Source organism: Cibotium barometz, chromosome 7, assembly GCF_041138505.1.
Source record: "Cibotium barometz isolate CiBa-2024 chromosome 7, ASM4113850v1, whole genome shotgun sequence".
In the NCBI taxonomy this organism is placed as follows: Eukaryota; Viridiplantae; Streptophyta; class Polypodiopsida; order Cyatheales; family Cibotiaceae; genus Cibotium; species Cibotium barometz.
The window spans coordinates 10,148,244-10,220,332 of NC_141052.1; the positions used below are offsets into that span (position 1 = coordinate 10,148,244).

Consider the following 72,089-nt stretch of genomic DNA (forward strand, 5'->3'; position numbering starts at 1 on the left):
CTCCCACCGGATCCTTTTTGCCATCCAATTATGGTGTAAACTTTGCTTCACAACTTTCATTGAAGTGGTTTAATCTACCGCATAAAACTCATTTCTAAAAAATATTATCGATTGGATGTGTTTTCCATGTTTGAAGATCTACCTTTAGAACTTGGGTCTCTTTTTGCAAATAAATGTGATCATTATAATGCCTAGTCATTCACCAACTTTGGTATCCTTTTACAAATAAATGTGATCGAATGCCTCGTCATACACCAACTTGGGTTCCTTACGAAGGGTGTAGAATAGATGACATCATCATATGAGTCTAGTTATTGATGTAAGAAGTTTATCACCCCAAATGTTTGGTGTTTCATCTACGATTTTGATTGTTTGATCTGTTTGTTCCAATGCAAGTTTTTTTCCATCATTCCCAATATCATTTTGGGGATGATGTTCACTCCCACCGAATCACAGTTACATGATAACCATTGTGGTGGTAGGAATTGTGGCATTAGTCTTGTCACTTTTATGACAAACCGACCAATTGATTCACAATAAATGACCATTCTTCCCTGTTTGGAGTGGATCTTTAGTAGAAAGCAAAGGTAAGTCCCTTTCTTGGCTAGCTCTTGGTTTTGAGCTACCATCTACCCACTCCTTAATATTTTTCCATTGTGTAGAGGAGCTTTGTTAGCAATTCCCTTATTGGCATTTTTATCTATAATGAAAGGAATGACATGAGACTAGCCAAATCTCGTAATGTTTCAGTCATTTCTTGCTCTTCAATTCTTATTTCCTAGTCGGATTTGCTATGTAAGACCAGTAGTGGTAGTATAGGTGCATCAAATAACACATACATACCCCTTGGAAAGGAAGTTCATTTTCATCTCTAAATATTTATATGATGAGATCATCCCCTGAGTAATCATCAAAGTTAAGCTCTTCATCCATTTCTTAAGGATTGGATCAACACCATTCCAATCACTAGTATATCAAAGTAGTTACTTGTATAGTATAGAAGTAGGGCTATACAATATCCTATGGCTCCTCCATAGTAGTCACTCTTCAGCTTTGACTTGAAACCTCAATAAATGAATGTGGTAAGACCAATGGTAGTATAGGTGCAATCAATAATGTGTACATACCCCTTGAAAATTTTGCATATCTTATTATGCATAGCCAATAGGCACATTGAAATGAATTTGTGGTGCTAGTACCGCTTGTCTTAGTTGGTCCAGATCGAGGAAACTTACACATGGTAGTATCATGATTCGCAACAATGAGCACGATAAAGCATTTATATAGTTGGTAGATGTACGCATTCTTTTCTCGTGTGATTTCTCTATATATTTATCACCATATTATCTCTCTTCATAGGTAGTAGAGTGGGGAGGTCTCTTACCTCATTAAGCTTTAAGTTTTCATATATATATATATATATATATATATATATATATATATATATATGGCCATTGCTTAGCTTATTAACTGTCATGATGTTTACTTCATTTTCTTAAATTCGAGTCATGAAAGACAATGGGATGACTTTGTATCATCTCGTTGGGGTAATACCACTATATTCTCTTTGAATTCTCTAATTGAGCTCGTTAGGATAAGAGTAGATAATCATGCATGTTTTCATCTCATACTCCCATTTATGAAAGCAAGAAAATAATCGGCCATTGAGCAACCTCTCCCAAAACTTACACCAAAGTTCTAATATTTGACTCATGATACATAATCTCCCATCATGTTTGTTAACATTAAATCATACCACTAGGCTCCATTTGTCACCACTTCTTGTTGAAGAACGTGGAACTAACACATTTGTTAACCTGTTCAAATATTTTAGTCGTGAACATCCATCTCTCATTCATGTTCCTTAATGTTAAATGGTGCCACTATGCTCCATTTGGTACCACTTGTGCAAAACTTGGAACTAAATGTTTTTTAGTCAAGTGATATTGTTTTTGTCCTTATGCTTCAATTTCCAATTAATCCTTTGGGAGAGCCCATAAGTTTATTGGATTTCAAACCCAGTTGAGTATAGAGTTTATATAATCTCATTATTTCTCCATTTAGTACATCCAAGCCTTGCCTTTTGCAATTAGGCATGTGTATTCACAATTATCTCTCTTTAATTTCGTTCTCTTCTTCCACTTCTCCATAGTAGGAATATCTCTTTGAATTCATGGGCACAAATATTTTTATAGGAGGTACCACTTGAGCATCTACATTATGCACACAATAGTTCATCAATTTGCTAATCCATTGTTTTTCCTTAACCATAGTTAGCTGATTGACCTTCTTGTTTAGTTTCAGGATGTAATCCAAATAGTCCTTTGGGACTATTTGGATTTTGAAATCTAATCGAGTCTAGAGCTTGCAGTTCTTAATATTTCTTTATTTTGTACATCCAAGGCTTGCTTTTTTCCATTATGCATTTGTATTCATAGTATTGTCTCTTTGTTTTTTCCCTCTACTTCTATTCATAATAATACAGAGTGGTTTGTGATCCTAGCCATTTTTTGCTATATTAACTTCCTTGATTTTAGTAACCCCATTATAGGACATGCCTACTTGTCCCTCTTTGTAGTATTTATGCTCAAAGGTGAACCATAGTTATCTACAAAGAGGGACATGCCTTCTTGTCCCTCTTTGTAGTATTTATGCTCAAAGGTGAACCATAGTTATCTCATTAATAGTACATGACTTAAAATGCTCTAAAATGGTCCTACATCTGGCTCTTTATCATCATCATCATTATCTTCTTTTTTTGATCCATGATATTCTTGGCTTTGTTTTTTACTTCATCCAAGGCTTTCTTTCTTTTTGTCCTTTTTGACTCCGTGAGTCAATGGTTATGATTATCATTCCTTTCTCACCCACTAGCATCTAGTTTAATTCTTCATCCTATATATTAGAGAACTCAACCAGGGCTTTATGACTCGTTGAGTTGAGGCTTAAGTTCCTTCTTGGGTTTTTCATTTCTCATTCTACCTTGTTTCACCATATCAGGTTCCAATACCTAGCATGAATTATAGGGTCGAGGATCTATTACATCCATTTTTGTGTATTTTGTTCCTCTTATTGACATCACACCAGGTTGAGGATTGAGTACATTCATTTATACTTTTTTTGTTCCTCTTGTTGACATTACATCAATGGTAGCAAGCAAATGCCTATAATTTTCTCTAAAGTATGGACAAGGGAGAGATTCGTGCATCCTCTTTGCGATCCAATTATGGTGTAAACTTTGCTTCACAACTTCCATTGAAGTGGTTCAATCTACTGCATCAAACTCATTTCTAAATAAATTATCCATTGGATGTGTTTTCCATGTTTGAAGATCTGCCTTTAGAACTTGGGTCTCTTTTTGCAAATAAACGTGATCATTATAATGCCTAGTCATTCACCAACTTTGGTATCCTTTTACAAATAAATGTGATCGAATGCCTCGTCATACACCAACTTGGGTTCCTTGTGAAGGGTGTAGACCAGCTGACATCATCATATGAGTCTAGTTATTGATGTCATAAGTTCATCACCCTAAATGATTGCTGTTTCATCTACGATTTTGATTGTTTTATCTGTTTGTTCCAATGCAAGTTTTTTTCCATTGTTCCCAATATCATTTTGAGGATGATGTTCACTCCCACCGGATCCTCTTTGCCATCTAATTATGGTGTAAACTTTGTTTCACAACTTTCATTGAAGTGGTTCAATCTACCGCATAAAACTCATTTCTAAAAAAAATTATCGATTGGATGTGTTTTCCATGTTTGAGGATCTACCTTTAGAACTTGGGTCTCTTTTTGCAAATAAATGTGATCATTATAATGCCTAGTCATTTACCAACTTTGGTATCCTTTTACAAATAAATCTGATCGAATGCCTTGTCATACACCAACTTTGGTATCCTTTTACAAATAAATCGAATGCCTCGTCATACACCAACTTGGGTTCTTTGCGAAGGGTGTAGAATAGATGACATCATCATATGAGTCTAGTTATTGATATAAGAAGTTTATCATCACAAATGTTTGGTGTTTCATCTACGATTTTGATTGTTTGATCTGTTTGTTTTAATGCAAGTTTTCTTCCATCGTTCCCAATATCATTTTGGGGAGATGTTCACTCCCACCGAATCGCAGTTACATGATAACCATTGTGGTGGTAGGAATTATGGCATTAGTCTCGTCACTTTTATAACAAACCAACCAATTGATCCACAATAAACGACCATTCTTCCCTGTTTTGAGTGGATCTTTAGTAGAAAGCAAAGGTAAGTCCCTGTTTTGAGTGGATCTTTAGTAGAAAGCAAAGGTAAGTCCCTTTCTTGGCTAGCTCTTGGTTTTGAGCTACCATCTACCCACTCCTTAATATTTTTCCATTGTGTAGAGGAGCTTTGTTAGCAATTCCCGTATTGGCATTTTTATCTATAATGAAAGGAATGACATGAGACTAGCCAAATCTCGTAATGTTTCAATCATTTCTTGCTCTTTAATTCTTATTTCCTAGTTGGATTTGCTATGTAAGACCAGTAGTGGTAGTATAGGTGCATCAAATAACACATACATACCCCTTGGAAAGGAACTTCATTTTCATCTCTAAATATTTATATGATGAGATCATCCCCTGAGTAAGCTCTTCATCCATTTCTTAAGGATTGGATCAACACCATTCCAATCACTAGTATATCAAAGTAGTTACTTGTATAGTATAGAAGTAGGACTATACAATATCCTATGGCTCCTCCATAGTAGTCACTCTTCAGCTTTGACTTGAAACCTCAATAAATGAATGTGGTAAGACCAGTGGTAGTATAGGTGCAATCAATAATGTGTACTACATACCCCTTGAAAATTTTGCATATCTTATTATGCATAGCCAATAGGCACATTGAAACGAATTTGTGGTCTAGTACCGCTTGTCTTAGTTGGTTCAGATCGAGGAAACTTACACATGGTAGTATCATGATTCGCAACAATGAGCATGATAAAGCATTTATCTAGTTGGTAGATGTACGCATTCTTTTCTCGTGTAATTTCTCTATATATTTATCACCATATTATCTCTCTTCATAGGTAGTAGAGTGGGGAGGTCTCTTACCTCATTAAGCTTTAAGTTTTCATATATATATATATATATATGGCCATTGCTTAGCTTATTAACTGTCATGATGTTTACTTCATTTTCTTAAATTCGAGTCATGAAAGACAATGGGATGACTTTGTATCATCTCGTTGGGGTAATTCCACTATATTCTCTTTGAATTCTATGGTCATTTTGCAAGTAGTATCTAATTGAGCTCGTTAGGATAAGAGTAGATAATCATGCATGTTTTCATCTCATACTCCCATTTATGAAAGCAAGAAAATAATCAGCCATTGAGCAAACTCTCCCAAAACTTACACCAAAGTTCTAATATTTTACTCATGATACATAATCTCCCATCATGTTTGTTAACATTAAATCATACCACTAGGCTACATTTGTCACCACTTCTTGTTGAAGAACATGGAACTAACGCATTTGTTAACCCTGTTCAAATATTTTAGTCGTGAAGATCCATCTCTCATTCATGTTCCTTAATATTAAATGGTGCCACTATGCTCCATTTGGTACCGCTTCTTGTGCAAAACTTGGAACTAAACGTTTTTTAGTCAAGTGATATTGTTTTTGTCCTTATTCTTCAATTTCCAATTAATCCTTTTGGAGTGCCCATAAGTTTATTGGATTTCGAACCCAGTTGAGTATAGAGTTTATATAATCTCATTATTTCTCCATTTAGTACATCCAAGCCTTGCCTTTTGCAATTAGGCATGTGTATTCACAATTATCTCTCTTTAATTTCGTTCTCTTCTTCCACTTCTCCATAGTAGGAATATCTCTTTGAATTCATGGGCACAAATATTTTTATAGAAGGTACCACTTGAGCGTCTACATTATGCACACAGTATTCATCAATTTGCTAATCCATTGTTTTTCCTTAACCATAGTTAGTTGATTGACCTTCTTGTTTAGTTTCAGGATGTAATCCGAATAGTCCTTTGAGGACTATTTGGATTTTGAAATCTAATCGAGTCTAGAGCTTGCAGTCTCTTAATATTTCTTTATTTTGTACATCCAAGGCTTGCTTTTTCCATTATGCATTTGTATTCATAGTATTGTCTCTTTAGTTTTTTTCCTCTACTTCTATTCACAATAATACAGAATGGTTTGTGATCCTAGCCATTTTTTACTATATTAACTTCCTTGATTTCAATAAGCCCATTATAGGACATGCCTTCTTGTCCCTCTTTGGAGTATTTATGCTCAAAGGTGAACCATAGTTACTCATTAATAGTACATGACTTAAAGTGCTCTAAAATGGTCCTACATCTGGCTCTTTATCATCATCATCATTATCATCTTTTTTTGAGCCATGATATTCTTGGCTTTGTTTTTTACTTCATCCAAGGCTTTCTTTCTTTTTGTCCTTTTTGACTCCATGAGTCAATGTTAATTTTTTTCCTTGAGATTATCATTCATTTCTCACCCACTAGCATCTAGATAAATTCTTCATCCTATATATTAGAGAACTCAACCAGGGCTTTATGACTCGCTGAGTTGAGGCTTCATTTCCTTCTTGGGTTTATCTTTCATTTCTCATTCTACCTAGTTTCACCATATCAGGTTCCAATACCTAGCATGAATTATAGGGTCGAGGATCTATTACATCCATTTTTGTGTATTTTGTTCCTCTTGTTGACATCACACCAGGTTGAGGATTGAGTACATTCATTTATACTTTTTTTGTTCCTCTTGTTAACATTACATCAATGGTAGCAAGCAAATGCCTATAATTTTTTTCTAAAGTATGGACGAGGGAGAGATTCGTACATCCTCTTTGCAATCCAATTATGGTGTAAAATTTGCTTCACAACTTCCATTGAAGTGGTTCAATCTACCGCATCAAAATCATTTCTAAAAAATTTATCCATTGGATGTGTTTCCATGTTTGAAGATCTGCCTTTAGAACTTGGGTCTCTTTTTGCAAAAAAAGGTGATCATTATAATGCCTAGTCATTCACCAACTTTGGTATCCTTTTACAAATAAATGTGATCGAATGCCTCATCCTACACCAACTTGGGTTCCTTGTGAAGGGTATAGACCAACTGACATCATCATATGAGTCTAGTTATTGATGTCAGAAGTTCATCACCCTAAATGATTGCTGTTTTATCTAGGATTTTGATTGTTTGATCTGTTAACTCCAATGCAAGTTTTTTTCCATTGTTCCCAATATCATTTTGAGGATGATGTTCACTCCCACCGGATCCTTTTTGCCATCCAATTATGGTGTAAACTTTGCTTCACAACTTTCATTGAAGTGGTTCAATCTACCGCATCAACCTCATTTCTAAAAAAATTATCAGTTGGATGTGTTTTCCATGTTTGAAGATCTACCTTTAGAACTTGGGTCTCTTTTTGCAAAGAAATGTGATCATTATAATGCCTAGTCATTCACCAACTTTGGTATCCTTTTACAAATAAATGTGATCGAATGCCTCATCATACACCAACAACTTGGGTTCCTTGTGAAGGGTGTAGACCAAATGACATCATCATATGAGTCTAGTTATTGATGTAAGAAGTTCATCACCCCAAATGTTTGGTGTTTCATCTACGATTTTGATTGTTTGATTTGTTTGTTTTAATGCAAGTTTTTTTCCATTGCTCCCAATGTCATTTTGGGGATTATATTCACTCCCACCGAATCGTAGTTACATGATAGCTGTTGTGGTGGTAGGAATTGTGGCATTAGTCTCATCAGCAAAACAACCAATTGATTCACAATAAACGACCATTCTTCCCTGTTTAGAGTGGATCTTTAGTAGAAAGCTAAGGTAAGTCCCTTTCTTCGTTAGCTCTTAGTTTTGAGCTACCATCTACCCACTCCTTAATATTTTTTTCATTGTGTAGAGGAGCTTTGTTAGCAATTCTCGTATTGGCATTTTTATCTATAATGAAAGGAATGACATGAGACTAGCCAAATCTTGTAATGTTTCAGTCATTTCTTGCTCTTTAATTCTTATTTCCTAGTAGGATTTGCTATGTAAGACCAATGGTAGTATAGGTGTATCAAATAACACATACATACCCCTTATAAAGGAACTTCATTTTCATCTCTAAACATTCATATGATGAGATCATCCCCTGAGTCATCATCAAAGTTAAGCTCTTCATCCATTTCTTAAGGATTGGATCAAGACCATTCCAATCACTAGTATATCAAAGTAGTTACTTGTATAGTATAGAAGTAGGGCTATACAATATCCTATGGCTCCTCCATAGTAGTCACTCTTCAGCTTTGACTTGAAACCTCAATAAATGAATGTGGTAAGACCAGTGGTAGTATAGGTGCAATCAATAATGTGTACTACATACCCCTTGAAAATTTTGCATATCTTATTATGCATAGCCAATAGGCACATTAAAACGAATTTGTGGTGCTGGTACCGCTTGTCTTAGTTGGTTCAGATTGAGGAAACTTACACATTGTAGTATCATGATTCGCAATGAGCAAGATAAAGCATTTATCTAGTTGGTAGATGTACGCATTCTTTTCTCGTGTGATTTCTCTATATATTTATCACCATATTATCTCTCTTCATAGGTAGTAGAGTGGGGAGGTCTCTTACCTCATTAAGCTTTAAGTTTTCATATATATATATATATATGAATATATATATATATATATATATATATGGCCATTTCTTAGCTTATCAACTATCATAATGTTTACTTGATTTTCTTAAATGCGAGCCATGAAAGACAATGAGATGACTTTGTATCATCTGCTTGGGGTAATTCCACTATATTGTCTTTGAATTTTATGGTCATTTTGCAAGAAGTATCCAGTTGAGCTCGTTAGGATAAGAGTAGATAATCATGCATGTTTTCATCTCATACTCCCATTTATGAAAGCAAGAAAATAATTAATCATTGAGCAACCTTTCCCAAAATTTACACCAAAGTTCTAATATTTTAGTCATGATACGTAATCTCCCATCATGTTGGTTAACATTAAATCGTACCACTAGGCTCCTCCATTTGTCACCACTTCTCTCGTGAAGAACGTGGAACTAACACATTTGTTAACCCAAGCAAAATTGATTTTCTCCTTATGCCATTGTTTTATACCATTTTCTACTAACATTAGAGAAAAAGAATAATTTTTTGTTGAGTAATCTATTTATTAGGCCACAAGTTTCACATATTGCCTCAAAGATGCCCATAGATTGGATTGGGTCTTTGTCACCCATCAATCTTTGTGTCAACTTAGCAATGTGATGCGGCTTCATGTGTGATCATATTGCTACATGGGATGTTTTCAATTCTCTAGCCACTCTCCTCTTCCTATCAACAATCATTCTCGTTAAATCTTGTGGGGCTGGTCCTAGAAGACTACTTATATTTAGTCTTCAACCAAGTCTTACCAAGGTTAAGACTCCCCCTCTTGGGTCATGCACATATTGGTGTCTAGGCCCCAACTTGGGCATCGTAGCAGCGTAATTCGTTGGTTGTCATTCTTGACTAAAGTTCTCTAATGATTTGTGACACTACTACTACCTACATGAGTGTGAGGAGCTCAAGGTTAGAAAATAGATCATTGATGTTCTCTTCTGTTTATAATTGCCTGGTAAGTTCTTTCACTGTCTTTAGATTAGGTTTAATGTTAGATTGAGGAGTTATCACCCTCTTTCAAACCTTCTAAAATTCGCTCTGAAAGGTACCCTCATCAAGGGCTTGAGCAAGAGCTTGGGGTTGTGCTAGCCATGTCTTCTGGAAACTTAAACTAGAGTCTAGTCAAGTCTAGAGTTTGCAGTCTCTCATTATCTCTCCATTCAGTACATCTAAGTGCCTTGCTTTTTGTGACTGAGCATCTGTACTTGCAATTATGCCCCTTTAATTTCTTCTTCTACTTCCATTTTTTCATAGTATGAAAGAATGCTACTTGAGTGCTAATAGGATTAGCAACATGAGTCCTAATTTGGGGAGTGATCTCTAGTTAAGCCAAAGCATTTAAATACAAGAATTTATCTTTACATGAATATTGTTTAAGGAGGTATAGAAGAAATGTGCTTTCTAGCACCACTGTCAAAATACCACACATGTACATATGTAACAACCATGCATACATCCCTATGTGAAGGGTCAAAACTACATTGCACAATGAAAACCCAATCATCATGTCCATAGTTTGCAGATTCTTTGTTTTCTATATTAGATGCCGACACATCAGTAGCCATACCTGAGTCTTTCTTTTTCTCCTTCTCCATCTGCTTCCTGCACTCATTAATGCAGTGACCAGCTTTCTTGCAATAGTTACATTTGTCCTTTTTCTTTGGCTTGTTGCCTTCCTTTTATGTCAACTTGTCCGATGACTCGGATTTTGAATTGTAACTACCTTGAGGAAAGGATTGATCGTTGCCTCTTCGTTTACTAGCAAGAAAATCTTAATCTCATGTACGCATGACAGATCTATTTTTCTTGGATCTCTTCATGCAAGAGCACAGAAACCAACTCCTCAAACTTCAAGACATGTGGATTGCCTTTCATCACATGAGTCTAATGAAGAAGCAAAACATCCAGCAACACGTTCAAGACAGTAGGCATGATGAACTATCAGGATATATTTCATCAATGCTGGCCAAGTGCTCCTTAAAATCCTTGATTTTTGTAAGGAAGTTGTCCATGGAATCTCCCTCATTCATATGCTCTGACTCTAATTACTTAAGTAGATAAGTAACATGTGCTTCATTATGTACCTGGGACAATGACGCATGTGCATCCCAAGCATGTTTAGCAGTCTTACATGATTGAATGTGAGGAATGTTACTCCTCTTGACTAACAAAGCAAGCAACGCACGTGCTTGCACATATCTTCCATCCCACTTTGTTTGTTCCTGCATAGGAGGTATGCTATGTTGTGTGGTAATGTACCATGTGAAATTGAGTTGTTATCTATAGATATGCCTTCTGCATCATGTTCATCAAAGGAACCAAGACGTTTACCAACTACTGCATTCCAAAGCCATTACAACATTATAAAGCCTTTTGGCTACAAATACATGCAGCATCATATAGGACCATAACTGGCAACTCATAATATTCATTAATTTACTACTAATCTATTACTCATGGATTGACCAAAGTCAACTAATTGAGATTCTTGTTCAATTTTGAATTAGTTCTTTGGCATAACCCAAACGTTTATTAGATTTTGAATCTAGTTGAGTTTATTTCTCCATTTAGTACATCCAACCTTGCCTTTTGCAACTAGGCATATGTGTTCATAGTTATGTCTGATTAGTTTCTTCCTCTACTTTCATTTCTTCATAGCAGGAAAGAATGTTTCTTCGATTATAAGAGCATAAGGAACAACTCTTTTAATTCAGTGAGTGATTTGTGCCTGTGTGTTCTGAGGTGTTTACAAGAGTTTATCCTTGTGCAAATATTGTTATAGGAGGTACAACTTCATCACATAGTATCTATCAACCTGCTAATCTGTTACTCATTCCTTGACCATAGTAAGCTGATTGAGCTTCCTGTTTTGATTCCAGCATGTAATCCAAATAGTGTCGTGGGACTATTGGATTTTGGAATCTAGTTGAGTCTAGAGCTTGCAGTCTCTCAATATTTTTGCATTTTGTACATCCAAGGCTTGCTTTTTTACATTAAGCATGTCTATTTATAGTCTTGTCTCTTTAGTTTTTTTCCTCTGCTTTTATTTACAAGAATAAAAGTGTTTTAGGATCCTACATAAGTTTTTCTATATCAATTTCCTTAACTTGAGTAAGCCCATTCTAGGATGTGACTGCTTGTTTCTCTTTGGAGTATTTATGCTCTAAGGTGAGCCATAGTTATCGCAACAATAGTACATGATTTGAAATGCTCTAGAATAGTTTTAGATTTAGCTATTCATTATCTTCATCTTCTTTTTTTGAGCCATGATGCTCTTGGCTTTCTATTTTACTTCAGCCAAGGCTTTATTTATTTTTGTCAAGATTGACTATCGTTTGTTTCTCACAACTAGTTCAATTCTTCACCCCATTTATCAGATAACTCACCAAGGGCTTTATTTCTTTTTCTCCTTTGGACTTACTAAGTTGAGGTTACGATTTTTCCTCGGGTTTATCTTTCATTTTTACCATTAATGTCTACCTTGTTCAGTTCACACATTTATCAAAGATTTCATTTGTACTTTAGAGTCTTGTAAACTTTGCTTCACAACTTCCACTGAAGTGGTTCAATCTACGGCATCAAACTCATTTCTAAATAAATTATTCATTGGATGTGTTTTCGATGTTTGAAGATCTGCCTTTAGAACTTGGGTCTCTTTTTGCAAATAAATGTGATCATTATAATGCCTAGTCATTCACCAACTTTGGTGGTATCCTTTTACAAATAAATGTGATCGAATGCCTCATCATACACCAACTTGGGTTCCTTGTGAAGGGTGTAGACCAACTGACATCATCATATGAGTCTAGTTATTGATGTCATAAGTTCATCACCCTAAATGATTGGTGTTTCATCTACGATTTTGATTGTTTGATCTGTTTGCTCCAATGTAAGTTTTTTTCCATTGTTCCCAATAATATCATTTTGAGGATGATGTTCACTCCCACCAGATCCTCTTTGCCATCCAATTATGGTGTAAACTTTGCTTCACAACTTTCATTGAAGTGGTTCAATCTACCACATCAACCTCATTTCTAAAAAAAATTATCAGTTGGATGTGTTTTCCATGTTTGAAGATCTACCTTTAGAACTTGGGTCTCTTTTTGCAAATAAATGTGATCATTATAATGCCTAGTCATTCACAAAATTTGGTATCCTTTTACAAATAAATGTGATCGAACGCCTCGTCATACACCAACTTGGGTTCCTTGCGAAGGGTGTAGACCAAATGACATCATCATATGAGTCTAGTTATTGATGTAAGAAGTTCATCACCCCAAATGTTTGGTGTTTCATCTACGATTTTGGTTGTTTGATCTGTTTGTTCCAATGCAAGTTTTTTTCCATTGTTCCCAATATCATTTTGGGGATTATGTTCACTCCCACCGAATCGCAGTTACATGATAGCCATTGTGGTGGTAGGAATTGTGGCATTAGTCTCGTCAGCAAAACAACCAATTGATTCACAATAAACGACCATTCTTCCCTGTTTGGAGTGGATCTTTAGTAGAAAGCAAAGGTAAGTCCCTTTCTTGGCTAGCTCTTGGTTTTGAGCTACCATCTACCCACTCCTTAATATTTTTCCATTGTGTAGAGGAGCTTTGTTAGCAATTCTCGTATTGGCATTTTTATCTATAATGAAAGGAATGACATGAGACTAGCCAAATCTCGTAATGTTTCAGTCATTTCTTGCTCTTTAATTCTTATTTCCTAGTCGGATTTGCTATGTAAGACCAGTAGTGGTAGTATAGGTGCATCAAAAAACACATACATACCCCTTGGAAAGGAACTTCATTTTCATCTCTAAACATTCATATGATGAGATCATCCCCTGAGTCATCATCAAAGCCAAGCTCTTCATCCATTTCTTAAGGATTGGATCAAGACCATTCCAATCACTAGTATATCAAAGTAGTTATTTGTATAGTATAGAGGTAGGGCTATACAATATCCTATGGCTCCTCCATAGTAGTCACTCTTCTTCAGCTTTGACTTGAAACCTCAATAAATGAATGTGGTAAGACCAGTGTGGTAGTATAGGTGCAATCAATAATGTGTACATACCCTCCTTGAAAATTTTGCATATCTTATTATGCATAGCCAATAGGCACATTGAAATGAATTTGTGGTGCTAGTACCGCTTGTCTTAGTTGGTTCAGATCGAGGAAACTTACACATGGTAGTATCATGATTCGCAACAATGAGCACAATAAAGCATTTATCTAGTTGGTAGATGTATGCATTCTTTTCTCGTGGGATTTCTCTATATATTTATCACCATATTATCTCTCTTCATAGGTAGTAGAGTGGGGAGGTCTCTTACCTCATTAAGCTTTAAGTTTTCATATATATATATATATATATATATATATATATATATATATATATATATGGCCATTGCTTAGCTTATTAACTGTCATGATGTTTACTTCATTTTCTTAAATTCGAGTAATGAAAGACAATGGGATGACTTTGTATCACCTCATTGGGGTAATTCCACTATATTCTCTTTGAATTCTATGGTCATTTTGCAAGTAGTATCTAATTGAGCTCGTTAGGATAAGAGTAGATAATCATGCATGTTTTCATCTCATACTCCCATTTATGAAAGCAAGAAAATAATCAGCCATTGAGCAACCTCTCCCAAAACTTACACCAAAGTTCTAATATTTTACTCATGATACATAATCTCCCATCATGTTTGTTAACATTAAATCATACCACTAGGCTACATTTGTCACCACTTCTTGTTGAAGAACATGGAACTAACACATTTGTTAACCCTGTTCAAATATTTTAGTCGTGAAGATCCATCTCTCATTCATGTTCCTTAATATTAAATGGTGCCACTATGCTCCATTTGGTACCGCTTCTTGTGCAAAACTTGGAACTAAACGTTTTTTAGTCAAGTGATTTTGTTTTTGTCCTTATTCTTCAATTTCCAATTAATCCTTTTGGAGAGCCCATAAGTTTATTGGATTTCGAACCCAGTTGAGTATAGAGTTTATATAATCTCATTATTTCTCCATTTAGTACATCCAAGCCTTGCCTTTTGCAAATAGGCATGTGTATTCACAATTATCTCTCTTTAATTTCGTTCTCTTCTTCCACTTCTCCATAGTAGGAATATCTCTTTGAATTCATGGGCACAAATATTTTTATAGGAGGTACCACTTGAGCGTCTACATTATGCACACAGTATTCATCAATTTGCTAATCCATTGTTTTTCCTTAACCATAGTTAGTTGATTGACCTTCTTGTTTAGTTTCAGGATGTAATCCAAATAGTCCTTTGAGGACTATTTGGATTTTGAAATCTAGTCGAGTCTAGAGCTTGCAGTCTCTTAATATTTCTTTTTTTTGTACATCCAAGGCTTGCTTTTTTCCATTATGCATTTGTATTCATAATATTGTCTCTTTAGTTTTTTTCCTCTACTTCTATTGACAATAATACAGAGTGGTTTGTGATCCTAGCCATTTTTTGCTATATTAACTTCCTTGATTTCAGTAAGCCCATTATAGGACATGCCTTCTTGTCCCTCTTTGTAGTATTTATGCTCAAAGGTGAACCATAGTTATCTCATTAATAGTACATGACTTAAAATGCTCTAAAATGGTCCTACATCTGGCTCTTTATCATCATCATCATTATCTTCTTTTTTTGAGCCATGATATTCTTGGCTTTGTTTTTTACTTCATCCAAGGCTTTCTTTCTTTTTGTCCTTTTTGACTCCGTGAGTCAATGTTTATTTTTTTCCTTGAGATTATCATTCCTTTCTCACCCACTAGCATCTAGTTTAATTCTTCATCCTATATATTAGAGAACTCAACCAGGGCTTTATGACTCGTTGAGTTGGGGCTTCAGTTCCTTCTTGGGTTTTTTTCATTTCTCATTCTACCTTGTTTCACCATATCAGGTTCCAATACCTAGCATGAATTATAGGGTCGAGTGTAAGATTCCTCCCCCAGCCTTAGAGTTATACAGGAGTAAGAATCTCCCTTTCTGATCTTAAAATTATTCTCTCTCTAAAATAAAAGAAAGAATCTGTTTAAAAAAAAAGGAAGAACCTTTTTTTTGAATACTTCTCAAGAGTCCCACCTGTTTTAAGGATTCAGAACAACGAGTTCAGAAGTGAGAATCGATGTTTTGGATATCAAGGTTTTGGTCTCGAGTACGGCCCAAAAGAAGTTCTTTATCTCTTGGGAAGTATAAGATATTGTGGACCAAAGAAAGTAGGTGATTTAGCTTACGAACTTCTTTTATCTCCTCATCTCAAAGTTCTGAATGCCTTCTATAGAAAAATGTGCCAAACCCAAATCATGGAAAGACGGTAAAACTTCAGTGGCAAGTTACCGTTGGCTTCTAAGTTACGCTAGCTCCTTCCTTTATATAAGTTGTAACTTTTACTTGTCGTTCACAGTAATCTTACTTCCATCGATCTCCTTTCTTTCTTAATCTCCTTCATGGCTTGGCAACAAGAATTAGTTTTATCCATAATGATTCCTCACCTTCAAGACGCAAGTGAGTCTGTGAAGAAGGATTTTATAGAACAGTATGAGCGCTCACTTTTTCCTCACCTAGGAACTTCTGTAGCGCAGACCAAATGGCGGACCTATCAAGACATAACTAGGGTAACACCCTGGGGTCAGCAGCACTTTCGTAACAATGTCCGCTTGGCCATGGTTATCGAAGCCTTGGGTTTGGGTCCTCGATACTACTGCATCATGAGATCAAGACATCTTGGGTTTTCTGAGCGGGTCTTCTTACTGGCGTGTTTTCTTCCTCATGAGAAGATATGCCTTTACCCCGTTTTTGGCTTGCCTCTCAGAGGTCCTTTTGTTAGAACACCTCATACCACTGAGATAGGCGCAGCAATAACCCACAGAATCATTCCCATAGATGAGTTACCTTATACTTGTGCAGCTTGTGAGGACTGCTTTTGTGACCATATGATGGACGGGCTTATGGAAGTGTAAAGAGTTCCTCTATCTTTACTGTATAAGTTCCGAGAATGAATAAAGTTTAAATCTTGTTCGTATTTTGAATCTTGCTCTCTTTAAGACTTATCTTGGTGGTTAATCTTGATTAAAATTTTTCTCTAAGTCTCATATTCGTGAATCTTGCGAAATTATCACAAGTTGCGAGATGAGGACATCTCGCGTTTTTTAAGTGGGGTAGAATGTAAGATTCCTCCCCCAACCCCTTTTTGATGTCTAGTATCTTCCCCTGTAATCAACCCTCTTCAGAAATATAAAGACCCTGTTGCTAACTATTTTAGCCTAGAGAGAGGAAAATTATTCTAGAGAGAGAATATTCAGATTTTGAATATTTTTGGATAGAAAAATATCTCTTATAATTCAGATGAGTTCCCCTGAAACAGAAATTCAAAAAGAATTTTCCAATGTGCAATTGGAAATAGGTATAAAGAACCTTAGTCTAAGGGTCTAGATTTTCAGAAATCTTTAGACTATGGTCCAATTAAGGTTCCTATGGGCCAATAGCATCAATCCATGTGTAGGGAAGAGATAAATCCAAATTTGTAAAAAGAAGATACCCAAAAATGAGTAAATGCTCACATAAGGTGAAGAGTTAAAAATGTACAAGGTTTATTAGTAAAAAACTATGAGCAATATTAAAAATATGAGATATTTTGGGTATCCGAAATATGAGATATTTTGGGTATCCAAAAATGAGTAAATGCTCACATAAGATGAAGAGTTGAAAATGTACAAGGTTTATTAGTAAAAAACTATGAGCAATATTAAAATGATGCCATTATGACACATATGTAAGGAAGGGGAATTCTTTAAAGGAGGTGCATATTTCACATAAGATGAAGAGTTGAAAATGTACAAGGTTTATTAGTAAAAAACTATGAGCAATATTAAAATGATTCCATTATGACACATATGTAAGGAAGGGGAATTCTTTAAAGGAGGTGCATATTTCACATAAGATGAAGAGTTGAAAATGTACAAGGTTTATTAGTAAAAAACTATGAGCAATATTAAAATGATTCCATTATGACACATATGTAAGGAAGGGGAATTCTTTAAAGGAGGTGCATATTTCACATAAGATGAAGAGTTGAAAATGTACAAGGTTTATTAGTAAAAAACTATGAGCAATATTAAAATGATTCCATTATGACACATATGTAAGGAAGGGGAATTCTTTAAAGGAGGTGCATATTTCACATAAGATGAAGAGTTGAAAATGTACAAGGTTTATTAGTAAAAAACTATGAGCAATATTAAAATGATTCCATTATGACACATATGTAAGGAAGGGGAATTCTTTAAAGGAGGTGCATATTTCACATAAGATGAAGAGTTGAAAATGTACAAGGTTTATTAGTAAAAAAACTATGAGCAATATTAAAATGATTCCATTATGACACATATGTAAGGAAGGGGAGTTCTTTAAAGGAGGTGCATATTTCACATGCTTGAATGAGTTTTAAACTCATAAAAATTGAGATATTTCATCTCTCCTCTCTCCTCATTCAAGTCTAGTTCCAAAAAGTTAGCTTAACTGACCTAAAAATGGTCAAATATTGACCAAACTGATTTAGAAAATTCTAGAATCAGTTTGTTTGGTTAGGAGCTCAATTTTTCCTATAAATAGAAGCCTCCCCCTTGTTGAAAAATAGATAGTGTTTATGCATTGTTACTCTACTCCACCTAAGCCAAGAACTGTGAATTCATTTAATAATTCACTAGTTTTTGGAGCTTCCCTCTTTCTTCAATCCCCATTAGTGGCTCCATCAACATACTTAACCAATTGATTGGTTGGGGGCCTCTACCGTGAACAAAGAATCAAGCAAGTTGTAAGGTAATTAGTGAATATTGATCTTTCTATAATTTCTCAATGTTTCTCTCTTCTCAACCCCTCTCAAGCTTGAGAAGTTTAATTGGTATGGTTTTTTAAAATGCTATTGAAGTTTGAATAGTAGTGAAGAGTTACATAATTTAATAAATGCTATTGAAGTTAATTTTCATTTATGTTTAAATTCTAATGATTTTTATGTAAATTCTCTCTCTCACTCAAGAAATGGTCATACTCATGAACCGTTCTCAATCCAAATCAAGCTTTTCATAAAGCTTTTCCTTAACCCAAGATTAAGCTATGCTTGAGGTCAAATTAATGGCTTTTTTCTATGCTTTTAGTTTATGTATATTGACGATTCAATCCATTATGGATTAATAATCCAATTAGAGATCATTTTAATTATTTCCTTAATGATAAGCATTATCCCTTAGAAAAATTGAGATTTATCAGTCATAGCAGCGGAGCTATGGCAAAATTTTTATAAAAATTATGCATAAAATAATTTCATTCAAAGCATAAAAAGAGGACTTCCTACCATATTCTAGGAATTATCATCCTAGATTAATTGAAAGAATTTCATTACAGTCATGGAGAAATTGAATTTTAATATCATGCATAAAGGATAAGTTTTTATATCAAAAGTGTTATTTTTACCATTTTTATTTCATGAATAGAAGTATGCATAATGGATAAATTTTTATATCAAAAGTGTTATTTTTACCATTTTTATTTCATGCATAGAAGTATGCATAGTGGATAAATTTTTATATCAAAAGTGTTATTTTTATCATTCTTAATTTTCATGCATAGAAGTATGCATAAAGGAAAATTTTTTATATCAAAAGTGTTACTTTTATCATTTTTAATTTTCATGCATAGAAGTATGCATAAAGGAAAAAATTTTATATCAAAAGTGTTATTTTTATCATTTTTAATTTTCATGCATAGAAGTATGCATAAAAGAAAATTTTTATATCAAAAGTGTTACTTTTATCATTTTTAATTTTCATGCATAGAAGTATGCATAAAAGAAAATTTTTTATATCAAAAGTGTTGCTTTTATCATTTTTAATTTTCATGCATAGAAGTATGCATAAAAGAAATTTTTTTAATTTTAAAAGTGTTACTTTTATCATTTTTAATTTTCATGCATAAAAGTATGCATAAAAGAAAATTTTTATATCAAAAGTGTTACTTTTATCATTTTTAATTTTCATGCATAGAAGTATGCATAAAGGAAAAGTTTTTATATCAAAAGTGTTACTTTTATCATTTTTAATTTTCATGCATAGAAGTATGCATAAAGGAAAATTTTTTATATCAAAAGTGTTACTTTTATCATTTTTAATTTTCATGCATAGAAGTATGCATAAAGGAAAAATTTTTATATCAAAAGTGTTACTTTTATCATATTGGATTTCATGCATATAGGTATGCATAAAAGATATTCTTTTTATACTAAAAGTGTGATTTTTCTCATAAATGGATTTTATGCTTAACTTAGATGCATAAGAGAAATTCTTTTATTCTAAAAGTGTAATTCTCTACCAAATTGAAATTATGCATAAGAAGATGCATAAAAGATTGATTTTAATTTCGAAAGTGTTAGTCTCCTTAAATGGAATTTATGTATAAATAAATGTGTAGAGAAATCTTATATCAAATATAAGAATTCTCTTTTAAAAAAAAAAGATATGAAATGTGATAAGATGTGATAAGAGGTGTATGAGATGTGATAAGAATTGATAAGATGCGTATGGAAAGTGATAGGATGTGTTAAGAGGTGTATGAGATGTGATAAGATTTGATAAGATGCGTATGGAAAGTGATAGGATGTGATAAGAGGTGTATGAGATGTTGTAAGAATTGATAAGATGCGTATGGAAAGTGATAGGATGTGATAAGAGGTGTATGAGATGTAAAAAGATGTGATAAGATGTGTATGAGATGTGATAAGATTTGATAAGATGCGTATGGAAAGTGATAGGATGTGATAAGAGGTGTATGAGATGTAAAAAGATGTGATAAGATGTGTATGAGATGTGATAGAATGTGTTAAGATGAGTTAGGATGTGTTAAGATGTATATGGGATGTGTTAGGACGAGAATGGATGTAATATGGTTGTATGAATGTGATGTGGATGTATACATGTAGATGTATATGTATGAATGTGAATGTTGATGTGGATGTGGATGTATGGATGTAGATACGGATGTGTATGTATGTATGTGGATGTGTATGTATGAATGAGGATGTAAAAATGGACGTATGTATATAGATGTGGATGTATGGATGTATGTATGTAGATGTGGATGTATGTATGTAGATGTGGATGTATGGATGTGATTGTGAATGAAGAGGTGGATGTGAATGTATGGATGTAGATACAGATGTGGATGTATGTATGTAGATGTGGATGTATGGATGTGATTGTGAATGAAGAGGTGGATGTGAATGTATGGATATAGATACGGATGTGGATGTATGTATGTGAATGTGGATGTATGAATGAGGATGTGAAAATGGATGTATGCATGTGAATGTGGATGTATGAATATGAATGTGGATGTGTGGATGTGGAAATGGAGGTATGGATGTATGAATGTAGATGTGGATGTATGCATGTAGATGCGTATGTATGAATGTGAAATTGGATGTATGATGTGGACGTACAAACATGGATATGTATGTAGCCTATAATGAATATGAATATGAATATGTATGTGAGATAATGTAGTCTATATGAGTGAATGGATGAGAACGAGTACACACTGAATGGAATGTGGAATAAGTAATGTGGTCCGAGAGTGGATAATATGGAAAGACAAGAGTTCGTTATAGAAACTGTATTTGTGACTGTTTGTAAATGACTGTTTTATGTCAAGAATGCTAGAGAAGCATTTTGACCGTCTTGAGGATTAAGGTCATGAAGACTGAACTGATAAAGTTGCAACTGCTGACGGAGAGTCAATGGAGGACGTCTCGCGTAGCAAGGTCGATCGAGGTCTTGACCAGCCTCGGCTCGATTTAAATGGTGAGCTTCCGGTACGGTGGATGAGGGACCAAGGAAGCGGCCTATGAGTGAAGCGCTAGGTCACCTGCGAAGGATCCTAGAGGGTGCTGACCATACGGTGCTCGGGCTCTGGGTCACCGAAGATACCCACACGTGCGTCGTGGAAGATATTGGAATAAGGAGTAAGAGTTGTTTTCTGAAACCGGGCATGGATCTGGTTGCTTGACCTTGCTGGTCCTCAACAGATGAGTCCATGGCTCTTTTATATGGATCTGTGGGTTGATCTTGCTGATCTTCCACGGAGACTCCATTCTATTATATGAATATATTGCCGGTTACTATGAGCTAGGAACCATGGAAAAGGCCCCTGTGAGAAAAGGTGGTGAGCGTTTTGGTTGCCAATGATGCCATAAGTATACCGATGAAAGAATGACTGGAAATAAGGATTGAACCAGAGACTTTGAGGATTGTCATCAGTGACATAATGGTTTTATTAAAGGATTGTTTTAAAGCTAGTTGATGTTAAGAAAAAGGCAATTTCATATTGGGTGTGTAAGTGGTATGACTAGTTTTATGTTTGCATGAACTTCCGGCTAGGGGGCCTTGGAACTCTTTTCCTTGGTACCCGGGACAAAACCTAACCAAATTCCAAATTGGATCCCATCACTACAGTGGTTGGGCGGTTGGCTAACCCATGGGATCGGATGGAGTTAGGCTGGATTGATGGATCCGTAAATCGAGATTTAATTTCTATTATTACGATAGATGAAGTAAATCCCGGATAGAAATTGTTCTATGGATAGGAATCAACGGCTGTGCCTCTTGATGGGGAAAAAAGCGTTGATCCCAATGATCCAAGTGCAAGTTCTTCCTTGATTTGACCAAGTACCGTTAAAGGTGCAGTCAGATCAGTTTGATCAGTAATGATCTTGACTACGTTAGAGTAAAGAGTTATCCTGGTGGAATCGCCCGTGCTTTCCGGGTAAAGGAAGTTTTTCCGGTTTCGGTTTTGGACAAACCGACGGATTAGTCTCTTGCCTGGATATCCGTGGGCGAGGCCCCGAGTGTGGGACCCCTGTCCCGCGCGAGAAGTGCTACTTCCGCTGCTAGTACCCCGAATCCGTTGCTCGGTGGGAACAGGGATCTCACAGTTGGTATCAGAGCAGCTTTTGAAAGCTAATAAAGATAATTAAATTCTTATCTGAAATTGGTAATAAGAATTCAGAAACAGCATTTTCATAATGTATTTTCATTCCGTAAGCTTCTTTAATGAAGAAATTTTAATCAAAGAAATTTTTTTTATAGATGGAAGTTCCACATTTATCTGGTATTCCCGACCTCACCCAGTCTCAAGATATGATTGCATTTGCCTTCGAGCATCTCATCTCTTCCGCTTCAACTCAAACAAGCCGAGCAAGACTCGCACGCCATTTCGCGGATTTATATTTTCCTACCCCAGCGGAGAGAATACAACATAAGTGGTTTGCAGGGCAATATGTCCACGCCCATTGCAACCACCGTACAATGCTGTGGCAGAATCTCTCATTGACTATGATCCTGTTAAAGCTGAAAATGGTGCGTGGTGTCATTCTATATCATTCGACACCTCAAAATTTCAAACTTTCATGTCGAATTTATAGACTCCTTAGTCGATTTATCCCTAAGGAGAAAATAATAACTCCCTTCGCAGTTAGAGAACTTATGTAACAGGGCATGACTATGGCCCAGTACCGTCGTCTTATGCGTCTCTCGAAGAGATTTTGAATTTTGGAGCCGAGCCACTCTATGTAATTATTGCAACTTGTATATAAATATACAAATGTTTTTTTTTAACGGACGATCGGATAAAGAAAAATCTATTTATCAGACTTAAGTCATAGATCTCCAATAAGATCAACTGAGGAGCAAATTATGTCAAAAGTTTATCAAGACGCACAAAAAGGTTGTAATTGTTTGATATAATTCATACAAATTGTTAATTCAAATTGAAATTCGTAAATTAGTAATTGGGTCTTCAATTGGAAGTACCGCAATTGTATGGAACCCTGACTTGCTTGAGACCTAGACATGATGGTATTTACCTTATAGTTTCGAGTATCATGACTATCCGTATATACCGAGGGTATAACTGCAGCTCTTTACCGACAGTATATACGAGTAAATCTAAGACTTGAAATTATAAGCGTTAATGCTATCCAGATGATGATTTTGAATGTGGTTGATATGATTTTTAATTCTGTTTGAACTGATGAATTGATTTGGATTCTGATTGAAAAATGATGATCCTTGAAAATGGGTTGAAATGTAATAAGCTGAGCGAAACCACAATGTGGATGATTGGGACGAGTCCCTGTAATGATAAATGATGAAAATGATTCAGCAAATCACTATGAGATTAGTGGATTATGTTGTCAAATTGCTACTATTAATACTTGAGACGGTAGATCAAGTTAAGGAATGACAAATTGAGAACTTGCTTAACTTAAATTCCGTGGAGGAATGTTCAGAAGGAAATTTTCGGTCTAATGGACCATTATCGTGTTAAAGATATGAATGATATGATTTGAATGAATTGTTATTTAATGATGAATTCTATATAAGGGATATTTATCCCCATATTCTGTTGGGTTGATCGGAATATAAGGAACCCCAGAATAAATTGGATCTTAAGCAAAAAGGTTGTCCTCTACTTGCGAGATGAGGACATCTTGCACCTTTTAAGTGGGGTAGAATGTAAGATTCCTCCCCCAGCCTTAGAGTTATACAGGAGTAAGAATCTCCCTTTCTGATCTTAAAATTATTCTCTCTCTAAAATAAAAGAAAGATTCTGTTTTAAAAAAAAGAAAGAACCTTTTTCCTGAATACTTCTCAAGAGTCCCACCTGTTTTAAGGATTCAGAACAACGAGTTCAGAAGTGAGAATCCATGTTTTGGATATCAAGGTTTTGGTCTCGAGTACAGCCCAAAAGAAGTTCTTTATCTCTTGGGAAGTATAAGAAGTTATCTCCCAGATATTGTGGACCAAAGAAAGTAGGTGATTTAGCTTACGAACTTCTTTTATCTCCTCATCTCAAAGTTCTGAATGCCTTCTATAGAAAAATGTGCCAAACCCAAATCTACATCTTGGGTTTTCTGAGCGGGTCTTCTTACTGGCGTGTTCTCTTCCTCATGAGAAGATATGCCTTTACCCCGTTTTTGGCTTGCCTCTCAGAGGTCCTTTTGTTAGAACACCTCATACCACTGAGATAGGCGCAGCAATAACCCATAGAATCATTCCCATAGATGAGTTACCTTATACTTGTGCAGCTTGTGAGGACTGCTTTTGTGACCATATGATGGACGGGCTTATGGAAGTGTAAAGAGTTCCTCTATCTTTACTGTATAAGTTCCGAGAATGAATAAAGTTTAAATCTTGTTCGTATTTTGAATCTTGCTCTCTTTAAGACTTATCTTGGTGGTTAATCTTGATTAAAATTTTTCTCTAAGTCTCATATTCGTGAATCTTGCGAAATTATCACAAGTTGCGAGATGAGGACATCTCGCGTTTTTTAAGTGGGGTAGAATGTAAGATTCCTCCCCCAACCCCTTTTTGATGTCTAGTATCTTCCCCTGTAATCAACCCTCTTCAGAAATATAAAGACCCTGTTGCTAACTATTTTAGCCTAGAGAGAGGAAAATTATTCTAGAGAGAGAATATTCAGATTTTGAATATTTTTGGATAGAAAAATATCTCTTATAATTCAGATGAGTTCCCCTGAAACAGAAATTCAAAAAGAATTTTCCAATGTGCAATTGGAATTAATTGGAAATAGGTATAAAGAACCTTAGTCTAAGGGTCTAGATTTTCAGAAATCTTTAGACTATGGTCCAATTAAGGTTCCTATGGGCCAATAGCATCAATCCATGTGTAGGGAAAAGATAAATCCAAATTTGTAAAAAGAAGATACCCAAAAATGAGTAAATGCTCACATAAGGTGAAGAGTTAAAAATGTACAAGGTTTATTAGTAAAAAACTATGAGCAATATTAAAAATATGAGATATTTTGGGTATCCAAAATATGAGATATTTTGGGTATCCAAAAATGAGTAAATGCTCACATAAGATAAAGAGTTGAAAATGTACAAGGTTTATTAGTAAAAAACTATGAGCAATATTAAAATGATGCCATTATGACACATATGTAAGGAAGGGGAATTCTTTAAAGGAGGTGCATATTTCACATAAGATAAAGAGTTGAAAATGTACAAGGTTTATTAGTAAAAAACTATGAGCAATATTAAAATGATGCCATTATGACACATATGTAAGGAAGGGGAATTCTTTAAAGGAGGTGCATATTTCACATAAGATGAAGAGTTGAAAATGTACAAGGTTTATTAGTAAAAAACTATGAGCAATATTAAAATGATTCCATTATGACACATATGTAAGGAAGGGGAATTCTTTAAAGGAGGTGCATATTTCACATAAGATGAAGAGTTGAAAATGTACAAGGTTTATTAGTAAAAAACTATGAGCAATATTAAAATGATTCCATTATGACACATATGTAAGGAAGGGGAATTCTTTAAAGGAGGTGCATATTTCACATAAGATGAAGAGTTGAAAATGTACAAGGTTTATTAGTAAAAAACTATGAGCAATATTAAAATGATTCCATTATGACACATATGTAAGGAAGGGGAATTCTTTAAAGGAGGTGCATATTTCACATAAGATGAAGAGTTGAAAATGTACAAGGTTTATTAGTAAAAAAACTATGAGCAATATTAAAATGATTCCATTATGACACATATGTAAGGAAGGGGAGTTCTTTAAAGGAGGTGCATATTTCACATGCTTGAATGAGTTTTAAACTCACAAAAATTGAGATATTTCATCTCTCCTCTCTCCTCATTCAAGTCTAGTTTCAAAAAGTTAGCTTAACTGACCTAAAAATGGTCAAATATTGACCAAACTGATTTAGAAAATTCTAGAATCAGTTTGTTTGGTTAGGAGCTCAATTTTTCCTATAAATAGAAGCCTCCCCCTTGTTGAAAAATAGATAGTGTTTATGCATCGTTACTCTACTCCACCTAAGCCAAGAACTGTGAATTCATTTAATAATTCACTAGTTTTTGGAGCTTCCCTCTTTCTTCAATCCCCATTAGTGGCTCCATCAACATACTTAACCAATTGATTGGTTGGGGGCCTCTACCGTGAACAAAGAATCAAGCAAGTTGTAAGGTAATTAGTGAATATTGATCTTTCTATAATTTCTCAATGTTTCTCTCTTCTCAACCCCTCTCAAGCTTGAGAAGTTTAATTGGTATGGTTTTTTAAAATGCTATTGAAGTTTGAATAGTAGTGAAGAGTTACATAATTTAATAAATGCTATTGAAGTTAATTTTCATTTATGTTTAAATTCTAATGATTTTTATGTAAATTCTCTCTCTCACTCAAGAAATGGTCATACTCATGAACCGTTCTCAATCCAAATCAAGCTTTTCATAAAGCTTTTCCTTAACCCAAGATTAAGCTATGCTTGAGGTCAAATTAATGGCTTTTTTCTATGCTTTTAGTTTATGTATATTGACGATTCAATCCATTATGGATTAATAATCCAATTAGAGATCATTTTAATTATTTCCTTAATGATAAGCATTATCCCTTAGAAAAATTGAGATTTATCAGTCATAGCAGCGGAGCTATGGCAAAATTTTTATAAAAATTATGCATAAAATAATTTCATTCAAAGCATAAAAAGAGGACTTCCTACCATATTCTAGGAATTATCATCCTAGATTAATTGAAAGAATTTCATTACAATCATGGAGAAATTGAATTTTAATATCATGCATAAAGGATAAGTTTTTATATCAAAAGTGTTATTTTTACCATTTTTATTTCATGAATAGAAGTATGCATAATGGATAAATTTTTATATCAAAAGTGTTATTTTTACCATTTTTATTTCATGCATAGAAGTATGCATAGTGGATAAATTTTTATATCAAAAGTGTTATTTTTATCATTCTTAATTTTCATGCATAGAAGTATGCATAAAGGAAAATTTTTTATATCAAAAGTGTTACTTTTATCATTTTTAATTTTCATGCATAGAAGTATGCATAAAGGAAAAAATTTTATATCAAAAGTGTTATTTTTATCATTTTTAATTTTCATGCATAGAAGTATGCATAAAAGAAAATTTTTATATCAAAAGTGTTACTTTTATCATTTTTAATTTTCATGCATAGAAGTATGCATAAAAGAAAATTTTTTATATCAAAAGTGTTACTTTTATCATTTTTAATTTTCATGCGTAGAAGTATGCATAAAAGAATTTTTTTTTAATATCAAAAGTGTTACTTTTATCATTTTTAATTTTCATGCATAAAAGTATGCATAAAAGAAAATTTTTATATCAAAAGTGTTACTTTTATCATTTTTAATTTTCATGCATAGAAGTATGCATAAAGGAAAAATTTTTATATCAAAAGTGTTACTTTTATCATTTTTAATTTTCATGCATTGATATATGCATAAAGGAAAATTTTTTATATCAAAAGTGTTACTTTTATCATTTTTAATTTTCATGCATAGAAGTATGCATAAAGGAAAAAATTTTATATCAAAAGTGTTACTTTTATCATATTGGATTTCATGCATATAGGTATGCATAAAAGATATTCTTTTTATACTAAAAGTGTGATTTTTCTCATAAATGGATTTTATGCTTAACTTAGATGCATAAGAGAAATTCTTTTATTCTAAAAGTGTAATTCTCTACCAAATTGAAATTATGCATAAGAAGATGCATAAAAGATTGATTTTAATTTCGAAAGTGTTAGTCTCCTTAAATGGAATTTATGTATAAATAAATGTGTAGAGAAATCTTATATCAAATATAAGAATTCTCTTTAAAAAAAAAAGATATGAAATGTGATAAGATGTGATAAGAGGTGTATGAGATGTGATAAGAATTGATAAGATGCGTATGGAAAGTGATAGGATGTGATAAGAGGTGTATGAGATGTGATAAGATTTGATAAGATGCGTATGGAAAGTGATAGGATGTGATAAGAGGTGTATGAGATGTTGTAAGAATTGATAAGATGCGTATGGAAAGTGATAGGATGTGATAAGAGGTGTATGAGATGTAAAAAGATGTGATAAGATGTGTATGAGATGTGATAAGATTTGATAAGATGCGTATGGAAAGTGATAGGATGTGATAAGAGGTGTATGAGATGTAAAAAGATGTGATAAGATGTGTATGAGATGTGATAGAATGTGTTAAGATGAGTTAGGATGTGTTAAGATGTATATGGGATGTGTTAGGACGAGAATGGATGTAATATGGTTGTATGAATGTGATGTGGATGTATACATGTAGATGTATATGTATGAATGTGAATGTTGATGTGGATGTGGATGTATGGATGTAGATACGGATGTGTATGTATGTATGTGGATGTGTATGTATGAATGAGGATGTAAAAATGGACGTATGTATATAGATGTGGATGTATGGATGTATGTATGTAGATGTGGATGTATGTATGTAGATGTGGATGTATGGATGTGATTGTGAATGAAGAGGTGGATGTGAATGTATGGATGTAGATACAGATGTGGATGTATGTATGTAGATGTGGATGTATGGATGTGATTGTGAATGAAGAGGTGGATGTGAATGTATGGATGTAGATACGGATGTGGATGTATGTATGTGAATGTGGATGTATGAATGAGGATGTGAAAATGGATGTATGCATGTGAATGTGGATGTATGAATATGAATGTGGATGTGTGGATGTGGAAATGGAGGTATGGATGTATGAATGTAGATGTGGATGTATGCATGTAGATGCGTATGTATGAATGTGAAATTGGATGTATGATGTGGACGTACAAACATGGATATGTATGTAGCCTATAATGAATATGAATATGAATATGTATGTGAGATAATGTAGTCTATATGAGTGAATGGATGAGAACGAGTACACACTGAATGGAATGTGGAATAAGTAATGTGGTCCGAGAGTGGATAATATGGAAAGACAAGAGTTCGTTATAGAAACTGTATTTGTGACTGTTTGTAAATGACTGTTTTATGTCAAGAATGCTGGAGAAGCATTTTGACCGTCTTGAGGATTAAGGTCATGAAGACTGAACTGATAAAGTTGCAACTGCTGACGGAGAGTCAATGGAGGACGTCTCGCGTAGCAAGGTCGATCGAGGTCTTGACCAGCCTCGGCTCGATTTAAATGGTGAGCTTCCGGTACGGTGGATGAGGGACCAAGGAAGCGGCCTATGAGTGAAGCGCTAGGTCACCTGCGAAGGATCCTAGAGGGTGCTGACCATACGGTGCTCGGGCTCTGGGTCACCGAAGATACCCACACGTGCGTCGTGGAAGATATTGGAATAAGGAGTAAGAGTTGTTTTCTGAAACCGGGCATGGATCTGGTTGATTGACCTTGCTGGTCCTCAACAGATGAGTCCATGGCTCTTTTATATGGATCTGTGGGTTGATCTTGCTGATCTTCCACGGAGACTCCATTCTATTATATGAATATATTGCCGGTTACTATGAGCTAGGAACCATGGAAAAGGCCCCTGTGAGAAAAGGTGGTGAGCGTTTTGGTTGCCAATGATGCCATAAGTATATTGATCTTGCTGATCTTCCACGGAGACTCCATTCTATTATATGAATATATTGCCGGTTACTATGAGCTAGGAACCATGGAAAAGGCCCCTGTGAGAAAAGGTGGTGAGCGTTTTGGTTGCCAATGATGCCATAAGTATACTGATGAAAGAATGACTGGAGATAAGGATTCAACCAGAGACTTTGAGGATTGTCATCAGTGACATAATGGTTTTATTAAAGGATTGTTTTAAATCTAGTTGATGTTAAGAAAAAGGCAATTTCATATTGGGTGTGTAAGTGGTATGACTAGTTTTATGTTTGCATGAACTTCCGGCTAGGGGGCCTTGGAACTCTTTTCCTTGGTACCCGGGACAAAACCTAACCAAATTCCAAATTGGATCCCATCACTACAGTGGTTGGGCGGTTGGCTAACCCATGGGATCGGATGGGGTTAGGCTGGACTGATGGATCCGTAAATCGAGATTTAATTTCTATTATTACGATAGATGAAGTAAATCCCGGATAGAAATTGTTCTATGGATAGGAATCAACGGCTGTGCCTCTTGATGGGGAAAAAAGCGTTGATCCCAATGATCCAAGTGCAAGTTCTTCCTTGATTTGACCAAGTACCGTTAAAGGTGCAGTCAGATCAGTTTGATCAGTAATGATCTTGACTACGTTAGAGTAAAGAGTTATCCTGGTGGAATCGCCCGTGCTTTCCGGGTAAAGGAAGTTTTTTCGGTTTCGGTTTTGGACAAACCGACGGATTAGTCTCTTGTCCGGATATCCGTGGGCGAGGCCCCGAGTGTGGGACCCCTGTCCCGCGCGAGAAGTGCTACTTCCGCTGCTAGTACCCCGAATCCGTTGCTCGGTGGGAACAGGGATCTCACATCGAGAATCTATTACATCCATTTTGTGTATTTTGTTCCTCTTATTGACATCACACCACGTTGAGGATTGAGTACATTCATTTATATTTTTTTTGTTCCTCTTGTTGACATTACATCAATGGTAGCAAGCAATTGCCTATAATTTTCTCTAAACTATGGACAAGGGAGAGATTCGTACATTCTCTTTGCGATCCAATTATGGTGTAAACTTTGCTTCACAACTTCCACTGAAGTGGTTCAATCTACGGCATCAAACTCATTTCTAAATAAATTATTCATTGGATGTGTTTTCCATGATTGAAGATCTGCCTTTAGAACTTGGGTCTCTTTTTGCAAATAAATGTGATCATTATAATGCCTAGTCATTCACCAACTTTGGTATCCTTTTACAAATAAATGTGATCAAATGCCTCGTCATACACCAACTTGGGTTCCTTGTGAAGGGTGTAGACCAACTGACATCATCATATGAGTCTAGTTATTGATGTCATAAGTTCATCACCCTAAATGATTGGTGTTTCATCTACGATTTTGATTTTTTGATCTGTTTGTTCCAATGCAAGTTTTTTTCCATTGTTCCCAATATCATTTTGAGGATGATGTTCACTCCCACCGGATCCTCTTTGCCATCCAATTATCGGCTTCACAACTTTCATCGAAGTGGTTCAATCTACCGCATCAACCTCATTTCTAAAAAAATTATCGGTTGGATGTGTTTTCCATGTTTGAAGATCTACCTTTAGAACTTGGGTCTCTTTTTGCAAATAAATGTGATCATTATAATGCCTAGTCATTCACAAAATTTGGTATCCTTTTACAAATAAATGTGATCGAACGCCTCGTCATACACCAACTTGGGTTCCTTGCGAAGGGTGTAGACCAAATGACATCATCATATGAGTCTAGTTATTGATGTAAGAAGTTCATCACCCCAAATGTTTGGTGTTTCATCTACGATTTTGGTTGTTTGATCTGTTTGTTCCAATGCAAGTTTTTTTCCATTGTTCCCAATATCATTTTGGGGATTATGTTCACTCCCACCGAATCGCAGTTACATGATAGCCATTGTGGTGGTAGGAATTGTGGCATTAGTCTCGTCAGCAAAACAACCAATTGATTCACAATAAACGACCATTCTTCCCTGTTTGGAGTGGATCTTTAGTAGAAAGCAAAGGTAAGTCCCTTTCTTGGCTAGCTCTTGGTTTTGAGCTACCATCTACCCACTCCTTAATATTTTTTCATTGTGTAGAGGAGCTTTGTTAGCAATTCTTGTATTGGCATTTTTATCTATAATGAAAGGAACATTAGGGAAAATTTGGACTCAAAAAGGGGCCTTGTAAGAGATCCCTTGGGATGGTGATGTGGACAAAGCAAGCCAATAAATCCACATATAATATTGGAGGGCACGTGCGTCGTTTTTGAGTTCTTTATTCCATTAACTGACATGTAGGGTGTTTTTTAATTCAAAACAATGCATCTTGAGTATAGTTTTTTATTCCCACTATGGTGCCTTATTATATTGAAAAAAGACACCACTCTCTTTCTTCATTACACTTTTGAATGTAACGAATCCAACTCTGCTAACCGAACTTCGTCCCTGCAACCCATCATCTTGCATTGTCTCCCTCATTGTCTTCCCGATTGCACAACCACTACCACTCCAAATCCGAGTTTTTTTGAGCGGGAGGTTTTTGATTTTCTCTTCTTCTCAAGGCGGCAAGTTTTGAAAAAGGATGGAAAAGTATTTGTTCTTCATGCGCCATACCTGCTTGTGCATGAATAACAATCCCATTTCTTACCTTTTTCAAGTGAGGGTTGTGCTTACAAGTACTCTGTACATTTTGGTTCATCCAAGATACCAACAAGTTTGTTTGATGGACAAGGAGGTATTATTTAGTGATGTTGTCTTTTGGTTTTAATGAAGCAATCTTCTTCACGGGAGATAAGTGTAATATCTTTGGATTTTTTTTGGTTAAAGTGTGAGTTCATTATGCTTTTTGGTGTTGTTAAAGCACAGAACAATGCAATGGAACCTGTGCAGCAAAAGAGGAAAAAGGTGGACATCCACTTCCAAGTAGAACCCGATTATGCTCCCTGCTCTGTAAGAGAAACTGGTCTAGGCCAGCATGCGAAGCCCGCATTACTGAGCTTCGAAATGAAGGAAAGAAAAATATGGACCTTTGGTTGGATGGTAGTATTTACCCACCAGATCCAACCTCCTCTCAATCTCCATCATTCTTTGGGTTGACAAGTTTCTTCAAGTTTGTGTGTGAGGGTGAAAATGGATTGCTTGGGTATTGCAAAAGACTGTTTGGCCAATGTCAAAGTATCTTTGAAAGACATTTAAGTGATAGAGATGCCAGGATAAAAATGCTTGAAGGTGCGAATTTTTACTTGGCATCGATCACAACAGCTTTGCAAGCTTCAAACGAGGACAAGGCAAAAGTTTGTGCTGGGTTACAAAAAGAGTTTGATCATTTGCAGCAGACTATTTGTAAGATGCAGGACACTATAAAGGAGAAGAATGAAATTTTGGCAGTTCGAGAAATCAACAATTTCACATTGGAGAGTGAGAATGCACACCTTCGAAAACAACTTGAAAAGTTCAACAGGAAATTGCAATATTTGAAAGACACGCCATTAGGTGCTCGATTACGCAAGAGAAAGATCAAACCATTGGAAGAACTCAATGTTGGAGGTGGCCAATGGAAGCGTCGTGTAAAAGCTTGCAGGTATTGGGATCTATAATTTCTTTGAGCTTAAATTTCTTTGAGCACTCACTTTCATTTTCATCTTTAGTTCCTTTCTTGGAGATGGGGGATTGGGTGTGGGGGTGGTATAGTTAGATGAATGGTGGACTGAAATAGCTATCGTTGTTGCTTCAGGATGGTCACAGATGTTGTGGGTCCAAAAGAGCAAGGTTCTGATATATTTGGCAAAGTTCTGACAAAAGACATCGTGGAGTCAGCAATACAGCATCCTAAGTTTGCAAGACTTCGATCAGACATAGCAAAGCAATCCTTGCAAGAGGTGAGCGAAGCATTCACGCCTGCAGATGCACAAGGTATATGTGACATGGCTGGTATAAGCACAAAGTCTTACAGGATGTTGTTTAATAAAGTAAAAGAGGGTTTCAATTGCAAGCTTGGAAAAAAGACAGTAATTCCCATTCCAAAACCATTTCACGTAAACAAAGCTCGAAATATTCTCAACTTGGGAATGGTCGAACTTGTTGGAGAGCCTTGTCACGTGTCTAGCACATTGACAGTGACTAAAAAGAGCGGGGAACAGAAAATTATAGAGCTTACAGAGTTCAACAATTTCATCATGGATGTTCGGAAATTACAAATGGCTATGGTGAAATTTTATGACATCAATGTACATGAGTGCAATGGAAGGCTGAAATTTGTTTTGAAACTTGATGAGAGTGAGGTGATCAAAGGACAGAAGCTGGAAAGGGTTAGCATTACTTTAATGAATAGAGCTTTGGATGCAAGTATCAGTAATGCTGATGAGAAGCACTTTAGTGTACAATCCGAAAATGAGATTTGGTGGCTGGCTGCATTTGAGGTGACATGCTATCCATTTTTAAATAAAGAATATTATGTTGCTATCCTCTTGTTATGATGTTGTAGACAATCTAACAGTTGTTGTTAACAGGTTCCAACAGAGACCCATGAAATTCTGAAGTGGTACTTCAACCAGACTGAGCTTCCTTCCACTATCCAGCAGCAGTCGAATGGCGAAAAGCTTTATGTAGAAGGATATGGTGAATATGAGGTTGAATGGCACCTGGCTGCAGATCTTAAAACCTTGAAATGCATGTTTGGTATTTCCCAAGGAGCAATGGCCAAGTATCCTTGCCTGTATTGTATGACCGAACGAGGTGTCTCCAAAGGAGGAAAAGAGAGAGAATGGAAATGCCCAAATGCAATCAGTAATAGGCGTGAACCCCCAAATCGTGATGCTCCAGGAGTGGATCCTACTTGGGATCCAATTCTTCCTATCCCTTTGATCAGAGTTCATATTTGTGTTTTGCATGCGCTGGTTAGAATAATTGAGAAACTAGTCTACATGTACATCGAATTTTCATGGAATATGAAACCAGCAGTAGAGAGTGAAAGAACTATTAAAAAAATAGAGCAAGTGCTTTCAGATGCAGGTTTACATTGTGGTCAAGTGAAGATTGAGAAGGACTTGAGAAGATCTGGGAAGACCGGAAATGTTCCTAGCAAACCATGTTTTGGAGGTGCAAAAGCCAGAAAGTTCTTATCTAATCATACCCAGAGAGGTCATCTGGGTACAGATTTTGAGGTGTGGAGGAAGCTTCATGCAGCTGTACCTGACCGAGGCTCTTCAGGACAAGCAAGGGTGGCAAAGGCCAAAGCGTGGTTGGCACTTGATCGCCTAGCACCTTTGTTGCAAAAAGCAAGGTTTGAAGATGGGGATGTTGAGAAATTTGAGGTAGTTGTGACAGAGTTCTACACTAGCTATGAAAAGGCATGGGGTGCGACAAACTTGACACAATACATGGTTATTACTTGAAAACCTACAGCTTTGAGTATTTTTTGTTGTTCAAAAAATATTGTACGATACTAAATGTCTTGTTGTTGTTGAGCATTTGTAGCACATTTTGCATGCACATGGAACCTTTTTTGCGGAAGAGTTTGGAAGCCTTGGGATTTGGTCTACCCAAGGCATGGAAAGATCTCATTGGCAAGCACGTTGTGCCTATCAAAGGGCCACTCAACATGGAGGAGGATTAAAGAAAAGTAATCCCATGAAGCAACTATGTCAGTGGTGGTATAGGCGGATTCAAGTGAGGGCTCGTGTGAAGATCAAACATGCTGAATCAGCTGTGTCATGTGCAATAAGAAAGGTTCAGGCTGAACGGAGACGTTCAATATATGTCTCCTCACAGGGAAAGCAGAATCATGCTGAATGGCTAAGACAACGACAAAGACAGGGCAGAGTGTGGAAGAAAATTGATCATTGAAATATATATTGTAAAACAATGATGTAACTGTGAAAGATTTTAAAAGAACAAGAGCTTTCATCTATGTCCCATATAAATGTTTCCAATATATATACATTTCATAGTTTGCAATGGTAAACAAGAAGAGTATTGAGAAATATGACGAAACTTCTTAGCAACTGGAACAATCTAAATTTGTTAATCTGGAACAGAGACTTCCCCCAGCCGAGCCTTTTTTGTTGACGTTTCTGCATCATCTTCTTCATCCTCTATTAATGGCGCAAGAGGGACCATTGGTCTTGCTGTTCTAAGAAGATGCTTCTTCCCGCAATCACTCAACAGATTGGGATCTGTGATTCCACATGCCAACCCGTAAGCAGCATATGTTAAATAATATTTACATCTTAACGAATATACTCCAGGTCCCTAGTCCCGCCATACGCTTGCCTGAAGCACGTTTGAGGAATGTGTCTTCATATATTTCCAACTGAAAAAACAAAGGAGCATTAGCCAGAAACAACATCACCAAACATTTCAGGACAAAGTTGATAAAGCCAAATCCACAACAAAAAAAAACTAACCTCTTGGTTCTCATCTGCTTCAAGCAAGGCGTCTTGCCATAAATTAGTGCTCGAACTAGGAACGTTTTTCGCTGACTTATTTGGCGCATCCCTACACCCTCCCATGTTGGTGATATTCAATCTGTCCCTTGCTTCTTGTAGCTCTTCCTCTGTGGCATCTTTTCCTTCATATCTAAGGGCATCAGCATAGATCATATTTAGTGTTGCTGCAGCAGAAAGGAACTCGGTGTCTTTAACATGGCTGTCCACTAGTAGGTACTTGTCTATCCCATCATCATCTACAAAATTGTCATCGACCTCCAGATTCTGGGCTATGAAAGCTATGCAATGATCCTCCCTTAAGTTAAATACACGTTGTATGTCTGTCAGCAGTATATACTCTGAATCTCCTACTTGGTAGGAGGGGAGTAATGGCGTTGGAATGGGGGAGGAGTCATCTGATTCAATCACAAGCTGACCTACATCACTGTTTTGTTCTCTAACTGCCTCAATATCAACCACCGAACTAAGCTTCCTCTCTTCTTCAACATTGAACTCCTCAATGACATGAGGAGTGTCCTCCTCTTCAGCAGCATCCTCAACGGTGGGACTTGCCTGACGAGAAATCGTGTCTTCACTTTCAATTTTTGCAAGCGGCTCTGTACATTCTTCATCTGTTAATTGCACGTTCATGTGCAAGAAGCATAAGAAGGCGTAGGAGTATTCCATCAAGCGGCACTTTCTTTTATGAAAAGGGCAAAGCAAGGCTCTCTTCTTGTCACATGGCACCTTGTGCCAATCCCTGTTTAACCTCTGCTTCTTCTCCGGCGAAACCTTGAGATTAAAATGAATGTGACTTTTCCCATCAATCATCATTGGTTCTTCATTTGTGAGCTCGTCAAACTCTTGCTTTGCCTCTTCGAAGTATCCATGATGGCTAGACAATATATCCTCGAGAGAAAAATCGCTATTGAACATCAACGAAATTGCAGGGTGCAAATCATGATGTCGGCATTTGTACAGGAAGTCATATAATAGAGTTGCAGGAGTTTCTTTGATCTCTTCGTCCACATCAAATTCGACTTGAACTTGCGCCATGGCTGAATTCAAGTCTGTAGAAAAGACATGGAAAATATTAGTTCAGGCAATGAATCAAGAGACAGTCGATCTTAAACAACAAATCTCTGTGTGGTGTAAATGGATTCAACATAACGCGAGAGGAGATGCCAGAGGAATCCAGGTATTCCTCCTCGCGTTGTAGTGAATCTATTTTCCCTAACGCAAATAAAATTGAGGCTAAGTCAAGGACCTCTTCTCGCATTATGGTGAATCGATTCACCATAATGCGAGGAGGAGTATTGTGCTTAGTATGGGACCTTCGCTCGCGTTGTGGTGAATTGATTCACCGCAATATGACGACTTTATCATCCTTTGGCAAAGCCTCTAACGTTATGGTAAATTAAAAATAAAGATAGTTCTCCAGTACCCATACTGAGAGAGGAGGTGTCAAACGAATTAAAATACTCTTCTTCGCAGTCAATTCACCATAAGGCGAGAAGTCATAGGTTTTCAATTCACCTTAACGCGATGAAAAGACAAAACAAGTAGTTCTCCTCGACTGAAACCAAAACAACGAAATAACAAAAGAAGGAAATGTAAATGGATTCAACATAACGCGAGAGGAGATGCCAGAGGAATCCAGGTATTCCTCCTCGCGTTGTAGTGAATCTATTTTCCCTAACGCAAATAAAATTGCAGCTAAGTCAAGGACCTCTTCTCGCATTATGGTGAATCGATTCACCATAATGCGAGGAGGAGTATTTTGCTTCCTATGGGACCTTCGCTCGCGTTGTGGTGAATTGATTCACCGCAATATGACGACTTTATCATCCTTTGGCAACGCCTCTAACGTTATGTTGAATTAAAAATAAAGATAGTTCTCCAGTACCCATACTGAGAGAGGAGGATTCAAACGAATTAAAATATTCTACTTCGCAGTCAATTCACCATAAGGCGAGGAGTCATAGGTTTTCAATTCACCTTAACGCGATGAAAAGACAAAGCAAGAAGTTCTCCACGACTGAAACCAAAACAACGAAATAACAAAAGAAGAAAAAAGCACAAAGGAGATAAAAATACCAGGAGAACGAATTGTATACAATCGTCGCAGGAGATGGAGATGAAGGAGGTTGGAGGTTTGTCTTTGACGTTGGATACAGGAGGATGATTGATGAAGGAGGGTTGGAGGAGATAGTCAGTCGTTGATGGAGATAAAGGCCGTTGGTGGGGAGATAAATGAGAATACGAACTCCAAAAGATTCAATAAATGAGATGAGTATCCTAGAAAATCCGTTTTTAATGCTACGCGACACGTCAGCGCCGCGTTTTTCACCCGCCATTCCATGAATGCCACGTGGCATCCCGCCGTGTACCTAGCACGTGTACAAGCTATAAAGTTTAATCATAGCCCTTTTTAATGCTATACGACACGTTAGCGCCGCCTAGTCGCCCTGGCAGCCCGCCAGCACGTGTGTTCGCTCTAAAGACTAATCAAAGCCGTTAATCACGCCACCTTTTCGTCCTCTTATCGATTTTGCCTTGTCCATCCTCCTGCTTGCCTCCAGCTGACTTCCGACTACCGCCACAGTACTGAACCGACTTTCCAACACCTGCACGACAGTCTCCATCCATTCACACGCAAGAAATGTAAGTTTTTGTATAATACTTGATTGTTTTGTAAGTTTCTTGTATATTGCTTGTTTGTTTTGTTTATTCTTCGACTGTTTGCCCTGTGCCATTGTTTATTCTTCGACTGTTTGCCCTGTGCCATTGTTTATTCTTCGACTGTTTGCCTTCACCTTAAAGCACAGGACGGGCCATTAGAATCTCAATAAGCTCCATGTCTAATGGTGGATCAAATCACCATGGCAGAAGGCAAACGTAAGAGATTCGCGAAAATCGATTCACTATAACGCGAGGAGGATTGTTTTGCTTTGACTGGCCCTTAGACTCGCGTTATGGTGAATTCACCATAACGCATGACCAAAGGGCAAAGGATTCACGATAATCCACCTCTTATTGGTGTCAATTAAATCACCTCCTACACGACAGTCTCCATCCATTCCCACTCATAGAATGTGATGAAAGTGTATTACTTGATTGTTTTGTGTTTCTTGTATAATACTTGATTGTTTTGTTTTTCCTTCGACTGTTTGCCCCCTGCCGTTGTTTTCTCTTCGAGTGTTTGCCCTCCGTCATGGTGATTCGATTCACCGTAAAGCAGACGACGAGTCATTAGAATCTCAATACTGCTCTATGTGTTATGGTGAATCGACTCACCAAACTGCAAGACAGAAAGGTAAGAGATTCGGGAGAACCCTCCTCCCGTTGTAGTAGATCGATTCACTATAACGCGAGGAGGATTGTTTTGATTTGACTGGCTCTTAGTCTCGCGTTATAGTGAATCAAATCACTTTAACGCAAGATTGAAGCTCAAAGAATGCACGATAATCCGCCTCTTATTGTTGTCAATGAATTCACCATAATGCGAGAAAAATTATTGTGTTTCTGTGGACCTTCATCTCTCGTATTGTGAATGGATTCACCATAACGCAAGGAAGTGCATATTGCTTTCTTGGCCCCCCTCTCTCGCTTTATGGTGAATTGTTAATCGTGTACTACTGAATAGCAAAGTTTTCTGCTTTTTCTTGCGTTTTCAGATGGCTCGTGTAAGGCATACAGCCAGACCCATTGATAATGCAGCTCCCTCATCTACTGGGAAGAAGATGGGCGTTCTGAAAGCCTCAAAGTCAAGAAAATCAAGCAGTCCTTCCCGATTGTCCAAAACGCAGCCTAGACTCAGGCGTTTCGCAGAGCATTCGGCAGCCCTGCGAGAAATCAAAAAGTTTATGAAGCACCCGACAGCTGCTATTCCCAGATTGCCTTTCCAGAGGCTTGCCAGGAGAATTTGTGAGCAGAATGGAATTTTGTTTAGGTGGAAGGCATCGGCCTTGTTTTGCTTGCAAGAGGCCACAGAAGATTGGATGATCGAATTTTTTTTGGATAGTTACGTTCTTGCTGCCCACGCACACAGGGTGACAGTAATGAACAAGGATTTTTTCAGCCTAATAGCCCTTCGTTTCAGATACGATAAGTCACTTAGACCAGTTACGTTTACTGATGAACGAATGTTACAAATTTTGGATGTCCGGCCTGTACAAAAAGTGAGAATTGAAGAGGTGACCGAGGGAAGTCCAGATCATGAGCATCAGACTCGGGCAAATATAATGACAAGCGCTCAAAGGGAACATCAAGCTGCAATGCTTGCATTGCAAACAAAAAGGGAAAATGTTCGCGCACTCCACGCCATGAATCGGGAGGCGCTGCAATTTTTGTTGCCGGAGTTCTATGTACCCTTTAATATTAGAGGGCATAGATGTTATTTCCCGATTCATGCTGAAGAAATCAACATTTTGTTTGATCCCAAAACTGAAGTCAACGACAAAGTGCTCAGATGTGTTTTAAGGTATACTCTTTTCTCTGTCCTCCCACAATTTTTCATTCTTGGCTCTTAAAGTTGATGCCTCACTCTTGATATGTTTCCTTGTGAAGTTTTGTTATTTCGCTATTGCCCGAGGATGTACAGCAACGAGTGTTCCAGATTGATTCACTGGTCTCAACACTGTTGCTAGAAGAGTCAGTTCCGTACCTCGATGTGCTGAACTGGTTTCGGGAGGTCCAGCTGGACGATGCCCGAGTATTTTTTTTGGCATATCATGAAAAGTGAGTTTGTCTGTCTCTCTCTCTCTCTCTCTCTCTCTCTCTCTCTCTCTCTCTCTCTCGCATGATGTTTATAGGAATCACCGTACACGAGTTATATAGTGCTTCCTTTGGATTGAAACTAATAGAATTCTATTGTGCAGTTCCCATTGGAGTCTTCTACTAGTCGACGTGCAAGAAAATGTCATTTACCTTGCAAATTCGACATCTGGTGCCCATGGAAATGTTTTGCTGTAAGTAAAAATCATTAAGATACATATTATTGTTTGAGTTAGAAGTCCGGATTGATCAGGATAATGATTGGTCTCTGTTTACAGTGGAGTCAGGAAACTAATGGCAGCTTACGAGAGCCTCAGCATGGACATCGACAGCCTGGATCGATCGACCATCCGTAGGGTTAGTGTCCCCAAACAAGAAGATGGCTACAGCTGTGGGTGGAGGGTTGCACTTAATGCAATGTTGCTGCTACGAAGCATTTTTCAGCTCCCTTCAGAGGATGTAAGCATTTTCAGCTCCCATACGCATTTGTGCGCCTGTTTATCTTCTTATATATTGTCATGTTGATCTTATTTATGTCTTGATGAATTGTGATGGCAGTTTCCATCAATGTCTCGCTACGTGGACCTAGACGTCCAAACGTTTAGGGAGGAAACGATTGCGAAATTGATCGAGGTCGCTGAAGTTATGCCTCCAGACGGGCCAGTGGACTTCATCCCGCCCAATCCACGAGGGGGGATAGGCCCCCCTGACCCTCTTACATGGGCTCCATACTTGGGAGAAGAGCCCTGGCTCCATCCTGAAGCCGATACCTATGGGTTCCAGCCATAAATAGTTTTTTCCTTCTTCCAACAAATGTACGTTTGAGCTATACATGTATTGGAGGGAGAACATCAAATGTAAATACACTTATCATTTGAAAATCAGAGGATCAAATTTGCTACTGTGTTCCTTCACTGCTTGCTTTCTTACTTTAAGCCTTTTTTTGTGTACATAAAAATTCAATTGGGGAATTCTTGCCTTCATTACATTGTTTTAAACAATAAAGCATTACAAAAGCAATGTTCTGAATAGATAAGTTTATTGCATATGGAAAATACATTGTCACCGTATACATGGTCACATCATATATCTTCTAGTGCCTCCAATTCATGTGGGGCTGCAACATCTTTACAAATGATCTGATGCTCTCTTCTTTTACTTAGCTTCCGACCATCGAGCTTGAAGCAAAATTGATCTGGAGGATTCTGAATAGCTACTTCTAATTCCGTCCTAACATATTCGAGAGTCCAATTCTCTTCCACTTCCAATGTCAAAGATGGGTGACCCTGTCGAATCATAACTATATCTATCAAGCAAGAGTGGCTGCCATCTCTTGTATCTTGGTCCATGCTTTCCCAGTTGTTGTTGATCCATCGCCACCTTCTATAAGTAAATGACATGCACAGATGTTGCCTGGCAATATAGTATCTGATTCCAAAATATCATTAGGATAATTTTCCGAGTATAATCAAATAAGCGTTGTAACTGTTTCACAAAAATACATTTTAATGTTTTAACACTCACCGAAATGCAATGTCGGAGGTGTTCAATCGACATTCGATCAAATCATCTCCCTTTGATGATTTCACTCTCCAACCTTTGTCAAACAAATGATCAAGCCAGACTTCATCTACATCTTTGCACACAAAAGTTGTTCTAGTTTTTCTCAATTGTTTACAATCAGAAAATAAATGAACAAAGCATGCAATTGGAACAAACAAACTTAAGTGCACATTTCTTGCACCAATGCTAGGCTTCATAGCACATTTAATATCATTAAACATTTTGGTCCTGTATGACTCTATCACTTCTGTGTCAAGCAATGGCCACTCCGGACTATCAAGTGTGGGCAACGGAATACGTTCCAACTTTCCATGTCGACTCGATTGAGTGGGCAAGGTATAAAATGAGTCATAGAAATATGTTCTACTTCTTGCGAGATCACTTGGTGCACGACCTTCATATTGAAGTTCCCCCACCTCACCATGTACGACATTCAAGAACCCCGTCAAGCATTGTGCAGGCTCCCACTCCTGAAGGTTGGATGGGTACAAATCTGTGTAAGGTAGAAAAATGTATATCAATCACCTTATTTGCTATGTTGAAATACAAAACACAAGCACTTACAATGTGGTCTGTGTCTTGGAAGTCCTTCCAATGGTCCCACGTTGATCTCTTTTTGCATGAATACATGCTGGATCAACACTTCTTTGACAGTTTTCCCTCCTGGTGCCATCTTAAAGTCAAGGATCCTTCCTTTCCAATGTTTGGCCAAGTCTTCAGATGCCTTTCCCTTCACTCGGTAGTGGCCTTGTTTTCCTGGCTGCATAGTGACCCAAGAGTACTTCCTGTATACTTGGGGAATCCATTCTTTGTTCTCGTCTTTTATGTTATACAACACAACAGATGAGATACTGCTCCTTGCTCGTTTCAGTCCACTTTCGGGTGCCATGATAGAATAACAGACGTATGAGAAAGAAGAAGTAGCAGAAAGTGGATGACTGGGCTAACCGCTTTTGTGGATCAAGGAGGGAGGATGAAATGAGGGACGGTGTGTTCTTTTTGGGCGCCAAAGATGTTTCAAGATTCAAAAGTGGAACCAAGTTGAGGGAATAACCGGGAGAATGTGTATCTATCTATTCCAAGCATTCAAGCTTCATTAGTTCTAGGGGTGGTGGAAAGAATATTTTAGTGCTCCACGTCTAACACAGGAATGTGGAAAACATTCTTTTATTGTGTTAGTTTCTGACAAAAAAACGGTTTAAAATATTTTAAGACAAGGTGATGGTTTTTTTTAATATTTCATGAAGATAAGAGTTTCTCCACGTTTTGGGTGGGTTTGTACAGAGGTCCCACCACCGGTGAATCTCGTTCGTAGATTACATGTCACTCAATCTATGTGTCTATTATTATATTATTGTTGAAACAGCCCTCTTTTGAGTCCAGAATTTTCCTAATGTGACATGAAACTAGCCAAATCTCGTAATGTTTCAATCATTTCTTGCTCTTTAATTCTTATTTCCTAATCGGATTTGCTATGTAAGACCAGTAGTGGTAGTATAGGTGCATCAAATAACACATACATACCCCTTGGAAAGGAACTTCATTTTCATCTCTAAACATTCATATGATGACATCATCCCTTGAGTCATCATCAAAGCCAAGCTCTTCATCCATTTCTTAAGGATTGGATCAAGACCATTCCAATCACTAGTATATCAAAGTAGTTATTTGTATAGTATAGAAGTAGGGCTATACAATATCCTATGGCTCCTCCATAGTAGTCACTCTTAAGCTTTGACTTGAAACCTCAATAAATAAATGTGGTAAGACCAGTGGTAGTATAGGTGCAATCAATAATGTGTACATACCCCTTGAAAATTTTGCATATCTTATTATGCATAGCCAATAGGCACATTGAAATGAATTTGTGGTGCTAGTACCGCTTGTCTTAGTTGGTTCAGATCGAGGAAACTTACACATGGTAGTATCATGATTCGCAATGAGCAAGATAAAGCATTTATCTAGTTGGTAGATGTACGCATTCTTTTCTCGTGTGATTTCTCTATATATTTATCACCATATTATCTCTCTTCATAGGTAGTAGAGTGGGGAGGTCTCTTACCTCATAAAGCTTTAAGTTTTCATATAAATATATATATATATATGGCCATTGCTTAGCTTATCAACTGTCATAATGTTTACTTGATTTTCTTAAATGCGAGTCATGAAAGACAATGAGATGACTTTGTATCATCTCCTTGGGGTAATTCCACTATATTGTCTTTGAATTCTATGGTCATTTTGCAAGAAGTATCCAGTTGAGCTCATTAGGATAAGAGTAGATAATCATGCATGTTTTCATCTCATACTCCCATTTATGAAAGCAAGAAAATAATTAGTCATTGAGCAACCTCTCCCAAAATTTACACCAAAGTTCTAATATTTTAGTCATGATACATAATCCGCCATCATGTTTGTTAACATTAAATCGTACCACTAGGCTCCATTTGTCACCACTTCTCGTGAAGAACATGGAACTAACACATTTGTTAACCCAAGCAAAATTGATTTTCTCCTTATGCCATTGTTTTATACCATTTTCTACTAACATCAGAGAAAAAGAATAATTTTCTGTTGAGTAATCTATTTATTAGGCCACAAGTTTCACATATTCCCTCAAAGATGCCCATAGATTGGATTGGGTCTTTGTCACCCATTAATCTTTGTGTCAACTTAGCAATGTGATGCGGCTTCAATGTGATGCGGCTTCGACCACCTATATTTAGTCTTCAACCAAGTCTTACCAAGGTTAAGACTCCCCCTCTTGGGTCATGCACATATTGGTGTCTAGGCCCCAACTTGGGCATCGTAGCAGCGTAATTTGTTGGTTGTCATTCTTGACTAAAGTTCTCTAATGATTTGTGACACTACTACTACCTACATGAGTGTGAGGAGCTCAAGGTCAGAAAATAGATCATTGATGTTCTCTTCTGTTTATAATTTGGTAAGTTCTTTCACTGTCTTTGGATTAGGTTTTATAATGTTAGGTTGAGGAGTTATCTCATCCTCTTTCAAACCTTCTAAAATTGGCTCTGAAAGGTACCCTCATCAAGGGCTTGAGCAAGAGCTTGGGGTTGTGCTAGCCATGTCTTCCGGAAACTTAAACTAGAGTCTAGTCAAGTCTAGAGTTTGCAATCTCTCATTATTTCTCCATTCAATACATCTAAGTGCCTTGATTTTTGTGACTGAGCATCTGTACTTGCAATTATGCCCCTTTAATTTCTTCTTCTACTTCCATTTTTTCATAGTATGAAATAAAGCTACTTGAGTGCTAATAGGATTAGCAACATGACTCCTAGTTTGGGGCGTGATCTCTAGTTAAGCCAAGGCATTTAAATACAAGAATTTATCTTTACATGAATATTGTTTAAGGAGGTATAGAAGAAATGTGCTTTCTAGCACCACTGTCAAAATACCACACATGTACCTATGTAACAACCATGCATACATCCCTATGTGAAGGGTCAAAACTACCCTGCACAATGAAAACCCAATCATCATGTGCATAGTTTGCAGATTCTTTGTTTTCTATATTAGATGCCGACACATCAGTAGCCATACCTGAGTCTTTCTTTTTCTCCTTCTCCATCTGCTTCCTGCACTCATTAATGCAGTGACCAGCTTTCTTGCAATAGTTACATTTGTCCTTTTTCTTTGGCTTGTTGCCTTCCTTTTATGTAAACTTGTCCGATGACTCTGATTTTGAATTGTAACTACCTTGAGGAAAGGATTGATCGTTGCCTCGCAAGAAAATCCTAATCTCATGTACGCATGACAAATCTATTTTTCTTGGATCTCTTCGTGCAAGAGCACAGAAACCAACTCCTCAAACTTCAAGACATGTGGATTGCCTTTCATCACATGAGTCTAATGTAGAAGCAAAACATCCAACAACATGTTCAAGACAGTAGGCACGATGAACTATCAGGATATACTTCATCAATGCTGGCCAAGTGCTCCTTAAAATCCTTGATTTTTGTAAGGAAGTTGTCCATGGAATCTCCCTCATTCATATGCTCTGACTCTAATTACTTAAGTAGATAAGTAACATGTGCTTCATTATGTACCTGGGACAATGACACATGTGCATCCCAAGCATGTTTAGCAGTCTTACATGATTGAATGTGAGGAATGTTACTCCTCTTGACTAACAAAGCAAGCAACGCACGTGCTTGCACATATCTTCCATCCCACTTTGTTTGTTCCTACATAGGAGGTATGCTATCTTGTGTGGTAATCTACCATGTGAAATTGAGTTGTTATCTATAGATATGCCTTCTGCATCATGTTCATCAGAGGAACCAAGACGTTTACCAACTATACAGCATTCCAAAGCCATTACAACATTATAAAGCCTTTTGGCTACAAATACATGCGGCATCATATAGGACCATAACTGGCAACTCATAATATTCATTAATTTACTACTAATCTATTACTCATGGATTGACCAAAGTCAACTAATTGAGATTCTTGTTCAATTTTGAATTAGTTCTTTGGCATAACCCAAACGTTTATTGGATTTTGAATCTAGTTGAGTTTATTTCTCCATTTAGTACATCCAACCTTGCCTTTTGCAACTAGGCATATGTGTTCATAGTTATGTCTGATTAGTTTCTTCCTCTACTTTCATTTCTTCAAAGCAGGAAAGACCGTTTCTTCGATTATAAAAGCATAAGGAACAACTCTTCTAATTCAGTGAATGATTTGTGGCTGTGTGTTTTGAGGTGTTTACAAGAGTTTATCCTTCTACAAATATTGTTATAGGAGGTACAACTTCATCACATAGTATTTATCAACCTGCTAATCTGTTACTCATTCCTTGACCATAGTAAGCTGATTGAGCTTCCTGTTTGATTCCAGCACGTAATCCAAATAGTGTTGTAGGACTGTTGGATTTTGGAATCTAGTTGAGTCTAGAGCTTGCAGTCTCTCAATATTTCTGCATTTTGTACATCCAAGGCTTGCTTTTTTACATTAAGCATGTCTATTTATAGTCTTGTCTCTTTAGTTTTTTTCCTCTGCTTTCGTTTACAAGAATAAAAGTGTTTTAGGATCCTACACAAGTTTTTCTGTATCAATTTCCTTAACTTGAGTAAGCCCATTATAGGATGTGACTGCTTGTTTCTCTTTGGAGTATTTATGCTCTAAGGTGAGCCATAGTTATCGCAACAATAGTACAGGATTTGAAATACTCTAGAATAGTTTTAGATTTGGCTATTCATTATCTTCATCTTCTTTTTTTGAGCCATGATGCTCTTGGCTTTCTATTTTACTTTAGCCAAGGCTTTCTTTATTTTTGTCCTTTTTGACTTTGTGAGTCAATGTTTCATTTTTTCCTCAAGATTGACTATCATTTGTTTCTCACCACTAGTTTAATTCTTCACCCCATTTATCATATAACTCAGCAAGGGCTTTATTTCTTTTTCTTCTTTGGACTTACTAAGTTGAGGTTACGATTTTTCCTGTGGTTTATCTTTCATTTTCACCATTAATTCTACCTTGTTCAGTTCTTCACACATTTATCAAAGATTTCATTATGTACTTTAGTGTCTTTGACGTATCTTAGTCACTAAGGGATCAACAGGTTTTCTCCATAGAGTGTCATTGTACCTAAAATAATAGTACTTTATCTTTAGCCGTTTCCTAGTCGTAAATCTTTTGGATACCTCCCACAATCAGAACTATTCATACTTGATAACATGCTTTCACAATCACTACAACCAAGGTTCTGATTCCTAACATAAATAGTAAGGATAGTAATGTCAAGAATCTAATACATCCAATTTTTTGTATTTTGTTCCTCTTGTTGATAGAACAAACATTACATATGCATGCATTTATATATATTTTGTTCCTTTTATTGACATTGCATCAATGGTAGGAAGCACATGCATGAATTTTCACTAAAGTATGGATGAGGGAGGGATGCGTACATCCTATGCTATCCTCTTTGTGATCCAATTCTAGTGTAGACATTGCTTCACAACTTGCATTAAAGTGGTTTAACCTATTGTGTTAGAATCATTTCTAAATAAATTATCCATTGGATGTGTTTTCCATGTTTGAAGATCTACCTTTAGAACTTGAGTTTATTTTCGCAATAAATGTGATCATTGTAATGCCTAGTCATTCACCACCTTTGGTATCCTCTTACAAATGAATGCGATCAAAAGCCTAGTCATACACCAACTTGGGTTCCTTGCTTGAGAAGGGTCTAACCCAAATGACATCATCATATGAGTTTGACTATTGATGTAAGAAGTTCATCAACACAAATTCTTGATGTTTCATCTATGATTTTGACTATGAGATATGTTTATTCCAATGCATGTTTTTTTTCATTTTTCCCAATATCATTTTGGTGATAATGTGTGATCCCATCGAATCGTAGCTGCATGATAACCATTGTTGTGGATAGGAATTGTGGCATTAGTCTCATCACTTTTATAGCCAACAACCAATTGATTCACCAAATTTTGAATAAATTGTGGCATTAGTCTCATCACTTTTATAGCCAACAACCAATTGATTCACCAAATTTTGAATAAATTAAAGAACACAACCATTCTTCCTTGTTTGGAGTGGATCTTTAATAGTAAGATTAGGTCCTTTCTTGGTTCCAGTGAAGCTCGTTTGGATTAGAAGAAATAATCATGCACATTTGTGTCTCATACTCCCTTACAAAAGCATGATAATAATTGGTCATTGATGTTGCCTCTCCCAAAGTTTACACCAAGAGTCCCAATATTTCAGTCCTGGAATGAGAGATTATATCTCATGACTAAAATATCAGGACTCTTGGTGTAAACTTTGGGATGTTTTGATCAATGACCAATTATTATCATGCTTTTGTAAAGAGTATGAGACGCAAATATACATGATTATTTACTCTTATCCAAAGGACTTTCATTGGATACTTCTTATAAATGGCCATTGAACTCAAAGATAACATATTGGAATTACCTAAGTCACCCTCATTGTCTTTCATGACTCTCAAGTTTAAGAAAATCAAGTAAACAACATGACTGTTAATGAGCTAAGCACCGGCCATGTTAAAAAACTTAAAGCCAAAAGAGGTAAGAGACCTGCCCACTTAGAAGAGGTAACAGTAGGCATAATAGAAAGCTAAAAGAAGTAAGAGACCTGCCCACCCTACCTATGAAGAAGTTGAAAAAAATCAAGCAAACAACATGACTGTTGACAAGCTAAGCAACGGCGGCCGTATTAGAATACTTAAAGCTAAAAGAGGTATGAGGCCTGACCACTCTACCCATGAAGAGAGCTAACATGGTTATCAATATATCAAAAAAAACTTAGGAGCAATGAATACCTACATCTACAAATTAGATAAATTCTTTATCATGCTCATTGCTTGTGTTTAGAGAATCACGATACTACCATGTGTAAGTTCCCTTAATCTCACCCAACTAAGGCAAGCTGTAGCTTTAATAGCAATACCAATTCATTTTAATGTAGCTACTGGCCATGTATAATCGAATATGCAAAATTTTTCAAGGATATGTACGGGTTACCTATACTGATGCATCTATATCATCACCGGTCTTACCACCTTCATCTAAGCTAACATTGATCAATTAAATTTTGATTTAGGTTTGTCGTAACTCAAAGTTGAAGAACGACTACTATGACAAGCCGTAGAATATTGTAAATCCTGACTTCTACATTATGCAAAGAGCTACACTGGTATACTAATGTTTCAAACCCACTTGTCTAGTGGAAATATGAAGGGGATTGAATGGTCTTGAGCCCATCCTTGAGAAAGGAAAGGGATGAGGAGCTTAACTCTAACAACGACTAGGGGATGTTCTCATGGAGATGAAGTTCCTTTACAAAGATCCTTTTTTTTAAATCAAAAGATAACATAGAAAATCATACTAGGGAATAAGAAATAAAGAGCAAGAAGTGATTGAGAGACCAAGAGATTTGACTAATCTTATGTCATTCCTTTCATCACAAATAAATATGCGAACAGGAAATTGCTAGAAAAGCTCCATAGCCTATAGCTTTGATGTTAAGAACTGGGTGGATGGTAGCTCAGAACCAAGAGCTAAACAAGAAAGGACCTACCTAAAGATCCCAAACAAGGAAGAAAGGTAGGTTCTTTTAATTAATTCATAATTTGGTGAATCAATTGGTGATTGCTATAAAAGTGACGAGACTAATGCCACAAATCCCATCCACTACAATGGTTATCATGCAGCTATGATCAGGTGGGGAGTGAGCACTATCACAAAAATGATATTGGGAAAATGGAAAAAAATTACATTGGAACAAACGGATCTAGCAGTCAAAATCTTAGAGCCTAATTTTTGAAGGTTCGAAAAAGGTTGAGAGCTCCTCAACCTAACATTACAAAGCCTGATCTAAACAAGGTTAGAGGACTTATTGAGTAATTATAAACAAAAGAGTACATTAATAATCTATTGTGTGACCTTGAGCTCCTCACACACATGCAGGTAGTAGTGATGTCACAAATTATGAGAGAACTTTAGAGGAGAATGACATTTAAGAACCAACAAGTTACTCTCCTATAAAGCCCAAATTGGAGCCTACACCTCAATACATGCCTGACCCAAGAAGGCATAGTGTATGAGTAGGGGAGTATTAACCTTGGTAAGACTTGGTCAAAGAATAAATACAGGTCGTCTTCCAGTACTAACCCCACACCTTGTTAGTTAACCCAATTGATATAATGAGAATGATGTTTGAGAAATACTTCACCTCATGTGAGCATTTACTCATTTTTGGGTATTTTCTTTTTACAAGTTGGATTTATCTCCTCCCTACACATGGATTGATGCTATTGGTCCATAGGAACCTTAATTGGACCATAGTCTAAAGATTTCTGAAAATCTAGACCCTTAGACTAAGGTTCTTTATAGCTATTTTCAATTAATTCCAATTGCACATTGGAAAATTCTTTTTGAATTTCTGTTTCAGGGGAACTCATCTGAATTAGAAGAGATATTTTTCTATCCAAAAATATTCAAAATCTGAATATTCTCTCTCTAGAATATTTTTCTCTCTCTAGGCTAAAACAGATAGAAACAAGGTCTTTATATTTCTGAAGAGGGATTGATTACAGGGAAAGATACTAGACATCAAAAAGGGGGTGGGGGAGGAATCTTACACCTCCTCTCGACACTTCGACTTAAAAGCAGTGTTGATGTGGACAATGCATGACTTTCCAGGATACAGCGATTGCTCTGGTAAGAATTCTAATTACCTCCCTACTCTAATACTATTGGCTATATTAATTATAAATATTGACTTTATTATTCTAACTTTTATTTATATTTTAATAGGTTTGAAAACATCGAGTAAACATGCATGTCCTGCTTGTGGCCCTTCGTTTAGCACATGAGTATGCTGACGGTTTATGTAAGACCATATTCGATAATCATCATCGATTTCTCCTGTCAGATCATCCTAAATATGTTGCTAGTAAGAGTAACATTCCTCCACAAACACTTCGTGCAAAAGATTGGAAACGTATTTGGGAGTCTACAAATATTCTTCCTCGAGATGGCATGAACAGGTATAGTAATGTTTTTCAATCTTGTTTTGTGTAGTCTCTAATTGGATTAAAGGTCACATAGAGCAATCCATTGTGTAGGTACTCCATTTTTTTTCGACTACCGTATTGGACCCATCTTAAGATCAACCATCTTCTTGATCCCATGCACATCTTCAAGAATGTGGGATCTGGTATTTGGGAACATGTTATTGGTAAACGAAACAATGTTAGCGTACGGGAGGACTTGCGGGTCGCAGAACGTATGCGTCAAGCTTGGCACGAGAGGAGGGTGGGCACATTTGTCTTCTACCTGCACCATGGATTATATCAAAGAAAGAGGAGAAGCAGGTAAAGCAGGCCATCACCACTTTGCGTACTCCCACTGGATGCATGAGATCATTGAAGGGAGCCTTTACAACCACTAAGAAAAGAGGCGTTGAGCAACTATATGGGTTGAAGTCCCACGGTTGGCACAAGATGCTCCAAGTAAGTGTTTTCCAAGTCTTGTACGTTGAAATTAAATTTTGTAATGCCATAAACCATACATACATGTGCTCTTATGTGCGCAGTTTATACTACCTACTAGCATCGACCATTGTGCAAATAAGAGTTTGAAAAAATGTATTTATAAGATGGGCGAGCTTGTGAGGTATGTAAACCCATGTCAGATCACCCTTCATTATACCTTGCAAAATGAACGTGCATGAGGTATAACGTACTATTCATTTATTTTTCAGATATGTTAGTTCCAAAGCAATACCATCTCCACTCTTACACAAAGCATAATGCCCTAATACATAATCCACACACACACTATGAGTTGTGTCCACAGTATCCAGCCACGTTGGATGATGCATGTGTTATGGCAGTGGAGGTGGTATGTTTGGTAGAGGAGACTTTTCCGCGAACCATTCTCACAAGTCAACTACATCTCATTGTGTATTTAGTGGGGACGAAATTGCTTTACGTGGCACTGTGCATGCACGTTGGATGTTCTTCCTAGAGCGCTTCATGAAGACCTTAAAAGACTTTGTGAGGCAAAGTTCAAGGCCCGAAGGAAGCATGGCCGAGGGTTGGTTGATACAAGAGTCTCTTGTATATATTTTAGAATTTCTTGGTCAGGTGGACAGCTCTTTGCCACGACTATGGAGCAATGAAGAGGACTTGAGGATGACCTCTATTGTGCCTCAAGGAAAAGGACAGAGTAAAGTAATTGACAGAACATTGATTGATGATCTCAATTTCACTTGCATCCTTAATAGTGATGTGATGAGCAGATGGGTTACAAGATATGAGGATGCAAAGACAAAAAGGCAAGCAGAAAGAACTCTCTTTCGGAGGCAACATGGCTCTCGTAAGACGTACCCTAAGCATCTAGCAACACTTCCAAATGATATCCATGTTGATTGGTTGCATGAAAAAATGGAGAGAGCAGAGAGCGACGAGGGGCTGCATATCACGGCAGAAGAATGGGAGTATGCACGAGGATGCATGTTAAAGGTACATAGAACTAATATTTTGCATTAGTTGTAATTGATTTGCTTTTAATATTTATTCACATTGCTTACACAAATATTGCTTCTATTTTGGTCCAGTGCACTATGTTCAATGCTATATGGTATGAAGGCAAGCATTTTCGAACACAAAGAATTGATGAAAAGAGGAATACACAAGATTGCGGTGTCATTAGTAGCTTTGAGGGAGCTAATGAAAAAATGGATGATTATTGTGGCACAATCCAAGACATATTTAGGCTTGACTTTGATCGCTTCTTTGTGTATGTTTTGGATGTCAAATGGCAAATGAATGTGGTGGAAAAAGGGCCTAATGCAACGATAAAATGCCATGCAAGTGGCTATGTAACTATTGACTCTACAAAGTTTTGGCAAACAAAGAAAGATAGGCTCGTATTGCCACAACAATGTGAGCAGGTATGCATTTTTTTACTAATGTGTTTCATGTACATATATATCTAAGCTCGCATACCCCTTGACTTTTGATATGCTAATTAATTACTACAGTATGTTTATTTGAGTAGGTTATCTATCTGCCAATGGTGCATGACATTAAATGGTGGTACGTCATCCTTATTGCACCACGTTCCAAAGTGATGTATAATACATTCACTGATATGGAGCATATGGAGGATGTAACAAGCCGCAATGAAGATGATGTCGAACATGCCAATGATCATGATAATGAGGATGAGTGTGCCATTTCTCATGATCATGAGAATGACCCTACCATTGAGGATGATGGTGATGTTGATGAGGATGATCAAGACATCGATACCATTATCAATGGATAGAATATCGATAGTGGAATAAATTTAATCGTAGCCTTACAAATTGATCAAATGGATATTGATGTTGATCATTCGGCAAGGACATATCTTATTGAAGATGAGATCGAACCCTAACCAATCCATCACTGTATCGTTCTAAATTGATGACATTTCTATTGTATATGTTGTTTTAATTATCTCATGATTTATTTTTGAATATATTTCATTGTTGTAAATGCATGTAGTGGGATTGTGTAATGATATATACTGTAAAGTACTATGAGATGGTTTAAAGAAAATAGTTTTTAATTTTGTACAGGAATTTAGTTTTTCTTAATAAAGCATGTATTGATGCGTGTATTGATGCGTGTATAATTCTGTGTATATACACGCGCTTATACACGTGTTTCTGAAACCAGTATACACGCGAATTTAGATGCCAGTATATATGCGCTGGTAGATGTCAATATACACACAAATTTAAATGCCAATATACACGTGCCCGATACTATTCAAATACATGCGCGACCATACATGCACCCGTAATTTATCACGTGTATGGAACGCGTGTATGGCAGCATTGTCTTGTAGTGATTCATATGCTCTGACTCTATATACTTAAGTAGATAAGTAACATGTGCTTCATTATGTACCTGGGACAATGACGCATGTGCATCCCAAGCATGTTTAGCAGTCTTACATGATTGAATGTGAGGAATGTTACTCCTCTTGACTAACAAAGCAAGCAACGCACGTGCTTGCACATATCTTCCATCCCACTTTGTTTGTTCCTGCATAGGAGGTATGCTATCTTGTGTGGTAATGTACCATGTGAAATTGAGTTGTTATCTATAGCATTCCAAAGCCATTACAACATTAAAGCCTTTTGGCTACAAATACATGCCGCATCATATAGGACCATAACTGGCAACTCATAATATTCATTAATTTACTCCTAATCTATTACTCATGGATTGACCAAAGTCAACTAATTGAGATTCTTGTTCAATTTTGAATTAGTTCTTTGGCATAACCCAAACATTTATTGGATTTTGAATCTAGTTGAGTTTATTTCTCCATTTAGTACATCCAATCTTGCCTTTTGCAACTAGGCATAAGTGTTATGTCTGATTAGTTTCTTCCTCTACTTTCATTTCTTCAAAGCAAGAAAGATCGCTTCTTCGATTATAAAAGCATAAGGAACAACTCTTCTAATTCAGTGAGTGATTTGTGGCTGTGTGTTCTGAGGTGTTTACAAGAGTTTATCCTTCTGCAAATATTGTTATAGGAGGTACAACTTCATCACATAGTATTTATCAACCTGCTAATCTGTTACTCATTCCTTGACCATAGTAAGCTGATTGAGCTTCCTGTTTGATTCTAGCATGTAATCCAAATAGTGTCGTGGGACTATTGGATTTTGGAATCTAGTTGAGTCTAGAGCTTGCAGTCTCTCAATATTTCTGCATTTTGTACATCCAAGGCTTGCTTTTTTACATTAAGCATGTCTATTTATAGTCTTGCCTCTTTAGTTTTTTTCCTCTGCTTTCGTTTACAAGAATAAAAGTGTTTTAGGATCCTACACAAGTTTTTCTATATCAATTTCCTTAACTTGAGTAAGCCCATTATAGGATGTGACTGCTTGTTTCTCTTTGGAGTATTTATGCTCTAAGGTGAGCCATAGTTATCCCAACAATAGTACAGGATTTGAAATGCTCTAGAATAGTTTAGATTTGGCTATTCATCATCTCCATCTTCTTTTTTTGAGCCATGATGCTCTTGGCTTTCTATTTTACTTCAGCCAAGGCTTTCTTTATTTTTGTCCTTTTCGACTTGGTGAGTCAATGTTTCATTTTTTCCTCAAGATTGACTATACAAGGTTTATTAGTAAAAAACTATGAGCAATATTAAAAATATGACATATGTAAGGAAGGGGAATTCTTTAAAGGAGGTGCATATTTCACATAAGATGAAGAGTTGAAAATGTACAAGGTTTATTAGTAAAAAATTATGAGCAATATTAAAAGTATGACATATGTAAGGAAGAGGAGTTCTTTAAAGGAGGTGCATATTTCACATAAGATGAAGAGTTGAAAATGTACAAGGTTTATTAGTAAAAAAATTATGAGCAATATTAAAAGTATGACATATGTAAGGAAGGGGAGTTCTTTAAAGGAGGTGCATATTTCACATAAGATGAAGAGTTGAAAATGTACAAGGTTTATTAGTAAAAAACTATGAGCAATATTAAAAATATGACATATGTAAGGAAAGGGAGTTCTTTAAAGGAGGTGCATATTTCACATGCTTGAATGAGTTTTAAACTCATAAAAATTGAGATATTTCATCTCTCCTCTCTCCTCATTTAAGTCTAGTTCCAAAAAGTTAGCTTAACTGACCTAAAAATGGTCAAATATTGACCAAACTGATTTAGAAAATTCTAGAATCAGTTTGTTTGGTTAGGAGCTCAATTTTTCCTATAAATAGAAGCCTCCCCCTTGTTGAAAAATATATAGTGTTTATGCATCGTTACTCTACTCCACCTAAGCCAAGAACTGTGAATTCATTTAATAATTCACTAGTTTTTGGAGCTTCCCTCTTTCTTCAATCCCCATTAGTGGCTCCATCAACATACTTAACCAATTGATTGGTTGGGGGCCTCTACCGTGAACAAAGAATCAAGCAAGTTGTAAGGTAATTAGTGAATATTGATCTTTCTATAATTTCTCAATGTTTCTCTCTTCTCAACCCCTCTCAAGCTTGAGAAGTTTAATTGGTATGGTTTTTTTTTAAATGCTATTGAAGTTTGAATAGTAGTGAAGAGTTACATAATTTAATAAATGCTATTGAAGTTAATTTTCATTTATGTTTAAATTCTAATGATTCTTATGTAAATTCTCTCTCTCACTCAAGAAATGGTCATACTCATGACCCGTTCTCAATCCAAATCAAGCTTTTCATAAAGCTTTTCCTTAACCCAAGATTAAGCTATGCTTGAGGCCAAATTAATGGCTTTTTTCTATGCTTTTAGTTTATGAATATTGATGATTCAATCCATTATGGATTAATAATCCAATTAGAGATCATTTTAATTATTTCCTTAATGATAAGCATTATCCCTTAGAAAAATTGAGATTTATCAGTCATAGCAGCGGAGCTATGGCAAAATTTTTATAAAAATTATGCATAAAATAATCTCATTCAAAGCATAAAAAGAGGACTTCCTACCATATTCTAGGAATTATCATCCTAGATTAATTGAAAGAATTTCATTATAATCATGGAGAAATTGAATTTTAATATTAGGCATAATGGATAAATTTTTATATCAAAAGTGTTATTCTTACCATTTTTATTTCATGCATAGAAGTATGCATAATGGAAAAATTTTTATATCAAAAGTGTTACTTTTATCATATTGGATTTCATGCATAGAGGTATGCATAAAAGTTGATTATTTTATTATAAAAGTGTGACTTTTATCATAATTGAATTTCATGCATATAGGTATGCATAAAAGATATTCTTTTTATACTAAAAGTGTGATTTTCCTCATAAATGGATTTTATGCTTAACTTAGATGCATAAGAGAAATTTTTTTATTCTAAAAGTGTAATTCCTACCAAATTGAATTTATGCATACGAAGATGCATAAAAGATTGATTTTTTAATTCAAAAGTGTCATTCTCATCTAAATTGAATTTATGTATAGAAAAATGCATAAAAGATTAAAATTTAATTCAAAAGTGTCATTTTCATTAAAAATGAATTTATGCATAGGAAGATGCATAAAAGATTGATTTTTACTTTGAAAGTATTAATCTCCTTAAATAGAATTTATTCATAAATAAATGTGTAAAGAAATCTTATATCAAATGTAAGAATTCTCTTGTATTCTATAAATAGATAAGAGATATGATAGGATGTGATAAGAGGCGTGATAAGATGCTTATGAAATAAGTTAGGAGGTGATAAGAGATGTGATAAGAGGTGTGATAAGAGGTGATAAGATGCTTATGAAATAAGTTAGGAGGTGATAAGATGAATTAAGATGTGTATGGGGGGATGAGGTAAGAAGTGTATGTGATAGGATAAGATGTATATGGGTTGTGATAGGGCGAGAATGGATGTGATGTAAAAGATTAGATGTGAAGGTATATGGGGTTATATAAATGAGAATGTGGAAATGGATGTATGTATGTGGATGTGTGGATGTGGAGATGGGAGTGTGGATGTATGAACGTGAAAATGGATATATGCATGAAGATATATATGCATAGATGTGAATGTGGATGTAGATGTGGATGTATAGATGTGAATGGATGTGGATGTATAGATGTGAATGGGAATGTGGATGTGGATGTATGTGAATGTGGATGTAGATGTGGATGTATAGATGTGAATGTGGAATGTGGATGTGGATGTATAGATGTGAATGTGGAATGTGGATGTGGATGTATGTGAATGTGAATGTAGATGTGGATGTATGTGAATGTGAATGTAGATGTGGATGTATAGATGTGAATGTGGAATGTGGATGTATAGATGTGGATGTATGGGAATGTGGATGTGGATGTATGTGAATGTGAATGTGGATGTGGATGTATGTATGTATGTGGATGTAGATGTGGATGTATGGATGTGTATGTATGAAGGTGGATATGGGATGTGGATGTATAAATGAGGATGTGAAAATGGAGGTAAGCATGTAGATGTGGATGTATGAACGTGAAAATGGATATATGCATGAAGATATATATGCATAGATGTGAATGTGGATGTATAGATGTGAATGGATGTGGATGTATAGATGTGAATGGGAATGTGGATGTGGATGTATGTGAATGTGAATGTAGATGTGGATGTATAGATGTGAATGTGGAATGTGGATGTATAGATGTGGATGTATGGGAATGTGGATGTGGATGTATGTGAATGTGAATGTGGATGTGGATGTATGTATGTATGTGGATGTAGATGTGGATTTATGGATGTGTATGTATGAATGTGGATATGGGATGTGGATGTATAAATGAGGATGTGAAAATGGAGGTAAGCATGTAGATGTGGATGTATGGATGTGAATGTGGATGTGGATGTGGATGTATGGATGTGGATATGGATGTGTATGTATGAATGTGGATATGGGATGTGGATGTATAAATGAAGATGTGAAAATGGAGATAAGCATGTAGATGTGGATGTATGGATGTGAATGTGGATATGGATGTGGATGTATGGATGTGGATATGGATGTGGATATGGATGTGAATATATGATATGTGATGTGAAGGAATTTGAAGTGAAGAGATGGAAAATGAGGTGATTGGATGAGTACACATATAAATGGAATGTGGAATAAGTAATGTGGATTAATGAGGAACAATGTGGAAAAATGAGAGTTAATATAGAAACTGTATTTGTAAACTGTTTGTAAATGCTGTTTGTAAATGGCTGTTTTATGTCAAGAATGCTGGGGAAGCATTTTGACCGTCTTGTGATTAAGGTCGTGGAGACCTAACTGATAAAGTTGCAACTGCTGATGGAGAGTCAATGGAGGACGTCTCGCGTAGCAAGGTCGACCGAGGTCTTGACCAGCCTCGGTTCGATTAAAATGGTGAGCTTCCGGTACGGTGGATGAGGGACCAAGGAAGCGGCCTATGAGTGAAGCGCTAGGTCACCTGCGAAGGATCCTAGAGGGTGCTGACCATACGGTGCTCGGGCTCTGGGTCGCCTAGGATACCCACGCGTGCGTCGAGGAAGATATTGGAACAAGGAGTAAGAGTTGTTTTGTGAAACCGGGCATGGATCTGGTTGACTGACCTTGCTGGTCCTCAACGGATGAGTCCATGGCTCTTTTATATGGATCTGTTGGTTGATCTTGCTGATCTTCAACGAGAGTCCATCTTGATAAATGATTATATTGCCGAGTATTATGGGCTAGGAACTATGGAAACGGCCTCTGTGTGGACAGGTGGTGAGCGTTCTAGTTGCCAATGATGCCATAGATACTCTGATGAAGGAATGATGGGAAATTATGAATCAACTGGATAAATTGGAAGATTGTGATCAATGGTACTATGGTTTCATTAAAGGATTGTTTTAAAGTTAGCTGATGCTAAGAAAAAGGAAATTTTCATATTGGGTGTGTAAGTGGTGTGGCTAGTTTTATGTTTGCATGAATTTCCGGCTAGGGGGCCTTGGAACTCTTTTCCTTGGTACCCGGGACAAAACCTAACCAAATTCCAAATTGGATCCCATCACTACAGTGGTTGGGCGGGTGGCTAACCCATGGGATCGGATGGGGTTAGGCTGGACTGATGGATCCGTAAATCGAGACTCAATTTCTGTTATTACGATAGATAAAGTAAATCTCGGATAGTAATTGTTCTATGGATAGGAATCAACGGCTGTGCCTCCTTGGTGGGGAAAAAAGCGTTGATCCCAATGATCCAAGTGCAAGTTTCTTCCCTGATTTGACCAAGTACTGTGAGATCCCTGTTCCCACCGCGCAACGGATTCGGGGTACTAGCAGCGGAAGTAGCACTTCTTGCGCAAGGCAGGGTCCCACACTCGGGGCCTCGTCCATGGATATCCGGACAAAAGACTAATCCGTTGGTTTTTCCAAAACCAGACCCGGAAAAACTTTCCTTATCCGGAAAGCACGGGCGATTCCACCAGGATAATTTTTACTCTAACGTAGTCAAAACTCTTACTGATCAAACAGATCCGACTGCATCTATAAAGATACTTGGTCAGATCAAGGAAGAAACTTGCACTTGGATCATTGGGATCAACGCTTTTTTCCCCACCAAGGAGGCACAGCCGTTGATTCCTATCCATAGAACAATTACTATCCGGGATTTACTTTATCTATCGTAATAACAGAAATTGAGTCTCGATTTACGGATCCATCAGTCCAGCCTAACCCCATCCGATCCCATGGGTTAGCCAACCGCCCAACCACTGTAGTGATGGGATCCAATTTGGAATTTGGTTAGGTTTTGTCCCGGGTACCAAGGAAAAGAGTTCCAAGGCCCCCTAGCCGGAATTTCATGCAAACATAAAACTAGCCACACCACTTACACACCCAATATGAAAATTGTCTTTTTCTTAGCATCAGCTAACTTTAAAACAATCCTTTAATGAAACCATAGTACCACTGATCACAATCTCCCAAATTATCCAGTTGATTCATAATTTCCCATCATTCCTTCATCAGAGTATCTATGGCATCATTGGCAACTAGAACGCTCACCACCTGTCCACACAGGGGCCGTTTCAATAGTTCCTAGCCCATAATACTCAACAATATAATCACTTATCAAGATGGACTCTCGTTGAAGATCAGCAAGATCAACCAACAGATCCATATAAAAGAGCCATGGACTCATCCGTTGAGGACCAGCAAGGTCAGTCAACCAGATCCATGCCCGGTTCCAGAAAACAACTCTTACTCCTTGTTCCAATATCTTCCTCGACGCACGCGTGGGTATCCTGGGCGACCCAGAGCCCGAGCACCGTATGGTCAGCACCCTCTAGGATCCTTCGCAGGTGACCTAGCGCTTCACTCATAGGCCGCTTCCTTGGTCCCTCATCCACCGTACCGGAAGCTCACCATTTTAATCGAACCGAGGCTGGTCAAGACCTCGGCCGACCTTGCTACGCGAGACGTCCTCCATTGACTCTCCGTCAGCAATTGCAACTTTATCAGTTAGGTCTCCACGACCTTAATCACAAGACGGTCAAAATGCTTTCCCAGCATTCTTGACATAAAACAGCCATTTACAAACAGCATTTACAAACAGTTTACAAATACAATTTCTATATTAACTCTCATTTTTCCACATTATCCCTCATGCAATCCACATTACTTATTCCACATTTCATTTATATGTGTACTCATCCAATCATATCATTTTCCATCTCTTCACTTCAGATTCCTTCACATCACATATCATATATTCACATCCATATCCACATCCATACATCCACATCCACATCCACATTCACATCTATACATCCACATCTACATGCTTATCTCCATTTTCACATCCTCATTTATACATCCACATCCCATATCCACATTCATACATACACATCCATATCCACATCCATATCCGCATTCATACATACACATCCATATCCACATCCACATGCATACATTCATTATCACGTCCTCATTCATACATCCACATCCACATACATACATACATACATCCACATCCACATCCACATTCTCATTCACATCTATACATCCATATCTACATGCACATTCACATCCATACATCCACATCTATATCCTCATTCACATCCATACATCCACATTCATGCATCCACATCTACATACCTACATCCATACATACACATCCACATTTACATCCATGCATCCACATCCACATCCTCATTCACATCCATACATCCACATTCATACATCCACATCCACATCCACATTTACATCCATACATCCACATCTACATGCTTATCTCCATTTTCACATCCTCATTTATACATCCACATCCCATATCCACATTCATACATACACATCCATATCCACATCCACATGCATACATACATCCACATCCACATTCCCATTCACATATATACATCCATATCTACATGCACATTCACATCCATACATCCACATCTATATCCTCATTCACATCCATACATCCACATTCATGCATCCACATCTACATGCTTATCTCCATTTTCACATCCTCATTTATACATCCACATCCCATATCCACATTCATACATACACATCCATATCCACATCCACATGCATACATACATCCACATCCACATTCCCATTCACATATATACATCCATATCTACATGCACATTCACATCCATACATCCACATCTATATCCTTATTCACATCCATACATCCACATTCATGCATCCACATCTACATGCTTATCTCCATTTTCACATCCTCATTTATACATCCACATCCCATATCCACATTCATACATACACATCCATATCCACATCCACATGCATACATACATCCACATCCACATTCCCATTCACATATATACATCTTTATCTACATGTACATTCACATCCATACATCCACATCTATATCCTCATTCACATCCATACATCCACATTCATGCATCCACATCTACATGCATACATCCATACATCCACATCCACATTTACATCCATGCATCCACATCTACATCCTCATTCACATCCATACATCCACATTCATACATCCACATCCACATCCACATTCACATCCATACATCCACATTCATACATCCACATCCACATCCATACATCCACATTCATACATCCACATCCACATCCACATGCATCTTATCATATCTTATCACTTCCCATATCTTTTATGCATACCTCTATGCATGAAATTCAATTATGCTAAAAGTAACACTTTTATAATAAAATATTCAACTTTTATGCATACCTCTATGCATGAAATCCAATATGATAAAAGTAACACTTTTGATATAAAAAAATTATCCTTTATGCATACTTCTATGCATGAAAATTAAAAATGATAAAAGTAACACTTTTGATATAAAAAATTTTCCTTTATGCATCCTTCTATGCATGAAAATTAAAAATGATAAAAATAACACTTTTAATATAAAAAAATTATCCTTTATGCATACTTCTATGCATGAAAATTAAAAATGATTAAAGTATCACTTTTGATATAAAAAATTTCCTTTATGCATACTTCTATGCATGAAAAATTAAAAAATGATAAAAGTAACACTTTTGATATAAAAATTTTTCCTTTATGCATACTTCAATTTCTCCATGATTATAATGAAATTAATCTAGGATGATAATTCCTAGAATATGGTAGGAAGTCCTCTTTTTATGCTTTGAATGAAATTATTTTATGCATAATTTTTATAAAAATTTTGCCATAGCTCCGCTGCTATGACTGATAAATCTCAATTTTTTCTAAGGGATAAAGCTTATCATTAAGGAAATAATTAAAATGATCTCTAATTGGATCATTAATCTATAGTGGATTGAATCATCAATATGCATAAACTAAAAGCATAGAAAAAAGCCATTAAATTGGCCTCAAGCATAGCTTAATCTTGGGTTAAGGAAAAGCTTTATGAAAAGCTTGATTTGGATTGAGAACGGGTCATGAGTATGACCATTTCTTGAGTGAGAGAGAGAATTTACATAAAAATCATTAGAATTTAAACATAAATAAAAATTAACTTCAATAGCATTTATTAACTTATGTAACTCTTCACTACTATTCAAACTTCAATAGTATTTAAAAAAAAACCATACCAATTAAACTTCTCAAGCTTGAGAGGGGTTGAGAAGAGAGAAACATTGAGAAATTATAGAAAGATCAATATTCACTAATTACCTTACAACTTGCTTGATTCTTTGTTCACGGTAGAGGCCCCCAACCAATCAATTGGTTAAGTATGTTGATGGAGCCACTAATGAGGATTGAAGAAAGAGGAAAGCTCCAAAAACTAGTGAATTATTAAATGAATTCACAGTTCTTGGCTTAGGTGGAGTAGAGTAACGATGCATAAACACTAACTATCTTTCAACAAGGGGGAGGCTTCTATTTATAGGAAAAATTGAGCTCCTAACCAAACAAACTGATTCTAGAATTTTCTAAATCAGTTTGGTCAATATTTGACCATTTTTAGGTCAGTTAAGCTAACTTTTTGGAACTAGACTTGAATGAGGAGAGAGGAGAGATGAAATATCTCAATTTTTATGAGTTTAAAACTCATTCAAGCATGTGAAATATGCACCTCCTTTAAAGAACTCCCCTTCCTTACATATGTGTCATAATGGAATCATTTTAATATTGCTCATAGTTTTTTTACTAATAAACCTTGTACATTTTCAACTCTTCATCTTATGTGAAATATGCACCTCCTTTAAAGAATTCCCCTTCCTTACATATGTGTCATAATGGAATCATTTTAATATTGCTCATAGTTTTTTACTAATAAACCTTGTACATTTTCAACTCTTCATCTTATGTGAAATATGCACCTCCTTTAAAGAATTCCCCTTCCTTACATATGTGTCATAATGGCATCATTTTAATATTGCTCATAGTTTTTTTACTAATAAACCTTGTACATTTTCAACTCTTCATCTTATGTGAGCATTTACTCATTTTTGGATACCCAAAATATCTCATATTTTTAATATTGCTCATAGTTTTTTACTAATAAACCTTGTACATTTTCAACTCTTCACCTTATGTGAGCATTTACTCATTTTTGGGTATCTTCTTTTTACAAATTTGGATTTATCTCTTCCCTACACATGGATTGATGCTATTGGCCCATAGGAACCTTAATTGGACCATAGTCTAAAGATTTCTGAAAATCTAGACCCTTAGACTAAGGTTCTTTATACCTATTTCCAATTAATTCCAATTGCACATTGGAAAATTCTTTTTGAATTTCTGTTTCAGGGGAACTCATCTGAATTATAAGAGATATTTTTCTATCCAAAAATATTCAAAATCTGAATATTCTCTCTCTAGAATAATTTTCCTCTCTCTAGGCTAAAATAGTTAGCAACAGGGTCTTTATATTTCTGAAGAGGGTTGATTACAGGGGAAGATACTAGACATCAAAAAGGGGTTGGGGGAGGAATCTTACATTCTACCCCACTTAAAAAACGCGAGATGTCCTCATCTCGCAACTTGTGATAATTTCGCAAGATTCACGAAAAAGAGACTTAGAGAAAAATTTTAATCAAGATTAACCACCAAGAAACGTCTTAAAGAGAGCAAGATTCAAAATAAGAACAAGATTTAAACTTTATTCATTCTCGGAACTTATACAGTAAAGATAGAAGAACTCTTTACACTTCCATAAGCCCGTCCATCATATGATCACAAAAGCAGGCTTCACAAGCTGCACAAGTATAAGGTAACTCATCTATGGGAATAATTCTGTTGGTTATTGCTGCACCTATCTCAGTGGTATGAGGTGATCTAACAAAAGGACCTCTGAGAGGTAAGCCAAAAACGGGGTAAAGGCATATCTTCTCATGAGGAAGAAAACACGCCAGTAAGAAGACCCGCTCAGAAAACCCAGGATGCCTTGATCTCATGACGCAGTAGTATCGGGGACCCAAACCCAAAGCTTTAATAACCATGGCCAAGCGGACATTGTTACGAAAGTGCTGCTGACCCCAGGGTGTTACCCTAGTTATGTCTTGATAGGTCCGCCATTTTGTCTGCGCTACAGAAGTTCCCAAGTGAGGGAAAAGTGAGCGCTCATACTGCTCTATAAAATCTTTCTTCACAGACTCCCTTGCGTCTTGAAGGTGAGAAGTCATTAGGGATAAAACTAGTTCTTGTTGCCAAGCCATGAAGGAGATTAAGAAAGAAAGGAGATCGATGGACGTAAGATTACTGTGAGCGACAAGTAAAAGTTACGACTTATATAAAGGAAGGAGCTAGCGTAACTTAGAAGCCAACGGTAACTTGCCACTGAAGTTTTATCGTCTTTCCATGATTTGGGTTTGACACATTTTTCTATAGAAGGCATTAAGAATTTTGAGATGAAGAGATAAAAGAAGCTTGTAGGCTAAGTCACCTACTTTCATTGAATTCAGATATAAGGCTCACAATATCTGGGGGATAACTTCATATACTCCCCAAGAGATAAAGAACTTCTTTTGGGCCGTACTCGAATGAAGACCAAAACCTTGATATCCAAAACATCGATTCTCACTTCTGAACTCATTGTTCTGAATCCTTAAAACAGGTGGGACTCTTGAGAAGTATTCTAGGAAAAGGGTCTTCCTTTGTTAAACAAAACTTTCTTTTATTTTAGAGAGGGAATAATTATAAGATCAGAAAGGGAGATTCTTACTCTTGTATACCTCGAAGGCTGGGGAGGAATCTTACATTCTACCCCACTTAAAAAGTGCGAGATGTCCTCATCTCGCAAGGTAGAGGACAACTCTTTTTCTTAACATCCAATTTTATTTTGGGGTTCCTTATATTCTGGTCAACCCAGCAGAACACTGGGATAAATATCCCTTATATAGAACTCATCATTAATATTCAGATCATATCATTCATATCTTTAATATGATAATGATCCATTAGACCGAAAAATTTCCTTCTGAACATTCCTCCACGGGAATTTCAGTCAAGCAAGTTCTCAATTTGTCATCCCTTAACTTGATCTACTGATCAAGTGTTAACAGTAACAATTTGACAGCACAACCCACTAATCTCATAGTGATTTGCTGAATTCATTATCATCATTCCAGTTATGAATATCATCACTGGGACTCGTCCCATTCATCCTCATTGTGGTTTTGATCAGATTTTTATATTTCAACTAATTTCAGAAATCATCATTTTTCAATCAGAATTTTCAATCAGAATCCAATTCAATTCATCAATTCTCAAACAGAATTAAAAATCATATCAACCACATTCGAATTCATCATCTGGATAGCATTAACGCTTATAATTTCAAGTCTTAGATTTACTCGTATATACTGTCAGTAAAGAGCTGCAGTATACTCTCGGTATATACGGTTAGTCGTGGCTCTTGGAATTATAAGGTAAATACCATCATGTCTAGGCCTCAAGCAAGTCAGGGATTCTATATAATTGCGGTACTTCCATCTGAAGACCCAATTACCAAATTACGAATTTCAGTTTGAATATCAAATTGTATGAATTATATCACACAATTACAACCTTTTTGTGCTTCTTGATAAATTTTTGACATATTTGTCTTCTCAGTTGATCTTTATTAACCAAATGCTCTGATACCAACTGTGAGATCCCTGTTCCCACCGCGCAACGGATTCGGGGTACTAGCAGCGGAAGTAGCACTTCTTGCGCAAGGCAGGGTCCCACACTCGGGGCCTCGTCCATGGATATCCGGACAAAAGACTAATCCGTTGGTTTTTCCAAAACCAGACCCGGAAAAACTTTCCTTATCCGGAAAGCACGGGTGATTCCACCAGGATAATTTTTACTCTAACGTAGTCAAAACTCTTACTGATCAAACAGATCCGACTGCATCTATAAAGATACTTGGTCAGATCAAGGAAGAAACTTGCACTTGGATCATTGGGATCAACGCTTTTTTCCCCACCAAGGAGGCACAGCCGTTGATTCCTATCCATAGAACAATTACTATCCGGGATTTACTTTATCTATCGTAATAACAGAAATTGAGTCTCGATTTACGGATCCATCAGTCCAGCCTAACCCCATCCGATCCCATGGGTTAGCCAACCGCCCAACCACTGTAGTGATGGGATCCAATTTGGAATTTGGTTAGGTTTTGTCCCGGGTACCAAGGAAAAGAGTTCCAAGGCCCCCTAGCCGGAATTTCATGCAAACATAAAACTAGCCACACCACTTACACACCCAATATGAAAATTGTCTTTTTCTTAGCATCAGCTAACTTTAAAACAATCCTTTAATGAAACCATAGTACCACTGATCACAATCTCCCAAATTATCCAGTTGATTCATAATTTCCCATCATTCCTTCATCAGAGTATCTATGGCATCATTGGCAACTAGAACGCTCACCACCTGTCCACACAGGGGCCGTTTCAATAGTTCCTAGCCCATAATACTCAACAATATAATCACTTATCAAGATGGACTCTCGTTGAAGATCAGCAAGATCAACCAACAGATCCATATAAAAGAGCCATGGACTCATCCGTTGAGGACCAGCAAGGTCAGTCAACCAGATCCATGCCCGGTTCCAGAAAACAACTCTTACTCCTTGTTCCAATATCTTCCTCGACGCACGCGTGGGTATCCTGGGCGACCCAGAGCCCGAGCACCGTATGGTCAGCACCCTCTAGGATCCTTCGCAGGTGACCTAGCGCTTCACTCATAGGCCGCTTCCTTGGTCCCTCATCCACCGTACCGGAAGCTCACCATTTTAATCGAACCGAGGCTGGTCAAGACCTCGGCCGACCTTGCTACGCGAGACGTCCTCCATTGACTCTCCGTCAGCAATTGCAACTTTATCAGTTAGGTCTCCACGACCTTAATCACAAGACGGTCAAAATGCTTTCCCAGCATTCTTGACATAAAACAGCCATTTACAAACAGCATTTACAAACAGTTTACAAATACAATTTCTATATTAACTCTCATTTTTCCACATTATCCCTCATGCAATCCACATTACTTATTCCACATTTCATTTATATGTGTACTCATCCAATCATATCATTTTCCATCTCTTCACTTCAGATTCCTTCACATCACATATCATATATTCACATCCATATCCACATCCATACATCCACATCCACATCCACATTCACATCTATACATCCACATCTACATGCTTATCTCCATTTTCACATCCTCATTTATACATCCACATCCCATATCCACATTCATACATACACATCCATATCCACATCCATATCCGCATTCATACATACACATCCATATCCACATCCACATGCATACATTCATTATCACGTCCTCATTCATACATCCACATCCACATACATACATACATACATCCACATCCACATCCACATTCTCATTCACATCTATACATCCATATCTACATGCACATTCACATCCATACATCCACATCTATATCCTCATTCACATCCATACATCCACATTCATGCATCCACATCTACATACCTACATCCATACATACACATCCACATTTACATCCATGCATCCACATCCACATCCTCATTCACATCCATACATCCACATTCATACATCCACATCCACATCCACATTTACATCCATACATCCACATCTACATGCTTATCTCCATTTTCACATCCTCATTTATACATCCACATCCCATATCCACATTCATACATACACATCCATATCCACATCCACATGCATACATACATCCACATCCACATTCCCATTCACATATATACATCCATATCTACATGCACATTCACATCCATACATCCACATCTATATCCTCATTCACATCCATACATCCACATTCATGCATCCACATCTACATGCTTATCTCCATTTTCACATCCTCATTTATACATCCACATCCCATATCCACATTCATACATACACATCCATATCCACATCCACATGCATACATACATCCACATCCACATTCCCATTCACATATATACATCCATATCTACATGCACATTCACATCCATACATCCACATCTATATCCTTATTCACATCCATACATCCACATTCATGCATCCACATCTACATGCTTATCTCCATTTTCACATCCTCATTTATACATCCACATCCCATATCCACATTCATACATACACATCCATATCCACATCCACATGCATACATACATCCACATCCACATTCCCATTCACATATATACATCTTTATCTACATGTACATTCACATCCATACATCCACATCTATATCCTCATTCACATCCATACATCCACATTCATGCATCCACATCTACATGCATACATCCATACATCCACATCCACATTTACATCCATGCATCCACATCTACATCCTCATTCACATCCATACATCCACATTCATACATCCACATCCACATCCACATTCACATCCATACATCCACATTCATACATCCACATCCACATCCATACATCCACATTCATACATCCACATCCACATCCACATGCATCTTATCATATCTTATCACTTCCCATATCTTTTATGCATACCTCTATGCATGAAATTCAATTATGCTAAAAGTAACACTTTTATAATAAAATATTCAACTTTTATGCATACCTCTATGCATGAAATCCAATATGATAAAAGTAACACTTTTGATATAAAAAAATTATCCTTTATGCATACTTCTATGCATGAAAATTAAAAATGATAAAAGTAACACTTTTGATATAAAAAATTTTCCTTTATGCATCCTTCTATGCATGAAAATTAAAAATGATAAAAATAACACTTTTAATATAAAAAAATTATCCTTTATGCATACTTCTATGCATGAAAATTAAAAATGATTAAAGTATCACTTTTGATATAAAAAATTTCCTTTATGCATACTTCTATGCATGAAAAATTAAAAAATGATAAAAGTAACACTTTTGATATAAAAATTTTTCCTTTATGCATACTTCAATTTCTCCATGATTATAATGAAATTAATCTAGGATGATAATTCCTAGAATATGGTAGGAAGTCCTCTTTTTATGCTTTGAATGAAATTATTTTATGCATAATTTTTATAAAAATTTTGCCATAGCTCCGCTGCTATGACTGATAAATCTCAATTTTTTCTAAGGGAT

At 36.6% G+C, this 72,089-nt stretch overlaps 1 protein-coding gene across 1 annotated transcript; it reads left to right on the forward strand.

Moving 5' to 3' along the window:
* The first annotated feature begins 39,521 nt into the window (after positions 1 to 39,521).
* Positions 39,522 to 42,229, forward strand: LOC147636661 (uncharacterized). The gene is made up of 5 exons (XM_086799951.1): positions 39,522 to 39,556; positions 41,234 to 41,404; positions 41,545 to 41,634; positions 41,719 to 41,899; positions 41,999 to 42,229. The coding sequence occupies exons 1-5, from the start codon at positions 39,522 to 39,524 to the stop codon at positions 42,227 to 42,229; spliced, it is 708 nt and encodes a 235-aa protein (XP_086656077.1).
* Positions 42,230 to 72,089: the final 29,860 nt, after the last annotated feature.

Coding starts and splice junctions, on each gene's coding strand:
- LOC147636661 (XM_086799951.1), top strand. CDS start 39,522: ATGTCTAATGGTGGATCAAATCACCATGGCAGAAG. Junction 41,405..41,544: donor TTTTTGGCATATCATGAAAA/GTGAGTTTGTCT, acceptor TCTATTGTGCAG/TTCCCATTGGAGTCTTCTAC. Junction 41,635..41,718: donor GCCCATGGAAATGTTTTGCT/GTAAGTAAAAAT, acceptor CTCTGTTTACAG/TGGAGTCAGGAAACTAATGG.